The sequence below is a fragment of the Podarcis vaucheri genome, assembly GCF_965113315.1.
Source record: "Podarcis vaucheri genome assembly, chromosome: 2".
NCBI classification, from domain to species: domain Eukaryota; kingdom Metazoa; phylum Chordata; class Lepidosauria; order Squamata; family Lacertidae; genus Podarcis; species Podarcis vaucheri.
In genome coordinates, this window is record NC_138760.1 from 57,421,753 (window position 1) to 57,493,841 (window position 72,089).

The window sequence follows — 72,089 nt, forward strand, 5'->3', positions numbered from 1 at the left end:
ATGGTTTCTATGGGGAGGGGGAACCCTTGTGGTGCTGCACCGGTCCTGAGCGGTTTAAAGCTTTATAGGTCATAACCAGCACTTTATATTGGGGAAGCAGTCCTAAAGATTCAGAACCTCTGTCACTATCATTATCTACTGGGTTTCTTTCTTTCTTTCTTTCTTTCTTTCTTTCTTTCTTTCTTTCTTTCTTTCCACTGGGGACCAGTGCAATAGCCTGGGTACTTTGTGGATTTGAATATTCCAGGCGATCTCCTTGATCTCAGATGCACAGATCTTTCTTATCTCTGGAAGGCCATCGACTGGTGCTCAGAGATCCTGGTCTGCTGCCCCTTGGCAATATTGCTGGTCTCTTGAAAGGTGTCCTTTGCTACCCAGCCACGACTAAGTCATACTCCTTCCCTAAATTCTAAACAAAATAAAATCAGGATATCCAGGCTGTTGTTGTCATTTTTCGGTCTCTGATACCTTTCCTGTGCTTTCAATTCAGTTTTTAAATTCTAGGTTTAAATTCAGGAGCGATCTAGGTCCAGTTTTCAGACTTTGTTCCATGTGGGAAAGTGGCAGAGTACCCGTAGAAAAGTCCGGGAGAACAAGCCGGGACCTTGTTTCCTTCGAAGTGAGGCCTATTGAGGTCAAACAGGCCTGCCTAGGCTTGCAGCCTGCGACTTTTAATCCTAAAGTGCAAAAGCCACCGGCTATTTTCAGGTTTGCTAACTTGACAAACAAACACAGGATTGATCCCTAGAATTAGTGGCCACAGAGATCTGTAATGCTTTTGGAGTTACAGGAAACACACCCTACGGGAAAAGGGAAACCCCTCTTCCAAGGAAAACATGTCCCATTGGCCATCCTGGTGCGAAGGATGTATTTTCATTTAAACAGATCCCAACAGCCCGATCTCTCAAGGCTTTGGGCTTAAAACCCGTGGAACTGTGAGAGGCTGGGAAGCAAGCAAGTTCCATTGGAAAGGCTTCCCACGAGTCCGCCCTGCAGTCCTAGCTAGACACACGAGCTTGGTGGAAATGTACATTGCACTCAGTGGGGCCTGCGTGGATCTGACCGTTCAGGCGACTCTACAGACAGGTGACACTTCTCTCCGTCCGATTGTATTGGCTCTCCTCTCACTAATCTCTCTCCCCATGGGACATATACAAGCCACCGAAATACTTCAAGAAATGGGTTAGGGTAGAGAGTATTAAACAACTCAGAATCAAACGTTTAGGTTCAATGAGACTGGGAGATGGGAACAAGCTAAATAGGAGTAGCAAGAAAGAAAGAAAGAAAGAAAGAAAGAAAGAAAGAAAGAAAGAAAGAAAGAAAGAGCTGCTTAGAGCTGAAAAAGGGATTCACGTGTCCGTCTGAAGCCGTCTGCAGCCAGTGTGCCCAGTTCTGTAAACCAGGTCACCGTGCCCTAACCCCAAGCCTGCCTCTATTCTTCCCGGGTAAAAACGTTGCATTTATTCGGTGTAATTATCTGTAGCCCTTCGGCCGATCGGTCCTTGCGCTTCATTGTTCCCTGTTTACATACATTGTTTCCTGATTTTCATCAATTCTCATTTACCTGTCATTAAGGGGAGGAGAATCCGGGGGTACCGAGCACAAGAGCAAAGGTAGGCGTTTTAACAAGTTGACCAGACAATGAGTTGTTTTCCGTCTCTCTCGCTCTCCGCCCCCCTTCACTTTCTGCACATTTTGCAACTTGACAGACTAAATGTGGACCTGAATACAGAAGGAAGAAGACGACAGTATACAGCATCTTCCCAAATAATTAAAGTTCTGCCGTTTACATGGAGGAATCCGAATCATGGCGCCTTTGTGGGTCCCATTACCCACCTATCCTAAAATAGGCTTCAAGTCAATGGCATTTGAAAGATTGGGTGTGCGTGCAGGAGAGAGCTGCAGAACTGGATGCAGGTACTTATTTGAGGGGCACTAAAAATAAATAAAAAGTAAACAACTCACAAACGTGCAAACGCCAAAATAGGAGGAAAAGAGAATTCAAAAGTCGCTGACCTAGGCTTGCAAATGCGAAAATAAATTCCACTCGAACTAAATATATAGGGCAGGCGTGCAGAGGTTCCGAATTCCAGGTTGCATATGAGGGGAGGTTTCTCTTTACTGCACGTTTACTTCGAATTAAGTACCACTGTGTTCAGTGAGATGCGCGCCAAAATAAGAGCACGTACGATTACGATATTTCACGCGTTTCTTCTTGACCCTGGAAGTCGATGTGCCTTCGCGTGTACGGCCCTTCAATAATTCGAAAGGGGCAGCACAGAACCTTGCAAATCAATGGCTACAACATTACCATGCATAGCTGTCACCTTTCCCCTTTTCTTGCGAGGAATCCTATTCGGAATAAGGGACTTTCCCTTTAAAAAGGGGAAACGCTGACAGCTTTGGTCTCACTATGGTCTCACTGGAAAGCGGGCTGCACCCTAACGTTCCTTTCGCCTTTAGAAGCGACTCTGCGGTGGGAATAGAGTGGAGGTGGCAGGGATAGATTAGGTTTTCAAAGCAGAGCGACTGTCTCTCGTACCCCCCCAGCAGATGCACTTAAAAGCTTCCGGCAGTCCTCGACGGGAGAGCCCCTTTCATGAAGGCGGAAGCAGTAATCCTTGGTACCTGGCTGAAGGTACCTAACTATCATTTTTAAGATGAAATATTAACGATCACGCCGGGAAAATAATGAGAGCTAAAAGCAGATTTTAGAGAAGATGATGTACAGCGTCCGCCTGTCCCAATGGAAGTGATGGACTGATGGACACAAAGTGGGTAGGCAAGGAAAGTTCCTCCGTCCCCGTCCCCCCATCCTTCAGTTCACCCTGCACTTCCAAGCGTGGAAAGAGCAACAACATTTCAGAACAATTAGAATAAACTTTTCCTAGCATCAGCGATGCAGAAACAAACGACAGTAAAGTCAGGGGGGTTTGATGTTAAGCCTATCAAGAGTTAATAGTTGTGTATTTTTCACGGTTTCTCCTCCCCGGAGGTGAAGAACACGGGAAGACTTCAGCCTTACATTCGTTTTACGCACACGCCCCCCCCAACAAACCACGCGGAACTCGAAAAGAAACGTTATTGCAAGCAAATGGGATTTATTGTCGTTGTAAATATTGCAGAAGATGAGGGAAGAGAATTAGAGAATACATTTTCCTCCATCAGATTCCTCCTCAACGCTACCTGGGACTCTCGATCGCTCGAGCAGCCGAGCTGTAATCCTGCCTGTCTGACACTTCTGTTCCCACACACACACCCCTCCACGTTTTAATAACCAACAATAGTTACCAACGGATAATTAAGCTGCTATCATTACGACATTAAATTAATTACGATGCAAAAAAAAATGATTTGCTTTTCTCGGGCTGGCAATTGAAATGTCACTTTAAAATTAACACACCTCGTTGGCTTAAATGGGATGAAGTCGAAAAGTGGGACGAGGACATACGCGGGCATCCTGGAGGCTGTTTGATGCGCTGGCCGATGAAGGAGTGCGGAGTCAGGCTCCCGGCTTATTAAAGATGCATCTGTTTGTCATCAAGGGTTAGGCGCCTGCAATTTACATTACTAACTTAATCATTGGCGGCGGGGGGAGGACCTATCGGTCCCTCTCCAATGCATTTAATTTGTTCTCTTATAATAGACTACTTACAGCTGCAGGGAGAGGTTAGTAAGCAGTAAAGGAGTCCTCCCTTACTGCTAATACGATCCATCCAAAGGACTGTCTAGAGATGTTGTGCAGAGGAGTTTATTGGAGCGGATTAAATCCCAAATGGTCTGCCTTTTGATGCTCCTGCCCCACCCCTTCCCCTCCGGTTCACTCAACTGGTCTGGACTATCCGTTTACCGCGTTCAAAGCACTGGTCGTAGAGATCTGCAAGGCCCTGTCTGGAAAATAATGCTGGGTCTCCAACTCCCCAAAATAAAAAGTCGTCTGTCCCCTTCGGAATTTGGAAGCGCACCTTCCCTGCGCCCGTGTTTATTCTCCAGCATGATTTGCAATGTTCTGGAGGGGCGCTTGGAAAGGAGGCCGCTTCCCTTACCGATAAAGGCGCGCACAGAACCTTGACCACTACGTCCATTTCACCCACCCAGCCGCCCCTCTGTAACCTGGAAGTGAAACGTGCCATCGCTTCGCTGCCACCCTTCCTGGGGTCCCTACAAGACACCCCCTGCCCCCCGATGCCCCTTCTTGGGAGGAAGATCTTATTGATGGTGGTGATGGGCCCCCTTATGGGCTGTGGGCGATCGCTGCCTGAACGCGCCACGCTGGCGCCCCTGGAACAGGCAAGATGGCCCGCGGGGGGCATTCATTGGTATTTTATTTCGGGAGAATCTGAGTATTATAATAATAAGTCGATGACCTTGGCAGGGCCTCGGTGCGCTCTTGAGCGTTGGGTTGCCAGGGCTCACCGGCCAGGACTCTTGCTGGCCGGCAGATTTCGCTTTCGGGAAGGCAGGAGTTTTCCAGAGAGCGAGCGAGCGAGCAGGATGGGGGTGGGATCTGCCCTCTCCGAGCTTCCTCTTCGTATCATCGGCCCTAATTACTCCGCTGACTTTCCTGTTTTGGCAAAGTTACAGCGCTGGAAAGCTCCCTAATCACACAGCTCCGCTCGCTGCCCGTGTCATTAACTTCTAATTTATTTAAAAGGAAGGCAGAGTGCGGGGGAGGGGAGGGGAAAAAAAACCTCCTCCGTTCCGACCCGTCCGGAGCCAATGGCGTGAATCAGCGCGTGACGTCACGGTCGGGAGGCGCCTCCCATTGGCCGAGCCGCGCTTACTCAACTTCCCAGAGGAGGAAACGGCCAGAAGTCTCCCAAAAAAGGGGAGGAAAAAAAAGTTGCTCGGCTGATTCGGGGCTGCGGCGAGCCGAGCTAGTGCGTCCGGGAGCGAGCGCGAGAGATCGAGGGGTCGGGAGACCGAGGAGCAGCAGCAGCAGCAGCGACAGCAGCAGCAGCCGAAGGGAACGCCGGGCGGCAGCAGCAGCAGCTCTCGAGGCGGAGATCGTCGCGAAGCTGCGCCGCGATGTCTTCTCCGTCGAAGGCGAAGGAGGTGTTCTCGTCCGACGAGGAGGGCCCCGCCGCTGCCGGGCCCGAGGAGCGGCGCCCCGTCAAGGTGTCCAGCTTGCCTTTCAGCGTCGAGGCGCTGATGTCCGACAAGAAGCCCCCTCGCGAGACGGGCGGCGGCCTCGACGGGGCGGGCTTGGGCACTTCCAGGAACCTGCTCTTGCCGGGTCACGGCGCCAGGGAAGCGGCCAGCCCCGGGGGGCTTACAAAAACCTTCGAGACGTCGTCGGTTAAATCCGAGAACTCCGAGGACGGCTCGTCGTGGATCCCGGAGGCCGGCAGATACTCCCCTCCCCCAAGTGAGTCTCGGGGTCGGGAGGGTTGCGAGGGAAAACATCCCTCGGGGGGTGTGGGATGGAGGGGGTGTGGGTAGAGGGGAGGAAATAGTTAGCAGGACTCTTTCTCCAGCCGTCGAGGGACCAGCCGCTTCGCCGCAGTCTGAGCTCCCGCCATAGCCGAACTTTTGGGGCAGCAGGAGGGGAGCGAGGCGCTGCGCCGGATCCCTCAACCTAGTCTCTCGAGAAAGGCGCTTTTGCAGGGCGAAGCAGAAAGCACGATTCCAGGAAACAAGGAGGGAGCCCTTTCAACCCCATAGCCAGCTTTTGCGGCCAAGCCTTCATTTGGTTTGCATGTACAGTAAGGAACAGAAGAATGACCAAAGAATTCCGCGCGCTCCCGCCGCGATCTTCCTTAGGCTGGACCCGCCCGGAACTGTCCAAAAAAACCTCCGGCGGCCGAGACGCCTCGAGAGCCGGCTGTTCCAGCGCCAGCGACCCTCTCCTCGCCGCATTAGTCATGCCTCCTTCCAGCTGCCGTTGGCAAGAGGGAGATGGTCTTGCGCTACCGCGTCTAGGCTGTTTCCCCCCATCCCCCAGGATGATGGATCGCAGTCGAATCTCTCCTTTCTGCCGCGACGCCTTTTCAGTGACTCTCGCCTAGTTCAGTCATTTTAATTTTTGCAGTAGTTCACACACACACCCCACGCTGTCTTCTCGGTAGGCAAAAACCTGGCAAGGCGGGGAATCGACGGTGGTTTCTTATAATCTCCCTCGGTTGCCTTTCCTGGTGCACCTGCAGCAGCCGGAGCAGGCAGCCTCCGGCTCCTCCGCGCACCTCGGGCTTTCTCTCTTTACCCTTAACTGCGCGCCTCTCTCAATGGAGCCCATGTAGGGCCTCCAAACGTAGCCCAGGGACAGAATAAATGGGGAAGATAGAAGCGGGAAAGATCAACCTTCTTGTTTCTTCCTCACTAGTCGAGAACTGCCAGCTCCAGTGAACCTGGACGGCAGTTTCCAGGCTGTGAGGAAATGCGCTCCGTGACAGCATCGCCCATCGCTTTGGCTTCCAAAGGTCTCTTCGCTTAAGAAGGTTTCTGCAAACCACATTGTTTTCGGAGCACTGGTTTCCTGGGACAGATTTCTGGACAGTTTCCCAATGTTCTGAAACCTGTTTTTTTATTATTAATATTTTATTTATAATTTTCACCCTTAAAACAGTTGATAGTAACCCATATACCAATTACACATTTAGTTTTGACTTTTCACCATCCTTTCTATGGTTCACTTATTTTCTTTTCCATTACATATTCTAATTAATCCCTATATTTTCATTTTCTCAATTTTATATCTCAATAATGGTTACTGCTGAATTTACTCTGCTAGTGTTACCTTTTTAATATGCTTACAGTGATTTTCCAAACACAGTCAACAAAACATTTCCAATCTCCCTTAAATATTTTTTCATCTTGATCTCTTATTCTGTTTGTCAGTCTTGCCGCAAACATTCTGAAATCTGTTTGGAGTCTGAAAAGTGTGGCTTCCTCCCTCGCGCCCAACCATGGCTTTTCTTAATGCCTTTGATCCATCTTTATTTCATTTTCTACGATTTTCTCTTTATGCTCATAACAGAGTTCTTGATAGTGTTGTGCAAGTGCATGCACACATCTGTCCTTATCGCAGCCCACCTCTGCTTCATCTCATTCTTTGGATATTGGGGTGGTGGTGTTGATAATGGAAGGTACTGTGTTTCTTTTAATGTTAAAGGGGCAACTGTGGCGATAGTAATGCCTATATTTCCCCCCAGAAGCTGTTCCTCTCTCGGAAAACATTTTGTATGCAGCAGAAAAATAGTAAATTGATATTCTGCTTAATTGGAAATAAATTCCACTAATAGAAATATGAACAAAGAACCTGATGGAACCTTAAATGTCTGTTGTGGCATTTGCTTTCATAGGCCAGAGTTCATTTCATCCACCACAAAGTGGGATCTGTCACACGAAAAACTTGTACCAGAACAAATGTGTTGATAGCTTCCACCACACACTTTCTTTTAATGCAGTTTACTTCCAGCTAAGCTGAATCAGAGTACAAGTTGCTATATTCCCCCCCCCCCATGGTGGGAAATGGGTGGCAAGGAAGAGTTGTTCTCATCATCTCTGTTTCTATACCGATTTTTCTCCGCTTGCATTTGGTAAAAGACCCCCAAAGGCAATCAAGGCCTAGCTTTTTCTTTTCTGCGTTCCCTTGCCTTGTTGCCTTATCCTGCACATCTTTGCTCAGAGGTCATTCTCATCGAGTTAAGTGAGACTTAACTCCCAAGTAAACTGGCATAGGATTACACACTGACCACGGCCACCCCAAGGCCAGAAAATTGTGGTTTATTCTAAATCTGAATAGCATCATTATTGTTAGTGCAAGCCTAACCGTGTCCACTCTGAATTCAGCAGGACTTGCTATTATGGAGTTTATCCCCAGTTAAGTAGTATTAGGATTGCAGGCACAGACTTCTTACCAGTTTCCCTAAGCAATCAGAAACTGTTTGTAATTCTAAATAGAAATAACTGACAAAGGGTTTTGTGAGTGTGGGTTTGTTTTAACAAAACAAAGCATATTTAAGTATCCACTGGAATTTCAGTGTATTTGTTTATAGCTTTCCACAGAATTATTTCATGTCTGTGGTGCTTTTGCCTGCCTTTGGGTTTCAGGACATGAAGCCAACTTGGGTTAAGAGAGCACTCATCAAAAGAATCTAACTCCCATCTTAAGACAATTTCACTTAAAAGTTATAGTTCATCTGATTTCAGTGGAACTTTTAATGGAATGCGTTTCCAACTGAAGAAAAGTTGAGGGAGTGAAAAAAATCCCAGAGAGCTTTCTGTATAGTGGAACTGCCATTCTTCAGCGTCTATTAAAAAAATTACTAAATTGCTCTAGACAGTGTCTCAGGTCTGGTTGACTCCAAAACTCGTTTATTTTCCACATAAAAAATAGGAGTTATCTAGTGAGAGTTTATATTTCCTGGATAATAAAATAAAATGAAAGTCACTTCAAGAAAATTGTAAAAGGAGAGGATATAGGAATGGAGGGTTTTTAAAAAATGCACAAATAAGATATTATAGTACAAAATATGATATATTCCAGTATAAATGTATAGAGGTATGCTGATAGTAAAGTTAACATTGTAGATTCTCAATATCTTTGAAACTGTTGCATCACATGACAAGGAAAAGTGGGGAAATTCATCAGAAATAACGGGGAAATGGGTTAAGTTTTTCTAGGTATGCATAGTTAGGAGATCATTTTTTTTATTACATTGATTTTAGTATAGGCATCTCCCCCTTGACGCAGCAGCTGTAATACTGTATTTTGAAAGTTCCTGTTAAAAGCAAAAGTTAAGAGCACCCATTATCTGGAAAAGTATTTTTCCAAATATTCTCATACTGAAAAGTTGCGCTTTCCCTATTACCACTTAAAACAAATGGCATTTAATCTGCCCTTCTTCACATCTAGATCCAAGGATACAAGCCTAACAGAACCTCCTTTATTAAAGCTGCAATCCTATACACACTAATTTGGGGATACGCTTCCATGAAACTCCGTGCTCCTGTATTACTGAATAATTCTCCTGGGAGACTTGTTCTCATGGCACCTTAAAGAGATTATGCGGTTTGCAAAAAAGCAATTCCTGAACTTCAGGAGAGCGTATTGTTTTCCTGAGCAATATCTAGTTGTGCCTATAGAAATAAGCCTTCTAATTATGATCTTTGTTCAGCCACAAATATGTGTGACAGTTATTAGCAAATCAACATGTGCTTTAATTAGTGCGGGCTTGGGAAAGACTGAATGCTTCTCTTAATATGTTCCAATAACAACCCACTTGTTGCATTATGTAAATGATGAATGTCATCCCTAAATGCCATGCTACAAATCACTTATCTTTGGGCAGTGGCGTAGCATGGGTTGTCAGCACCCGGGGCAAGGCAAGTAATTTGCGCCCCCTAACCCGTGGATTTTAGTAGGGGCAGAGAGCAGCGAGTGCGAGCGCCCCCCCCCCGATGTTGCGGCCGGCCCCCCTGCACCCCCCACGCTACGCCACTGTCTTTGGGCATATGGGTAAAACTTAATTTACAGCACAAGCCTAACATAAGCATGGGATAAAGCTGTGAGTGAAGTTACTCTCACTACCCATTCTCTGCATGCATGCACACACTTAGAAATCAACCCCATTGATTTAAATGGGGCTTCCTGACACATAGATGCATATCCAACTTTACTGTATTTTTCACCCCCTAAAAAAACCCACCTCCTTTAAAAAGACCAAAAAAGAAAAAATCAGAAGCAAAACATTATCCCTTCCAAATCCTTACTGTGACAATAGTACCATTTATTCTGAAATGTGCCAGCTATTTAAACAATCTTAGGTTTAATTCTATTCTAGACAGCGTTCGCCTCTTAAACCAATATTTCCCTCAAAACTATTCTGAAATTCTGAGGCTGCAATCCTAAACAAGCTTATTCAAGAGTAAGTCCCATTGGAAAGTGCTTAGTGAACAGACATAGAATTATACTGTAAATTTTCAAGTGGTCTCTTTAAGATTGTGATGTTTATCACAAGTGCTTGCAAGTCCCAATAACAGTATAGGTTAATTTCATCTTAGGATCCTGATGCTGGCAATTCCTATTTATGCCTTTCCCTTGCTTTTCTCATAGCCTTGCTGAGCCCTGAAAGTCCTGCTACTGAAATGTAAATTATGCTTTTAAAAGAGTCGGGACTATTACTATGTAAATTACAGGCTTTGGGTTGTAATGGAACAAGATATGAAACAAATTCCACTGCCTGTATTAGCTACAGATGTTTGAACACACACACATATATGCATATGTCATAAAAAGTACATGTTGAATCAGTGTGTTGACTTCCTTTTATATTTTTTGTTGCTGGCTTAGAATACAGAGATCTAAAATGGTGATGGTGGGGAGAGCAGTCAAGACTTTGCTCCCAGATCACAAGTCTACCATTGATTTCAATGAAAGGCTTGGCAATTAGCGCAGTCACAGTGTGTGGGGGAACCCTGTCGGACTCCCGTGTCCTCAGGCAAAGCTTCAGCTAAACTTTCTGATAAAATACGTAATTCATGCTGGATAAATCATAACAACTAGTGGCTGGGGATGCATTTCTTTCTATCCTTTATGAAACTTTAAAAATCAAAAAACGCACAGCCAACTACTAACTCTTTCCTTTAGTAACACGTTCTACTTCCCACTTCAGTAAGGGCCCCTAGAAGTTCTTGCTTCTCCAGATCTTACTAAGATGAGCACATTGGAGCATGTTATGCACCTGATTTTCTGACCAGAGGCTTTCAGATGCCCTAGACTTTTTGTAGGACTCTCCGCTAGGATACCGTACATAAAGGGCATTATTGCACAAAAGAAGGATGACCAGCTGTTTTGGCAACAGTCTTGTTTCAGTAAGATGGTATCTTTGCAGTAGATTTTTCGTTAAAGCTCTCCATAAGGTTCTTCAAAGGCCTGGACAGTGATAGGGGGATGCAGGTGGGCTGTAACATTACTGTAATCACATCCTATAGCATTCGGGAACACTGGAGCCAACACTGTTGCCATGTTGACTGTTGTTAAGGATATGAGACTTGTCAGTGTACCTTCACAGCCCTCCATCTGCTCACCTGAAATCTCTGTATCCCTTACAGCAGACATGAGCTTATCGGATCTCCTTTGTTTTTCACTAGATCTGCCAGCCGGAACCAAGTGCTAAGGACATACAGTTAGAATTAAAGAACAATCTGGGCTCAGGGATTTGTTTTCAGTACAAGAACAGAGCTTACAGTCCTTTCATGCAAAGTCTACTCCTCTTTAGTTTTCTTATTTCAGCAGGTGGGGAAAGTGGCTGTTGCTATTACTAAATAATTGGTTTTTGGGAACCCTTAACCACCTACTGGAAATTGCCCAGAGATCTCTCAGTAAATCCTGATCTACATTTTGCCCACCCTTGCCTTACAGAAACAAATACCCATTGGATTCCTACTGGTGCAAGGAGTAGAGCGTAGCAGCTGAGCATGCAATAATGCTTTTAAAATATGTGTAAAATTTGTTTGGTGGATTCTAAGATCCTCACTGAGTGTGGGGTATTCTATTCTGTTTTCTATCTGTACACCCAAGATGTTTTAAGCATACAATTTAAAACGTAATATGTGAATGTAACAAATACATATATTGTACATGCAGACTCCTCAGGCACCTGCAATCAGGTGTGGCTTCCTGTCAAGTGTATTCCTGATAGCAGACCCAAATCTGCTGCTAGGTGATGTGCAAAATAGCTAGGATAGTTTCCAAACAGGCTACTATATTTTGGGGGCAGGGGGGATCCCTGTGTACTGTCTTCATTACATTAGCTGAGCTTCTGAAGGTTTCAAACAAGGAAGAAAAAAAGAACCCCCATAAAAAACCTTAAAAAACCTGAACTAGGATATATTGCGTAGATGAAGTAAAGCAGGGGTGGCCAACAGGTAGATTGTGATCTACTGGTAGATCTTGGGGTGCCTGCAGCAGATCGTGGGACCCCTTCCCCCCAAAAAAATCTCGGATTTCTCCCAAAAAGCTCAACAACTTTGGTCAATCCAATGAGTAGATCACTGTCAGGTTTTTTTTTTTTATAGTGGGAGTAGATCAGTCTCTTGAAAGTTGGACATGTCTGATTTAAAGCATACAAAGAAATGTAATAGATGGATCATTGCTTTGATCCCGCATCAGATTTTTAAAATAGGGGGCGCAGTAGTTTCACAGAACAACATGTGTCTGCTACAGCCAGATTGCAAACATCCACATAATAAGCAGAAATATAGGCTATCCCTTTTAAAGTTTAATGTATCATTCCCATCTTCCATTTTTAAAAAGGGGTCCTTCTTGGTGTGTCAGAATTTCCTGTGTTCTGCTTTCTTTCATATTTGCCGTCCCATAAACATAATCTCATGCGTTCTTCTTAAGCCAACTGTCTTATCTTAGTGTTTTGATGTCTGGGGGGTGGGAGGTACAATTGGGCCTGGTTGCCTTTGTGCAGCCAGTAATGGACTATTCTGCTTGTTACCATCGTCATCATATTTTTTTTAAATTATTAGCATGTGGCACTCACCCCATGTACGTAAGAGTCAGAGCCATTGATTTAAACAGGACTTGCCTCTGAGTAGACATGGCTAGGATTGTACTGCTGTTATAATTTATACCCCATTCATACGCTGAAGGGATGCGGGTGGCGTTGTGGGTTAAACCACAGAGCCTAGGACTTGCCGATCAGAAGGTCGGCGGTTTCAATCCCCGCAACAGGGTGAGCCCCTGTTCTTCTGTCCCTGCTCCTGCCAACCTAGCAGTTCGAAAGCACATCAAAGTGCAAGTAGATAAATAGGTACCGCTCCAGCGGGAAGGTAAACGGCATTTCCGTGCGCTGCTCTGGTTCACCAGAAGCGGCTTGGTCATGCTGGCCACATGACCCGGAAGCTGTACGCCGGCTCCCTTGGCCAAGAAAGCGAGATGAGTGCCACAACCCCAGAGTCAGCCACGACTGGACCTAATGGTCAGGGGTCCCTTTACCTTTTACCATACCCTAAAAAGGAGAGAAGAAACTGCTTTTTTAACATTTGGCAGTGATCATCCACTCCCCCCCCCGCTCCCAGCTTTGGTAACTGATCTTTGTTTTCCTTTCCAGGACACCTGAGTCCCACAGCCTGTACGCTGAGGAAGCACAAGACCAACCGGAAGCCCCGGACACCTTTCACCACCTCCCAGCTGTTGGCTTTGGAGCGCAAATTCCGCCAGAAGCAATACCTCTCCATTGCTGAAAGGGCTGAATTTTCAAGCTCGCTGAACCTCACAGAGACCCAGGTCAAAATCTGGTTCCAAAACCGGAGGGCCAAGGCAAAGAGACTGCAGGAAGCAGAGCTGGAGAAGTTGAAAATGGCAGCCAAGCCCATGTTGCCATCTGGCTTTAGCCTTCCTTTCCCCATCAACTCCCCTCTCCAGGCAGCCTCACTCTATGGAGCATCTTATCCCTTTCACAGACCTGTGCTTCCCATCCCACCTGTAGGACTCTATGCTACTCCCGTCGGATATAGCATGTACCATTTATCGTAAGAAGATCAGAAAGCAAAGCAGCGGCGCAATCAGAGACTTTCTGGTGGATCTTGCCCAGTTCAAGAGTGCAGTACAAAAGCCAATTACTGGTCATTTTTTCTGCATGTTTGTATGTGCCTTATCAAGTTTATAGGAGTTTGAAACAAAAAGCAGAGCCTGTATTCTGCAGGCTGGGGAACCAGCCAGGTGTGATCTCAACACATAGAATCTGATCCTGAAAGAGAAGGGTTGGGTTTTTTAAAAACATACATGCTTAAAGTAATATAGTTTGTTTATATACTGCACATGGGGGCGGGGCAGGAAAGGAATCAATTCTTAAATCATGCATTTTCGCAGCATTTCTGTTTCCCCGCGATGTTTGCAGTGGGGTGTCAAACCATGTTTTGTTTTTCAAAATAGGAGCAATTCATTCTTTAAGGCGAGAAAGCTGCAGCTTGATCCTATGCATGTTTACTCAGAAGTAAGTCCCACCCTGTTCAGCGGCGCTTACTCTGCGTTTAAATGTGGCTGTAGGTACGTTCCCATGTGTTGTTTGACTTGGTAGGGGAAATTTAGATATAAATGTGGATTTTATTTCTAAGACCAACTTTGGAAATAAAAGCAGACTTTCAAGTAGAGGCAAGGAGTTAGTTTCTGCATTTCCGGCTGGGTTCTCTGTTGCAGTCTAGGCCTTAAATGGACGTGTAGGCAGTTGGAGTACTCTGAATGCAGAATGCTGGGCCATCCAGCAAGGCAGTCTGCAAAAATTTGACCTAGAGTAGTTCCGTTGGAATAAATGGGATTGATCCAGATAAAGGGACCTACTATGCAAAGGATTAATGCCAATGATAATTTTATTCATCCTTAGTTTGCAGTTTATTCTTGCTTATAAGACATCAAATAAGGGGTTTGTATGTATGCAGTGGCCAAGAAGGCAGGCCGAGAGCTTGAGAAGAGTTCTGTCCTGATCCCGTTCTCCCCTGGTTTGCTTCAGAATTGCCACTTACAGTCAAGTACTTGACTTTTGGAACGATATCAGGAGGGGACACAAAATAGAGGTATGAAGAAAAGAGGTGTTGCTTTTCAGAAGTGTGTGTGTGTGTGTGCATGTGTGTGTGTGTGTACATGTCTGCATTCATGTGCAGAGAGACTATCAAAACCGTGTTGCAAAGTTGTTTTGTTTTTATTGCAATATTCTGTGTTTTAACCATTATTAGCTTATAGAAATGAATTTGTGCTTAAATGTTTCTTGAAACACCCATAGATCCAGACAAACAAACAAACCTATGGGAACTACATAGTGCCACTGACTCTAAATGCAGGACTCACCTTCCCAAGCTTTTAATATTTTTTTCAGGCTGGAAGAGTCCTGTTTAGTGTGCTTGGTACTATAATAACCCATTTTTATTATTCTAATTATTTTATTATTACTATTGCTAAACTTCATGGTAAAGTGTCTATAGAGGATTCAGACTGTTGAAGACAGGACTTCTCAAAGATGTATTTTTGGCATGTTTATAAAAGAAAAAGGGCCACAAAATTTGTTTTGGAGTTTTGTTTTGTTTTTGACCCGCTACAAGCTGTGTTGTGAACCTTATCCATTAGCTCAGTTCTACCCTTTCACCCCCAGCATATTAAAATCCCTTTGAAAGGGATGCCTTGTACAATTTTATATATTTTATTGAAGATTTATTATTTCTTATCTCTTTTATTTAGAATTAAATTAAAAAACCTTGTTTAATTGTGTGTGGGTTTGTCCGTGCTTGGAGTTATTTATTTTAAAACACTTGAAGCCAAAGAAACTGTTAGCATTTGTGTCTCGTTTTTCAGTTCTTCAGAAATTTAAGGCTGAACAAAGGCCAAATCCGCAAACAAACTTGTGTTGCTATAATTCAAATAAAACAGGCAAATCTTATGGACCCTCTCTTCATTTAGGCTGCAATCCTATACTCACTGGGAGTAAGAACCCATTGAACTTACTTCTAAGTAGACATGTGTGGGGTTGTAATACAGACTATCAATACTGGGGTTTTGACTTTTTCACTCATATCTGGCTTTGGTAAAGTTACTCATTGTTTACACCATTAGTAAGTAACTTAGTAAGTAGCAATTCTCCGGATAGAGTAAGATAATTTTTTGATTCCCTTCAAAGTGGTGACAGAGCTGGCCTGTTGCTGCTCATTGCTGCACTCACTTTGATAGGACTTGGTCTTAAGTAAGTGCATACATGATTGCTGCTCGGGTCAAAGTGAAGGACCAGGTCGTTTTAGAAAATGTCGAGGACTATATTATTAAGGAAGACGATCACATTTAAAATGCACAGGTACAACTGTGCTGAGCAAAGGCAAAAGCTAGCCCAGGCCGTCCATCAGAACTTGCACTGGATATTTGACCTCTGCCAGCTTGAAATTGACTTGGTAGCTGAGGAATTGTGGAAAGGAGGTAATGTCAAGCTACTACTTGCCCAAGATAGAGACAACTCGATCCAGAAAGCCCAGATGTGTTGATGCTTTTATACACCCAAGTTGTTTGTGACTGTTGCCGGAAATCCTTCTCCTTGATTAGAGAGTGTGTTTTTGCATTCCCAACCGGTGACTAGCTGAGCTGAGGAAATTTATTACTCTTTCTTCACAGGATGAGAGACAAATTGAATTAACTGGTCTGCCTTATTTTAGCTTTCTGAGGTAAAGATGCATTTTATAGGTCCTCTTGTTCCAAATACTGCATCCCTCATGACTGCCGTGAAGTGGTGAATTTTTTTACAAAGGAGCATTTCTTTGTTCTATAACAGTCTGAACTTTTGAGAATGAAGGAAAGCTCTGCTTTTAAAAGGGAGAAACATAAACAAAGGCGTCTTGGATTATAGAACAACAATCCCCATGGAAAGGCTGGGATTGTTTTATTTTATTTTAAGAAGAAGCTTTAAAAAGCGACCAGGTCAGCATCTATCAGAATTAATGTCTGGAGAATCTTGACGCTACAGAGGGATTACCGGTAACTAGGCATCCTTTCTGACTCTTGATTTTCCATAATAATACGTGGCAGGTATGCAGCATTTTTAGACAGGCCTCTGTAGGTTTATGCAGAAGTAAGTTCTACTAAGTGCACTGAGACTTAACATCACAATCCTAACCATGTCTGTTCAGAGTAAGTCTTATTTAATACCCTGTGGCTTACTCCTAGGTAAATGTGGCCTCAGATGCACTGGAATGTAGTCCTAGACTGTTCAAAGCACTTCACACACATTCACTGAGGCTACTAGGCCACTTATTTGGAAGCAGGCCTAGTGGAATTCCATTCCATTTGCTTCTGAGTAGACATGGTTAGGGTTGTGCTGTTATTTATATTTATGTTTTTGCAATAGCCCTGTAAGGTCGGTTAGAATGCCCATACAGCAGGTGGAGAACTCAGGCTGAGAGGAAGTGATTTGCTTAAGGCCACAAACAGAGCAATCCTATACTGAGAGGTAAACCACTTAGATGCTCACCAGGTTATACATAAGATTACAGCTCGACTGAGTTCATGGCAGAGGCAAGATATGAACCTGGTTCCATCTCCCACGGTGCTTCCTGATGGGGGCTTAATTCGCAAATGGGTCATTGGCCACTACGACAGTAAGAAACTGGATTTTCCACTGGAAAGGGTGAATGTGAATTAAATGGAGGGGGGAAGGCTGGCATTTTAATGCCAACGATATTGTCTAGATGCCACAGAAACTTAGGTGCAAGAGGAGCACCAATCCTCTAGTAAACAATCATTTGGAAGCATCCTTGGGGTCCAGAGTTGCAACCCACTTAGTCCAGAGCAGTCGGGCTCATGGGGATGCAATGATGGAGGAAACTTCACCTGTAGCATTTTTTGCCTGCCCTGCAGCTGTTCGATGCAGGAGTCTTGATGTGAAGAGACAGGGGAATGATCAGGGGGAAGGCCTAACCAAACAAAACACGCTGTTTTCTCAGGGCAAAGTATGGAATCTGAAAGAAACCGGATTAAGGTACCCGAATCGATGTCTCTTATCTCTTCGCCGCCACCCCCTACTTTACCAGCCTCCTCCGCAGCCCTTTCTAATTATCGTTTATAGCTGTGCTATAAAAAAAAACATAGAGGAGGGGGTTTTCTGTTTAAAAGAACGATTTGCCTTAATTTAGCCGAGAAGAGCGAGAGGGAAGGGAGCCTCCAGTGATCCTAGATGCCCTTAAAAATAACTGAGCCAGGGGAGGGTTATAAAGCAAAAAGAAAGCAGGAGTCCTTGGGCATAAATCAACGGTGTCAGGGATTACTAGGAAATCTCCGCGCTGGAAATTCTTTGAGCAAGGGAGCTTTAAGGGTGTTAGGAACGATCGTGCAAGGGGCTCCAGGATTTATTGCAGAAGGCCAGGGTGTTGCGGGGGGGGTGTTTACTCCTAAGCCCCCCCCCTATCAAGTCCCCTTTTTTGCAGAGACAATTCCCGGCTGCTTCTTCCAAGTGGAATTGCACCCGGCGCCCAGTTGATTAACCTAGCCCAATCGAAAGGCCGGGTAAATTGAGTATTAGGTTTTATGGGAGGGAGGGGTCTTTAAACACACGAGCGCGCGCGCACGAGATTTCATCGCGGCTCTAATGGGAGTGCCCCGGAGGCGCGCGCGTGTTTAAAGTGAGTAAAATGAATCAATTACATGCCGCGATCTCGGGGAGCAGCGCTGCATTATTACCCCCAAATTCCACCCCTTCACAAATAAAATAAAATAAAATAACCTCCTCCGCAAGAACCCGAGAAAGCGGCTCTTTAATAGGGGTTATTTGAATGCAAAGCTGAATTGTTCCCAAATACTTTCTGACACAAAACAGATGCCACTGGAGAGCGAGAGAGAGAGAGGAATGAGGCTGAAACGAGTTTTGCTCGTTGGCATCAGATTTAGGCAGGGGATCTTTTTGAAAAAAAAATCCGGTAGAAAGCAGACAATAATTGGAGCAATAAATATTCGGTATTTAATTTTTTTTTTTTTTTGGGGGGGGGGAGAGAGCCACGGCGTGAAAAATGGTTCTGAGCTTTCCAAATTCCAACCTGATGAGCGGAGTCTGGCCGCGCCGCCGATGGAAGAAATGCAACCCACCCCCCGACTTCCCGCCCCCGGGATCCCGAATTCCCCCGCGACGGAGCTGTTGACATAAACAGTTAGGAATGGGCTTTTGGGCACGGCTGAGCCAGTGGCCATCAGACGCGGCGGAGTCTGCATTTCATGTTGTCACATTTCCTTGTCAAACCCCGGGGTTTCCTGCCTTTTATGGAGGGCGAAGGCGAGCGACTACTGGGGCTCTATTAAATCAAGGCGTCGCCTCAATCCGGAGTTTGCTCAGAGAGAGAGCTGGGGGGGAGGGGAGAGACGGGGGGCGCTGTTCTTGGCAGGCTGGATTCGCGTTGACGCACGCGGCGGACACCCCCGGACCGAAAAGGGACAGCTCTCCGATCCTGAGCTTGTTGCTGGCTCCAAAGCAAGGCCCTCTGAGCTCGGCAGGCCACCTTTCCACCGCCTCGTGCGCACAGGATCGCAGCCCAAGCGCTTAGTCCGTTGCGCTAACCTCGGTAGAACCTCCTATGCATCTTAATATTCAAGGAGTTTCAGCAGGAGCGCGCTGAAAGTTAAGTGCGCGTGGGATTGTAGGTTTGAGGTCGGAGGTGCCATCTCGGGGGGCTCTAAAAAGGGTGGGAGGTAGAGAAGGAATATCAGTGGCTACAACTCCTGATGGCTGTGTACTGTCGGAGGCAGTATACTGGGGATCGCAAGTGGAAAAGAGGCTGTTGAGCTCAGGTCTTGCTTGCGGGCTTCCCACAGGCATCTGGCTGACTCCTGTGAGAACAGGATGCTGACTTAGGTGGGTCACTGGCCTGATCCAGCACGGCTCTTATTATGTCCTTACAGGGTGTATTGCTAAGAAGAAAGCAAGCCGCAAGCACAGACGTGTTGAAATCTGCCAGAATGCAGGCCTCATGTCTCGGGGGTGCCCCCTTATCCCCCTCATCTCACATCCAAATGAAGTAACTTTCGATAACAGCAGCAGGTCTTTACCGAATTTCATTCCAGGTCCTCCTAAGCATCTGGAGAATGGAGGAGATAAGACTCGGTGGGTTGCGTAACCCTCACACTGCAACATGTCTTGTCGTTGACTTCATAGCGACAGCGGCGAAGATCTGACCTTTCGATTGCAATCCTATACCTCTTCCGACCTGGGAGCAAATCCTATTGAAGTCAAGGCGGCCTACGCCTAGGGAGACACATAGAAGATAGCAATGTCCCGGCCATGGAGGGGAGGATGACCAAGAGATTGAGAAGAAGAAGAAAAATGAAAGGACCTCCCCGTTCCCACCGTGTCTTCTGTTTTAAGCCTCATTTTCAATAACTGGCTTATTTGGACCTCAAAACAATATACAGTACACTTAATCTGAGAGTTAGCCCCATTGAACTCAGCGGGGCTTACTTCTAAGGAGAGCATGCATTCATAGTTATTAATAGTTCTGGGCCGGATCCTCTTTATATATGCATATATAACCCAGCCCATCTCCTTTAGGACAATTTCTGGTGTGCCCTGAGATTTCCATTTACCTAGCCACATAAAATCAAACTCTGTTCAAGGATCTATCACACGTCGCTGAGGTTCGATCTGCTGGCTGCGTACTGGGGCAGCTTCAGTTATTCAGTTCAGTTCGCCACCTGACTCGCGTGGGTGGGAGAATTTGTGCCCACAGTCCGAAAGTAAGCGGTGGGTCGCATCCTAATACAGCGATCCTAAAGGCAACGGCGCTTATTCTCATTTAAGCACTTCCTTGAAGTCCTTGTTCATTGACTTTAGCAGGGATAACCTAGGGTTTGAAGGCTGCAGATGCGCAGCCCGATCCTGTCCTATGCATGTGGGAATTAAGGCTAAAAACTTAAACATACTTCCTAGGGAGTAAGCCTCAGTGAGATTTACTTCTGGGTAAATATGCTTAGGCTAGTGCAACCCGTTTCACTGAAGGCTTACTCCCAGCTGTGTGTGCTTAGGATCGCAACCCATCCCTGGCATTTTCCCTGGTGCTTCCTCCGGTCAATCCCATCCGAATTCTGGAATTCGGGATTACGGTAATTTGGAGCAAGCCAGAAGGACCTTTTCCAGCTGGCCAGGTGTTCCTGCGGGAATCGGATAATATTCTTCATCCCAGCCTTTGAAGAAACGCCACCCTCCTCACCCGTGGACTGCAAAGCAGGCCTCGCGTAGCTCCGTTTGCTCCGGCAACCTCGGCTCTTGCCGAGTTCCAGGGCCTCCGCAAAAGGAGGACCTCGCTATTTGTCCACCTCCGGCGGAGGTTCCTGCTTGCCAACAACTACGAGGACCACAGAGAGGAACTGGAACCGAAGCTTGCTAATATTAAGGATCGTACTGAGAGCAAAACACCACCAGCAGCATCATGGCCGTGTTGCTGATATATGAGAGCCTAGGGAAGAAAATAGAAGTCAATGTCGTTACTGGCTAGAGCTGTGATATTTGTAAAACGCCGTGTACACACAGGGTAAGGTGTGTCTGTAAACAGGGGTGTGTGTAGTGCGAATGTAGCAACAGAAAAGCAAAGAGTGGGTGAAATAGATTCAATGCACACTGTGCTCCTGTATAAAAAATGGTTAGTACACAATACATACGAGTTTAGGTACATCCAAGAATGGGCTCCTATGTGCCCTTCGAAGTAAATCCCAGTGGAATCGTGTGCATATGAATGTAATCACTGCAATAGTTTCTCTCTCTCTCCCCCCCCTCTCTCTCTCTCACACACACACACAACGTGCGCGTATGTATCTATCTCTCCGTCCCCTTCTCCAACAGGAGGAATTTTCCAACTGGTGAAAGCATCACAGAAACATTTAAAAAGTGCAGATCTCCCAAGGTCACAAAAGCAAGCAACACCATCAAACCACATAATGGTTGACTCTGGCATCACCTGAGCACCACTGTCGCACAAAAAACTTTAGACTGCTGTCCGACCTGAACGCAGGTACTGGGGAGTCAGCTCCTTTGAACTCGGAGGGAGCTGGCTTCCTTCCAGATGGGGGCATGGGCGTAGCCAGGTCTTTTGTTAGGGGGGCAGAATTTTGTTAGGGGGGGCAGAACCTCAGAAATGTATTGTTTTTATTGATTTTTTTTTGATTGGGGGGGGCATCTGCCCCCCTTGGCTACGCCCATGGATGGAGGCTTAGCATTGCAAACGGATCATCCATATCTCCCAAACAGGTAGCTGGCCACACGTGCCTTTTTGAAAACTTGATTGGATTTTTCGTCGAAAAAACAACCATCACCCCTGGGCACACGTGATCGCACCATCCACACGGGTCTGGAAGCAGCATGGGACTCTCGGTTCGCGCTGTTACTGCGCAGCCTCCGAGCTAGCTCTCAGCCAAGCGAAGAAGCCCTTCGAAATCCCGTTGATTTCGTTCAATGAGCCTAGCTAGGCAATTTTACTGGGAAGTACAAGTCTAATGTGCAAAAACATGCGCACGAGTTTGGTAATTTCTCAATGGGGAAAGGATTTGAGGAAGAATAGAAGTATAGTCATTTGACAATTTAAAGGATAGTCCATAATCCGGAGGGATTTATCTTCCCCAAACATACACGTCCCACTTCAGAGAGCAGGTAGTGCAAAAGATCGGGGCTGCTTTAAAAAGAGATGTCTTGTTTGCTGCAGCTTTATAGACGAGCTTTACACGAGCGCAGCTTGTAAATGTGTGACAGAAAAGGAAGATGAAACTGACAAGCGAACTGGAAGGGCGGAGACGCCGTGCCCAAAACTACGCGGATGCAATTGCCCATTGAGCTCAGCGGGCATTTCTTCCAGCTAAATCTGTTTACGCACGGGCTGCGCTTCCACTGCGATCCTCAATCCATTTTCTCGGAAGTAAATCTACCGCGTTTTATTCCCAGGACGCCTGCGACAACAGCCCCAAGAGGGGAAGCGCGTGGGTGTGGAGGAAAGCCATCGAAGACGCTTCCCAAACCCCTTCAGCTCCGTCTGCCTTTCATTCCGAAATGCAAACATCCCTGCCAGCCGGATCCAACGCACTGTGGTTGTGGGAAACAATGTGCTCTCAATGGGGCTGGCCCTCAGACGAAGGGGCTTATACAGGATCGCAGCCTGATTAGTATTTGTTTTGGCTCCGACGGGCGGCCACCGTCGGGGAAAGGTGCGCTTCTGTTTCTCCTGCTTGAACGCCAAGTTCCCAGGTCCCCCCCCCCACCTCAAAGATAAGGAGGAGGGAGGAATTGCGCGCCTGGCGGGCGGGCGGGGGGGAGCCTGACGTCTTTGGTGCTTTTCCCGGCCAGCCCCATCTTTCCATCAAATCACTTTCGCTCTTTAACAGCGCAAGGAAATCCCCTGCCTGCTGCTTTAAATGGAAATCTTGGTCTATAAAGCTGTAACAGTTTTCTAGAAGTCTGATTTTCCGATTCCACGATGGTTGCTATCTTTTCAGCCCTCTTGGAGAACCAGAGTCTTGAACGTGAGGACGTGTATACATACACGCAAGCACCGAAACAGGTTTTTATATAAAGCTATTCAGGGAAATTAAACCCTCTGACAGCGGAAAGCAAATTTTCTTGGCAGTAATGACGCTGCCTCCCCCCCCCTTTTATATATATATAAAAAATGGTTGTGTGTTTCGAATAAGCAAGAAACTCGTAAAGGGGAGGGAACCGCGTTCCCCGAGAAAATATGCGCTGCCCTTTTCATTCTTTATTAAACTGATTGTGCCAGCATTTCAGCTCGAAGTTTGATTTAAATAAGAATATTTTCCCAGACGTCTAATGGATTGCTTTAGAAAAGAGCGCGCGCGAGAGAGAGAGATGGAGAGTTATTTGCTTTTTAATGACTTTGAATAGCCAATTCTGGGCTATCAAGGTGCTGTGTTAAATAACAAACTTGAGTACCCTGGAAACAGCAACAGGAGCAAAGGGGGTGGGGGGTGGAGGGAGGGATGGAAACCCCAGATCAGAATGAAAAATAAGCAGCCAAGATAATCTCCCATCGGCGAGCCAAAAATGCAATAAAGCTAATTTAAGACTGTCAAAACTTCAAAGCTGAGAAAAGGAGCTGCTAAAATAATGTCTCTTGATAAGGAAATAATAAACACACTCGCGCGCGCGCCCATACACACACACAAAATGTCTACTCAATAAACTCCCCTGGATCTCGGGGTCTGGGCTATATTTTATTTGGTGATGAAAGCACTTTGATGTCAGTGTATTCCAAACAATTATTATTATAATTTGAAACAACCTGGTGTTTTCCATTACTAACGGCTTACGCTTTGAAGTTACACCTCATAATTTCTTAAATTAAATAAATCATTTTAAGTTTGCACTGGGAGCCTTTTAATAGCAGAGAAAGGAATATCATTATCTTATTGAGAGGCAATTGCCGCGGCTCCAGTTTGGCTGTAGCTGGGGGCAAAGTGGTTCTCTCGAACAGACAGACTTTATTAGCCTCCCATAACTCTTGAAAGAACATTTTTATATTTTCTTTGATTCGGCCCCCTTCCTCCCCCAACCCCAAACCCGACTCTTGTTTTCAAGCTGTCCCAACCTTTAATTACTGCCTAATATGAAAAGCATTATTTTTTAATGCTGTGTAATTTACCAGAGGCAAGAGGCCAAGCTAACAATTGTTTATAGGGCTTGTTGTTGTTTCACACACAGGGGCAAATAATGCGGCTCCGAACCCGGCTTTTCATGGGTGGTTGCACTAATTAAGACAGTGGCGGAGACTCCCGGGAGGGGCGGGCAGCTTCACATGGAAGCCGACGGGAGCGGAAGGCTTTGGAGAAGGCCGGCTCCTGCCGACGCCCTCCGCGCCGGCTGCTCTCCTGGTGTTTTGATCCTTCTTGAAAGGCAGCTCGCTGCTTCTCCCCAGGCCTAGAAGAGCTCAGATCCGAGCGGAACGGAAACCAGAGACGCGCCAGGCTGCGGATCTTGAGGCTCGCTTACTCTAGAGGAGAGCCCTCCTCCAAATCGATCCACTCATCTCTCTCTGGGACTTGCAACCTCTAGGCTTGATTATTGCAGACAGGGGACATTCCCATAGCAGTTCATCTTTTTATCTTTAAAGGGAGCCAAATTCACACGTTCTGCTGCAGAGAAAGCATCCCGTGTCATACACGCACGTGTGAATGCGCTTGGGGCCCGTCTGCGCGTTTAAGGCCCCCTCACACTTAAGGAAGAAAGCTGTAGCTCAATGGTGGCGCATCTGCCTTGTGCGCAGAAGGAGGTCTCAAGTTCAGTGCCCTGTCCTAGAATTGTAGAGTTGGAAGTCCAACCACCTACCATGCAGGAACCTTTTGCCCAACGTGGGGCTCGAACTCACAACCCGAGGTTAAGAGTAAGAAAAGATGGTGCCTGACTCGGTCAGTGTAGAAAATGCTGGGCTAGATGCGCCAACAGGGGAGTCCAGGGATGGCTAACCTGCAGCCCTCCAGAGGGCATTAGACTCCAACTCGCCTCAGCCCCAGACACCATGGGCATGGTGGGAGACTTGGGGAAATGCAATAGTCCAGCAACACCAAGGGAGGCAGAAGCTAGTTTGATCTTCCAGTGTCCTTCTTGTGACTTTTCATAAAGAGGGTCCTCCACAGCATACGAATCGATTTGGCTGACTTGATACACACACACACACACACACACACACACACACACACACACACACACACACACACATCTCACTATAGCCAGCCAACCACACCCCTAGGCCACCCCAGCCTCTCTCACCACCAAGGAAATACAACAAGCCAACAGTAAGAGAACCCATACAAGTGATGCCGACACGGCCCACACTAAGTAAAATAATAGAAGCACTGCCACCCGATCCCACCCCCCTCACCATTCCCCTTCCCCCTCTTTCCCTCCTAACCTAACACTGTATGTAACACTAATGTTTCACAACAAATGCGAATGATCTGTAGAAATCGCAACTTGAAAAAAGAAACAATGCACGTATTTTTTTAAACTAAGAAATCTTTATGATAGATAGATAGATGATAGATAGATAGATAGATAGATAGATAGATAGATATAGATAGATAGATAGATAGGGCCCTGATATGGTTGTAGTGAGCAGGGTGGGATGGGGTCAGAGGTGCCGCCTCCTGCTGTTTAAGACCAAGGTACTTTTAGTTTAGCATCCTGTTCCCAGTGGAGGACAGCCACTGGCAGGTACTGCGATTGCGTTCTCCTGCTGGTTGTCAGGTGCGATTTTTATTTAAGGCACTTATCTACCGCTCAATCATTAGCATTGGGAAACGGTGGAAGCTGGAAATGGCCCAGCCATAGAACCTCCACTCACAGGAGGCAGAAGACCTGCGATGAAAGCTGTGAAGGACAACGAATGGCCGAGATCTGAATTAATCTCCGGTTGAGAAATATGGCCCTTCCCACAACATGCGCATTTGCCTTCCCAAAACGTTCAGGGGCGAATTCTTTCTTCTCTCTTCATCCTTATCTCCCAGGCAGCTGCTGCATTCCAGCAGCAGCTCTGGTTTGACTTCTCTAGCAGTTTATGAAACTTTTTTGGGGTTCGAAGTTAAATTTCTTTCTGGAGGCCGGATGTTGGGTAGCCTTTCTTTCGAGGGGCTATCCTTAACTCTTAGACTGGCTGAAGTGGCAGAATGAGGAGCCCTCGACTCACCACCCTCTCCCAAGTCCACTCAAATAAGCGCCGGGCGTAGCATTTTCCGAAAGCATCTGAAATCAACCGCCATTGAGTATGTATTTAAAAAAACCTCTTTCTCTGGGCTGCAAGGGAAACTGGTTATTGGGTACTTTTAAAAAGCAAGGAAATGAGTGAGAGGCTGGCTCTGAAGTTTAACCAAGTGCTCTAAACTAAAGCCTCGTGTGCATAGCGAGTTAATTTAAGAATTCCAAAATGAGAGCTGCCGCAGACTCGCATCCTTTTTAGACGTGCAAGGGTGCTTGAGAGGTCATCTGCTGCAACCCGCAGCTACAGCATCTCTGAGATCCAGCCATCCTGCCTCTGTCTCCATGCCTGCATAGCCGTCTTTTTCCTCAGAAGCCTCCCATGGGAGAGAACCCCTCGCCCTTTGCCGAGGTAGCACATCCCATTGCTAAACTGCTTTTGGCACTCAGGACTCGCTGCTTAGCGTTTCCCCTCGAAATGGCAGGTCTCCCGTTTAAAACCAGTAGCGACCATCCTTTAAATCTCTCTCTCCTCTTCCAGATATTCTGTTAAATAACTGGAGGACAAATGTCAGCCCCGCACCTCACTCATATGATCCTGCCCGGTTTTGCTTAAATCAAAGCACAGGGCGCACAGAACCTATATTCGGGAGGTCTGCTTTAATTTAATTTAATTTATTTTAAAAAAGATATGGGCGCCAGTATGCATGGGCAGGGCCCCAGATATGAAACATTTGTGACCCACAGAGCCTTCACAGAGAGACTGGCGGAAGCCTAAAGGAAATCGAAGTGAACCCTATAAAAGTGACAAGCAAAACATGTAGACAGAGACTAACGCAGCACAGTACAGTTCTACTCAGAAGCAAGGCCCACTGAGTTCAGTGCAGTTTCCTCTCGGGTAAGTGGGTACGGATTTGCACCCTAAATCATTTTACAAAGAACGTTAGATTAGACAAAATCGTCACTCGGCCATGAAGTTGACAGGATGGTCATTGGTCAGGAACCCACTCTTAGCCTAGCCTGCCTCAGAGGATTGTTGTGAAGATAAAAGGAGAGGGGAACGTGGGAGAGATAATCGCGTATGTCGCTTTGAGCACTTTGGACTAAGTTAAAATTGAATCAAATAAGTGAACCACAACAGTCCTTCTCCAGCTGCCTCTTCCCACCCAAAGGAAGGACACGCACACCGCGTGCGTAAATGTGGATGGTGCGCCCTGGCCGGTTCTAGGCCCATGAGAGAGTTGATTTCCTTAAACCAGCGGGGAAAGGAGCTAACGAGGGAACAAACACTCCTAACAAACAGTCGACAGCTTTATGGGCGCCGCTCCGTTCCCAGGGGGATGTGTGTGAAGAACCTTCCCGAGTCTGGGCTGCCCATCCTCGATGCGCGCCTCGCTCAGTTTCTCTTTGAAATTACAGACAAGCCTTTGGATTTTTCTATTTTATTCATAAGAGCCAGGAGTCACCTAGGGGTTTGTTTTATGGGCGGCTCTCTCTGTCTCTCCCTCCCTCGTCCCCTTTCGTTCAGCTCCTTTAAAAGTCTAATCTGCCCCCACTCTCCCTCGCTATTTTTCACGCCGGACTCCTCGGCATTTCTCGGCTAAGCCCTTTTCCTTTTTGATGTAGCGAGTCAATTGAGGAATGCCGGTCTCGGTTATCAATCACCCAGCTGGGGCTTAAAGGGCTCCGGCTAATCAGATTTAATTGCTCATGTAGCGCCACTCCTGCCCTGGGCCACGACCGACTTGCTCAATTAAACCCCAAATACCTCCAATCAATAAATAAGGGACGACAACACGTTTAACGGATTTATCCAGCCAAGGAACTGAACTGGAAACGGATTACAAGCAAGAAGGGGCCTCTCATAATTAAACATACCCCTTCTTCCCGAGGGAGGAGGGAGAAGAGAGAGAGAGAGAGAGAGAAAGAAAACCCTGCCTATGGGAGAAGTTAATATGCACCTGCTTTCTCAAAAGGCATTTATTATTATTGTTGTTGTTGGGATTGTGGCAACCCCTCTGCCATTAAAAAAAGAAGAAGAAAAAGGAAGTAGCAGAGGCCAGGTTCAAATGGGGGACAACAGGAGGGAGGGAGGACTACCTTTTGGAAACATAGGAAGTTGTCTTATATTGTGTCAGAGTCCTTGGCCCAGCCAAATCAGCATTGTCTACACTGACTGGCAGGAGATGATGACACAGATTGAGCCTGTGACCTTCTGGATACAAGCACATGCTTTATATACCTTATTTGCTACAATTTCACACGTCTCTCTGTGTCTCGTGTTTATGTACACACACCCAGAGCATCCCCTCCAGTCAGATGAGAGCCAGCGTGGTGTAGGAGAAGGACAACTCTGATTCTAAGCTTCCACTGCCTTGCAGTACATCTTCGGGAGAAGAAATCGGATAAATAATAACAAGAAGAAGAAAAAGTGAAAGAGTAAACCCTACACGGGGACGCGGGTGGCGCTGTGGGTTAAACCACAGAGCCTAGGACTTGCCGATCAGGAGGTCGGCGGTTTGAATCCCTGCGACGGGGTGAGCTCCTGTTGCTTGGTCCCTGCTCCTGCCAACCTAGCAGTTCGAAAGCACATCGAAGTGCAAGTAGATAAATAGGTACCGCTCCAGCGGGAAGGTAAACGGCATTTCCGTGCGCTGCTCTGGTTCACCAGAAGCGGCTTAGTCATGCTGGCCACATGACCCGGAAGCTGGACGCCGGCTCCCTTGGCCAATAAAGTGAGATGAGTGCCGCAACCCCAGAGTCGGTCATGACTGGACCTAATGGTCAGGGGTCCCTTTACCTTTAAACCCTACACAAATCCAGAGTGGAGTCCCTAAGATGGTTGGGTGGCACCTTATACACCTCCTTCCAGCAACTCCTGCAGCCAAGCTGGTGCCAAACATGTTGCTTTGCTTTCCTTTGGACCACATCAGCAAGGCTGAGAGGGCGGCAGCCTAAGACCTCCATACACACTGCCCTGGGGAAGTCACTTCAGTGCTGCTAGGGCTGTGGTTTGACTTCACTCAAGGAGGTGCACTCCATTGTCTCTTGAGATAGATGGATGCCAGCAACAGCAGTGTGGTGTGGTGGTTAGAGTGTCAGACTAGGACCTGGGAGACTGAGGTTTGAATCCCTGCTCAGACATGAAGCCCACTGGATGACCTTGAGCCAGTCACCGTGTCTCAGCCTAACATTCCTCACTAGGTTGTTGTCGAATTAAATGAGGGAGAGAACTTGAGCTCCTTGGATAAAAAGGTGGAATATAAATGCAACCAAATTGCTGGCATCCGTCTGTCTCAGGATACAGTGGAAGAGAGTAAGTAAAGCCAAACCATTAGAGAGTTATAGCACCTGCTGTGGCTCTAGAGGCCAATACAGCAGAGACATATTTTATTGCAGGTGAGGCAGATGAAGGCATCCAGTTTTGCTGCTACAGGTGCACCACAGTGTTTCTTCTTCCTTGCACTACTCCCAGTGGTCATTCCTCTTCTGGTCACTGCTGTGGACGCACGACCAGCCTGTCTCCAAGCACTGCAATTGTTTGCAACAGTTTCCCATATGGCCGGGTTAATGTTGCCAGCCTTCATGTCACATTTGCAGACATCTTTGTAACACTGAGTTGGTCTGCCAACAGGCCTGGTGCCTGAAGTCAGTTCTCTGTCGCCCACGCCTTTGGGGATCCTTCCATCTTCCATTCTGTGTACTTGATGAAGCCAGCATCACCGAGGCAGATGTGTGAACATGCTGGCTTTGGGAGAGTACATCTTTATTTGGGAGTCTGTCCTGTCATGTGATGTCCCAAATCTTCCTGACACAGTGCAAATGGAAGGCATTGGGGTGTCACTCCTGGTGGGTATAAAGGTGCCCATGACCCACTTCCAAAAAGCAGTGCTCTCAACCTGCAAGCCTGCTAGGCCTTCATCTTGGTATCACTGTGAACTTTTTCAACTGTCCTTGTGTCTTGCAAATATGCAAGCAATCAGCAACATACAAGCGAGTGGGTGGGGATGTGGTGAAGCCAGGGAGGAAGTCTGCTTTCATTGTTCTCCTTCCCTTCTGTTCAGAAGACTTTTTGGGCAACTAAATATGCCCCCTGCCACCCTTCTATTGCCATCTTTTGCCCCCAAACACCCTCCAAACCTTATCTCTGGTCAGGATGGGTCACTGCAGATTTTGATTCATAATGCACCTTCTGGAAGGGCTTGAGACATCTTTTTTTAAAAAATGGGTCCCCTTGCCAGAGATGTATTTAGGGGAGCACGACTGGTTTGCCCGCATGGACCCTGCAGCAGTGATGAACAATGGAAGGCAAGAGGTGGAGGGGCGGTGGCACTGACTTTTGGCATTGCACAAGGCACCACTGAAATGGTAAAACCCAAAGTCCAGTATTGCCCTTGCAATTACTGTAGCAATCCAGCTTACTTCAGTTATAGTAGTATTTCCTAAGAATAAATGCCACAAGGCATTGTCTAAATTCCAAGAAGGTGTGCATGCAATCATTCCTCAGTACATCTTGAGATCCACATGTCTATCTGATTGATTGATTGATTGATTGATTGATACACTGGCATTAACCAGGAACTCCTTGGCTAGTACACATTGATTGGAATTATTTTCTGGGAGGGGGTGCACACAGGGACTTCAAAAGCAGGAAAGTTCTAAACATTAGAGTACTCCTCCCTGTATTCCTGCCCAGCCCTCAAAAGGTACCGCAATTAGAGTATGTTTCTCAATCCCCTTTCAAACAACACCTTCCCACATAAGCTGCATGTGATCCAATTTAAGTTTATTAACAATTACTACTAATTATAAGTATTCATGCATGAACAATCAGTCCCTTCCTTTCCGTGTATGTCAATATGCTGGACTGGTAGACCATATAAACACTTTATGTGTTGGTATCATGAACACCCTTAGGTTATTGTGCAATTCCCCAGAGAGAACAGATTGCAAACTGCTTGCCCCATATCAATTCTGGGTTAGGCTTCTGCAGATAATTGGGACATCATCAAGGCTCTTGTAGAGCACTTAACCTTAAGGATTGCTGTATTTCTATGGATGTTGCTTTCCTATATCTAGATCTCATGGAAAGTGTGACCCTATACATGTTTCCCCAGAAGTAGCCTGGGGAGCAGTGCTGGTGCCTGACTATTTTGCACCCTAGACAAAGCTAACTACTTGCAACTCCACCTTCCACCATTGCTAACTTCAGTTTTCAAGAGAAGATGTACTATAGAAAAAGTGACAAGCACAAATCTTTAAACTGCTCAATTTGTTTTAAATTGCAGGAATAAGTAATGCAACAATCTTTGGTTATCTTTCTCAAATACAAAAAAGAAAAGAAAAAGGTTTCAGCACACAAACCATTCTGAATAATCTTGTGAATGGTGATGCAAACATGTAAGTCTCTTTAAAAGTTTCAATTCCAGACACATCAGAATCTCATGTTTTTTCCTTGGCAAATTTTGCCACCTATTCCTACAGATCAAGATGCTTGGGCATGTTCAATTGATATAGTTGCCAAGCCAACCTATTTTGCAACATTGCAGTATTTTGTACATCCGAGCTTCAGGAAACTGAGTTCAAAATATAACATAAAAGTAAAATATTACCAGAAATTTATAAGAGACACTAATTTGTATAAAACACTGCCCCTCAAAGGTTAGTACTGCACGCCTCTGAGGCCCATGCCCTGGGCGGCTGCCTAGGTGGCCGAAAGATAGCACTGGCCACGCTTGGCGGGGGGGGGGGGGACTTCTGAAGGCAGGAGCCCTTGGTGTTGTGGAGTGCCTCCTATCAGCTTTGCTTGGCAGCCCATTTGTGACTCTATCTTGACAGGGCTAACCTAGCTTCAGTTGATTATGCTAGGTTAGATCACTGCAATGCATTATACATGGGCTGCTTTTGAAGACTATTTGGCAACCACAGCTATTGCAGAGTTCAGTGGTGGGATCATTGACCAGGACCACAAAGTTGGAACACATTTTACTGATTCTGACCCAGCTAAACTGATTACCAGTTATTTTCTGGACTTAATTGAAAGTGCTGTATACGATCAGCTTGTGGTAACACGGAGGCGGGCTTTTTCACTGGTGGCACCAGTGTTGTGGAATGCCCTCCCTGCTGAAATAAGAGATTCTCTATCAGCAATGACAATTTGCCAGCTCCTGAAGACACATTGCTTAGGCAAGCATTCCCCTGAACTTGAACTTCTGATCATATTGTTTTAACTACTTTTACCATTTTCACTTGCCCTGCTTTTTAACTGGTTTGTTTTATTGTATATTTTAATAAAGGATGTTTTGATGCTCTGATAATTAAGGATTGATGTTATACTTGCAAATTGCTTAGAAGCCATTTTGACATAGGAGCAATATTTAAATTTACAAGCCTACAACAACAACAGATGTTTCAAGGCAGCAATACATCAAGGACTGCCTCTCCCCATATGAACCACCTCAGACCCTGCAGTCTTCATCAGAGACCATTTGCTGTGTGCCCCACCTGAGGGTTCATGCATGCTGAAATGGTTAGAGACCAGAGCTTCTAATAGTATTTCCAAAAGCTTTTTGTTGTTGCTAGGGTAAGTAACCGGAAGTCTGGAATCCTTGCCCAGGGTTGGCCCAAAACATTTTGGCACCCGAGGTTAACCACAAAATGATGCCTTCCCACCAGGGAAGAAGGTGAGTGAAGATCTATACAGTGGTACCTCGGGTTACAGACGCTTCAGGTTACAGACGCTTCAGGTTACAGACTTCGCTAACCCAGAAATAGTACCTTGGGTTCAGAACTTTGCTTCAGGATGAGAACAGAAATCACGCGGCGGCAGCGGGAGGCCCCATTAGCTAAAGTGGTACCTCAGGTTAAGAACAGTTTCAGGTTAAGAACCTCCAGAATGAATTAAGTTCTTACCCAAAGGTACCACTGTATTGGGGACGGTGGGGTGGGGTGGGGATCAAATCAGTGGGAATCAAAAGCCATTAAGAAAGGGAAAGGGGCCCACTCTGAATCATGCTAGACAGGCGCAGACCACAGGGACCTCCAGAGGGCAGCCCCTGCCATTTCCTCCCTAGGGAGAGGCCTCTTGAAGATGGCATTGAAGAGTGGCCTCTTGTGAAAAGGAGACATTGTTTATGGTCTTCCCACCTCTAGGGGCAGGAGGACACCAGCAGTGCCTCCTATTCATCAAGAGGACACTTTAGAGGCAGCATGCAGGGTGGGGAGCTGCTGATGAGGTGCCCCAACCATCACGGGCGATGCATTCTTTGGAGGCCAGATCTGCTGCTCCTGTGGATCCTGCCACCCAAGGCAGTCGCCTCACCTTGCCTCACGGGTGGGCCAGCCATGTCCTTGCCCTGTGAACTAACCAACAATTTATCTTCTGCTAAGCTCTGGAGAAAAGAGTAGGGAAGAATCCACTGTGGAAGTGCAGGGAGCGTTCCAGAAAGGTTACTTAGTCCAGCACACATCTGTCAGAAATGAGATGGTTCCGTCAGAATCTACTATTGTGCAAGGTGTTACCCCCACCCTCTCCAGGTAGCTCACATTTTGAGTTACTTATACAGTGGTACCTCAGGTTAAGTACTTTATTCGTTCCGGAGGTCCGTACTTAACCTGAAACTGTTCTTAACCTGAAGCACCACTTTAGCTAATGGGGCCTCCGCTGCCACCGGAGCATGATTTCTGTTCTCATCCTGAAGCAAAGTTCTTAACCTGAAGTACTATTTCTGGGTTAGCAGAGTCTGTAACCTGAAGCGTATGTAACCTGAAGCGTATGTAACCTGAAGTGTATGTAACCCGAGGTACCACTGTATTGCCCAGAATGTGCCTAAAGGGGTGCTAGATCCAGGCTCATCAGTCTTCACTGTCCACAACAAATATATCACTTTTTCTCTTCATAAAAAAAAAACAACCTGAAAGAAACTCGTCTTTCCATCACATGTTCTTTGGTTTCTCTTCTGTTTAAGTCATCACAAGAAATGACTGATCAAATCACACCTAACTTGCTGAAAGCACCTGCGACATGCAGAGATCCTTTGGAAAACAGCTTTACTTTGACAGATGAGTAAGATTTCTCTCCTGACCCATTTGATTTTTTCCCAACGCAACCGCAACGCAGCCACGGCAAAGTTCTGCTTGCTGTCAATATCAGCAACAGCTGTGCTCTCCTGAGCATCACTGGCTTCTTCATTTTGCAAAAATGCTTCCTCAGCAACTCTGCTGTCAGAGTTTTGGAACCTCCTTGAGGGTTCAGTTTTCCATGTGTCGGACATGGAGGAGAAAAGTATGAAAATTAAAAATTATGGTGGGGCATGAGCTATAACATCAAGGATATTCATTGCTGGTAATTTTGCTAGGAAGCCATAATATACCATCATAGTATGTGATAGACCGGTGATTTACGGCTGGTTTAGAGTTGAACTAAACTCTGCCTGAAATAGATAATAGTGTCAGTGCTGGCTGCATAAATATAAAAAAATGCCACATTTAAAGCACACACCCCTCTGCCTGAATCATGGGAATGGTAGTTTATCCCCCATAAAACTACAATTCCCAGCACCCTAACAAACTAAAGTTCCCATATGTGTGTACTTCAAATGTGTTTTAAATATATTATGTATACACAATCCAAATGCAATTTTGTTGGTTCTCCTTGGAACAGGAAAACTCACCTATCTGGATTAGAAATCACATCCTTAAACTGTTACTATTGTTCTGTTTAGATCATTCCATCCTACAAAGCTTATTTTTTCAAAATAATGCTGCTACCATCACCACCAACATAAATAAATTAAACACCGATGTTCTGAATTTGCATTGGTTTAGTTTGCTAAAGATTAATTAACATTGTCAGCACTTAACTCCCCATCCCCACCCTGGCTGGTAAATTAAGTGAATTAGATCGCAGTTGTCTGCACAGTTACCTGGGAGTAAGCATAACTGAAAATAATTGGATTTATTTATGAGTAGTCCTGTATAGGATTGCACTGTAAATTCTGGACTGCCAGGAAACTCTCCTTCCACCATCAAAACTAACTTTCTTCCTCCAACTCCTTCCCCATTGCCCCAAAGTCCCCAGGTGCAGCTATTAAATAAAGTAAAATCTAAAGCGAATGAGTAATTCAGCATTGTAGATGAAATGTTTATAGCTTATTTACTACTATTTCATCACCTCTGATACTAGGCCTGTTGTTGGTTTGGGAGTCAATATTTTCCTTTGGGGTCAACTACATGTTTGAGTCATTGCTGATATAATTAATATTTGCACAGGTTCTGCTCTTTTCCTGCATCATATTACGGATCAAGGCTCTCTTCTGGCAGTTGCTAGGTGATGTTCTTTAACCACCTCCTGCTTGCTACCGCAAAGTCAAACCTTCTTCACCATGGACTATCAATGTATGGGTGGTGCTCCATTATTGGTGAGCAAAGACTGTGAGCTGGTCCATTACTCCAGGCAAAAGGATAGCTGAGGAGATCCATGGTAGATCTTTCCCATCCTTGGACCACAGGGAAGACAGAACTTTGATGTGGCACACACTGGAGGCAACCCATCTAAGAGTCTCCCTCACCTTGTTCTTCCCAATGCCTTTTAAATGGACTTATCAAGGCTAGTTACACATATCGGAGTAAGGACTCCATATGAGCCCAAGAGGGGTCTTGGATGCAAATACACACCTGTTAAAAAAGCACACATTTCAGTGCATGTAGCCTTGTTACCTGGTGTCTTCCCAGTACCTGCTGCCATTTTCCTAAAGAGGACCCCTGACAAGCTAGTTCAGGGGTTGCTACTGCAGATACCAGTGCGCCCACCATATCACCTATGACATCCGCAAACGGCCTCGGTAAATATCCCCCTCAAAATCCACAACGCATGAGAGACTGGTTGTTCTTCCTGCTAGCTCCTGTTTGCCGTGGCTCAGCCACTACCACATGACCCCTTGGCAGCCATAACTGTGTGATGACACAGTCAAGGCAGCCATTTTGTGACTGGCACCCACAGAACTTTCCTCAAGATTAAAAATGTGCTCACTGCCCCCCCAAAGGTCGAGCTAGTTCAACAGGTATTTGAACACCTTGGGCAAACTTATCATTCGCTTAATGTCAAACCCTTTGAGTCATCTTGCTGCATGCTAGAAAAAGACCATGTGGTAGAAGAAAAACATTTACCTAAATCTGTGTTATGAGGCAGAAGGCATGCCTTAGTGGCCAGAGTGTTGGGACGTGGGAGGCTGAAGATGTACATCAGGTCTCTTCCTACCCTGCCTCCCTATACCAGCCCCATGGCGGGAAGCATGCATTCAATGCACCTTTGGGTGACATGCACTTACATGCCTGCTCATCTTTGTGGCTTCTCCCTCCAAATATTGCATGCCTGGGTGTGGATTGGATGGCAAGCCACTGGGATGGAGAAGTCCCAGCAAAGTAACAAGAGCAGCAGAATGGCTCCCTCCTAAGGAAACAGAAGGGAAGCTAGGTGGGAAATCATTTTATTTCCTTTCAAATAATTTTTTATAGTATTGCTAGATTTGTTTGTTGTTGTTTTTTAAAAAAGCATTCAGAAAGAAGAGCCTTCCAAAAAGTAATATTTCTTTTTGTAGTTGTAGACATATCAAGGCAGGTGTGAGGAACCCTTTTCCATCTGAGGGCCCTATTCCGCTCTGGGCAACTTTCCAGAGGCCCACATGCCCAGGGTGGAGCAAAATGTGTGGAGCAATGAAAAGAAACATGATACCCTAGTTTCTACACACACTCATCCTCCCCTCTCTGCTTGGTCCAAGAAAGCAAGAGGCATCACCAGAGTTCAATAACACATTCAGGTCAGGCAGAATCAGTCAAAGAGGGTGTAAAGCAGGGCCAGTAGAGGATGGAGACAGTCCTGAGGGCCACACACAGAGGCTTGGAGGGCCACATTTGGCCACTGGGCCTGAGGTTACTAATTTCTGTATTAAGGGCAGGCTCTACTGGAAATAACTGAGATGTATGAAACTTCTTTGTATCAGTCATAATACTGTGTTTTGTTTGGTTAATGCTAGCATGGCGTAGTGGCTGGAGTGTCCGAATAGGACCAGAGAGATCTGGGTTCAAATTCCCGCTCAGCCATGAAGCTCAGTGAGAGGCCTTTGGCCAGCCACTGTCTTTCTTTCTAAGCCGGGTTGTTGGGGGGGTATACAATGGGGAGAACTATATATACTGGCCTGAGCTGCTTGGGAGAAAGACAGGATTAAAAGGAGCAAAATGAAAGGAGTTTTAAAAAAAATCCAGGAAGATTCCACAAGGTTTTGAGAAGCAGTCAACCTCACTAATTTATTTATTTTATCAGATGGAACTTCTGAACTTTCTGAAGACGGTTGTCATCAACATGTTGGACATGACCTCTTTTATGCTTGGAGGCTTCTGCCAAGCCCAGGAGAGAAACTGCTGCTACATTTTTCTTTCTTTCTTTCTTTCTCTCTCTCGAGGTGATGATGGTGGTTTAAAACGTCCATGAGTCATTGCAATAATAGCTGTTATTTTAAAAGAGTGCACAGGAAGGAGGAGGAATATCTGACGTTTTCATCTTTAGTACCTGCCTGACGTTGAAGGCTGTCACAGAGACAGCTTGAGGTTAAGAGCTTCACAGATAACATTAATTTTGAGCAGTGGCAGCCTTAACGCTTTCTCAGTTGTAGGAAAGTATTTTTTTCTTTAACTGCAATTAGAAGCCAGAACGATCTGGGTTTTTTAAATCTTCTAGATTGCACTGCCAACAATTCAGGGCAAATGTTTCTACTCATCTATACATTTGTTCTAGGGTAAAACGGCAACATTTTAGAACACCCTTGTAGCTATACCACAGCATACTCAGGAGCTGATTGTTATTTTGCAGAAGCACCTTTGAAATGGGGAGATGTGCAAGATTAACATGGTACATCTTTTGCCATAGCCCCCTCCCCCCTACATTTCACTGTGGCTTGTAGTGGAGAACTTCTCAGTAGCTTGCACCCTAAATATGTGAGTGTTTTGCCCATATATAATGGGGAGCATCAGATCATGACAATGGAGGATTACACCTGGTAGTTATGAAAAGCACAACCATTCTGAAGAAGAGGTACTCCATTGTGGGACCTCACTATGCAACACCTAGGGTTGACTGGTCTCCTGCCTTGGGAGGTCCACCTCCTGCTGATGTGAAGGTGATATCACACTGGCTAATGGCATCTGATAACTGAAAAGTGCTATAGCTTCACTACTTCCTGGCATTCTGTGCCCTTAACTTAGAAGTATTTTGCTATTGTCAATGACTCCTCTTACTTCAGCATAGTTATTATGGATGGTATACCACTGGTTATAATTGAGCTCAAGTGCTTCCACTTGGTAAACACTCCAGCATAGCAATTACTGGTAGTCTACCATCATTCATATCTACAGTGGTATTTGGTCATGTATCTGTGGCTCAAAAGAAAATTGCGCGCTCTGTGCTTCCTTAAACCACATTCCAGTTGTGGGAATGCTGAACTTTCTCTCACACTTTGGTCACGGAGAACATATTAATAACCCTTTCAAAATGTCACGATGCGTTACTGCTTCTGAGCACTTACCCAGCCTCTCCCTCATGCCTTTCTCAACATAATAACACTCTTGCAACATGGGGCTTAAACCTACATAGCACAATTTGCTCTCTGTTCTCTGGTGGACATCTACCAGGGATGGTGCTGTGGAGCCTTTTAGGAACGCAAGGAGCTGCATTATGTGAAATCAGACCATTAGTCAGTCTAGCTCAGTCTGGATTAACCCAGCCTCCACTGCCTGTCAGGCACGGTGTAGGATTTTAGACAGAGGTTCTTTCCCAGCTCTCTCTGGCTACCGGGGATGGAAACTGAGGTCTGTCTGTTGCATGTAAACTATGTGCTCTCTACCTATTGTGACACAATCACTCTCTTTTCACTGGAACCGATGTCTCCAACTTGGCACCCTTGGTACCTGCTATCAAGGCCTCAAGGCTGGAGTAGGCACAGAAGCATCACTTGAAATCTGGCTTCTTCACCCACTTAGAACCGTGAGCTGGGGTCAGGGCCCACCCAAGGTATTTTGCTGCCTCTGGCGAAGGACAAGATGGAGCTGCCATTCTATTGTCAAAAGTCAGCTGGGGGGTGGGTGGTTGAATCTCATGGCAACAGAGGCAATGGTACCTCCACAGGTTAGGGCACACAGCTCTGTCCATATCCCACCCTTCAGCACCTGCCACCTAAGATGGCTGCCTCACCAGTCCAGGGTAGTGGCAGTGGGAGTGGTATAAGTGGAAATCCTTCAGCACAGGAAAGTGTAGCCTATGAAGGTCTAGACCAGGGCTTCTCAACCTATGGGTCCCCAGATGATGTTGGACTACAACTCCCATCATCCATGAGCTCTGGCCTTGCTAGCTAGGGGTGATGGGAGTTGTAGTTCAATAACATCTGGGGACCCACAGGTTGAGAAAGGCTGGTCCAGACTCTTAAGAGCCCACACCAAACATTTGATGATTTTAAAAACACCCTGATTCAGTGCCTCTGATTAATAAGGATCTGTGTTAGTGAGAAAGATCTTTAACAGTTGCCAGTTACCATTTTAACCCATTCCAGTTCCTTTAAAAAAGAATAATTAATAAAAGAAAAGTTACTGCTCATTTGAAACTGCAAAGCCCAGTGTCTCATCTCTTCATTGCCAGTGTCTGGTTGCAAACTCCTCCACCACCATCAAGCCATACTTGTGAACAGTTACACCCACTGCAGTTACTTTGGCAAATTATTTACGCTAATTATTGCCAGGAACAATACCCACAGCCCAGTCTTCTTCATGCTGACTCAGAAATAAGTATCACTTTGTTCTATGGAGCTTACTTGAAGCAGGCATAGGATTGTAGCCCTAGTCCCCTGGCTTTATGACTGCAATTTGCAATGCAAAACACAATTAAAGGTACAGCCAAGGTTCAGTACAAAGGAAGGAGCAGCTCACTCTTAGAGAACTGACGGCACTAATAGCTGCCCGCTGAGAGAGCCAGCTGCTGAAGAGAGGAGGGCCATTGTCTATTGAAAGAGGAACTGGCTGGCCAGCCCAAATCAACTTTTCTCCCTCTCCATCTTAAGACTATTACAGCTGCAGACTTTGTGGCTTTAAAATTTTGCCAGCATTCCCTTGCTGCTCCCTGAAGGAGTTTGATGAATTCAAAAGCTTGCTCACTATCTTGTGACACCAATTTGTGGTCCTAAAGTGAAAAGATGGACAAACACAGCTGTCTGTGCTTTTGGGGAGCAACAAACATTTATATCCAGGAGAGGAGTACTAAAACTGGAGGAAGATGGGTTGTTTTTTCTTACCACCTTTAGTGCTTTTGGTGGGTTGTACCCAAACGCTGCCCAATTCGACTCTAGTTAGTGCATCAGCTAAAATTAATCTTCAGTTCTGCTACTTTGTTACTTAGGTCTTCTGCCTCACAAGGAAAATGTCTATTTGGATCTGAAGTTGGATCCAAGCAACAGTTAGACCATTAAAAACAACAACAACTGGGGGTCTACCACGACTGTTTCTTTGTCTCCACGGCCTTTGTGCAACCTGAATCTTGTTAGCTCCCAATAGCTCCTTCAGGATTACAATTTAAATGGCTATGTAGGCTGAACATCATGCTTGCCTTTTCTCCACATTTTGCTTGATATCCCAGCCTGATGAAGGGTTCAGAAAGCTTCTTCACTATTTTGTGACATTTTGCACATGTTGTTAAATAACGGTATTGCTCTGCAATAGATTCCCACCCACCAACAGTGACTGACCAAAACTGATGTTTAAAAATGTGCTGTCAGGAGCAGTATAAAGCACAGCGCAGTTCCTTGCATCATGGTGCTCCACATACAAAGATCCTCTATGGCAACAGTCTCCTCCCCCTTTTTCATAGGAAGCTGATACCAAGTTACTCCATTGGTTCACCTAGCTCAGTATGCCCAATGGCATTCACTGGAGCAGCTCCCCAGGGTTTCACCAAAAGGTGTTTCCCAGGCTTACCAGGAAATGCCAGGAAGTGGACCTGGTACCTTTCACATGCAGGACATGTGGTCTATACACTGCTACACTCTGCTTTAGGTTTCTTAAACTTTGAGGCAGACTCTGAGATCTGGTTAGCCCTAGTAGCAACCCGCACAAATAAAAGATGTTAATTCATCTGCTTCTTTTACTCTTCCAGTCTGGGCAAGTACAGTTTGTTTTGTTTCCTTCAGGAACATACACATTATATAAATGGTACCATTTTTCAAACGTCTTTCCATCAGTGGGCTGCAGGGGGTGGGGGTTGTTTAATATGTTTCAGTATAAAGCCGAGACTCCTAAGAACCTTTTATTGAGCCACTTTGCCCCCTAGCAGTTAGGCATATTAGGGTCACAAGATAAGCAGCAGCGTTTCCCAGATATAATCCATTTACTTTGTACTTTGCGTGTAATGGGCAGTTTGGGGGACAAGCATTCTCCAGCATGTATTTAAAGGGATTCATTTGAAAGATAAGTAAATTGCAGCCCGCTCATTAAACCCAGCACTTCATGCCACACTGCAAACATATATTTAACTAAGAAAGAAGCACTACTGTGGGCTTTCTGTTTTCTTCTTCCCTCTGAGATCTTGAAATGTTGTGATTCATCATCATTTCCAAAAGTACCTGAAAATTACAGGCCAAGCAAGATTGCAAAATGCTACAAGGATCAGGGAACTCAGTGCATTTACAAGCAGAGAAAGCATTTTCTATTCAGCTCTCTATGCTTGCCTCTGGATTGATCTGAACAATGGTTTTATTTGATCACAATACCTTTGAGTGGCAAATGCAGTGCCTTCCACATTTCAGGGTGCACAGCCCCCTAGTGGAACTAGAGGGCACTACAAACAATTAAGTAAATGCACCATACTTAGGCTGCAATTTATCCAGGAGTACACCCCATTGAACTCAGTGGCACTTACTTCTGTGTAGAACTAGAGGACTGCAGTGTCACAGTCCACTCCTATACATGTCTGCTCAGTAAGCCACATTGAGTTCAAGGAAGTGCCAGCCAGGTGGGAGGCAGGGCAAAGGCAAGGTTGGGGCTACTTGAATACAACAGCTGGAGTGGCAGATTTGCTTTGCTGGTTCATTCACAAAGCTTTAACCTCATCACCATTACCCTATCCCACCCTAGTTCATTTGAGCAAGCTACAGTAGTGACCCCATATCTGATGGATAGCTCAGTTGGTAAAGCATGAGGGTTGTGGGTTTGAGCCCCATGTTGGGTGAAAGATTCTTCCATTGCAGGGGGTTGGACTAAATGACCATTGTGGTCCCTTCCAACTATACAATTCTATGGCTGTGCCCCACCACACCAGCCACTACTGGAATGCACCTCACTTAATAATGCACCCTACATCAAATAGACGCCTCAGAGACAGCTAAGCTTTGATTTAAAGAACTGCTTTTCAAAAATCTGAATTTCCATGTGGGAACAGAGAGATACAACCACAGAGGAGAATTTCACCACCGACATGGCCAAGTATTTGAATTGGTCTGTGGAAGAAATCTTGTAGGGGAATATTAAGCATAAATGGTTTGACCAACAGGAGTGATCTAAAATGGGGCTTAAAAAGTTCCCCTTCTCTCATGAAATACCCAATTCCTTGGCATTTAGGGGAGCTTGTAAACAAGGTTAGAATGTTCATTAATTCAGAATGAGGGCGGAGAGCATTGTCAAACTTGGCCTCAATACCCATCATGTACTTAAATTGAATGGGGCTACATAGATGTGCTAGGAAGCCTATTTGGAGAGAGACCTATGCTACTTGCCTTCACTTTTATTTGTTCTTGGATTATTATCACATTACCAAAAATATGACTGAATGGCATGACCTCATCACATTTTTACATGATTTCCAATTGCCTTGGATCACCTCAACAATAAATTTATGTTCTGTTTTGCATTTTAAAGAGAATGGTCCTGGCCCTGCAGACCAACTAGAGAAGCAGCTGTGAACAGGCAGTGAGCGTCACATGAAAAAGTTAAGGAAAGGTGGTTTCATGCATTTTTTCACACATACTCCCAAATTCCCCTTCTCATTCTCAGCATGTTTGTGGGCAAATATTTGGCAGAGCCCTGTAATTGCCCAATACATTCCTCATGTAAAGCAGACTAGGAATATTTTTATTCTCCTCACACACTGGGCCCCCTCTATACTATTGTTACCTAATGGGAGAACAGCGAACACGTTTTGGTGGATTTGAAAGAAACTCAGTATGAAGATTAAGAAAGATCCACTCTCCACACAGACACATTCACCGATTACATATATTACAACAGAGCAGTATTTGCAAATGGTCTTACTCTATACCAGGCACATTCAACTCCCAAGAGACTGCGATCTACTCACAGTATAAAAAAACAGGCTGTGATCTACCCATTGTCATTGCCAGGAGTTGTTGAGCTTTTGGGGGAGGGGTGGCCAATAAACTTCACACCACGATCTACCAGTGGATCACGATCTACCTGTTGGACATGCCTGCTCTATACTATAGCATACTTAGCATAATTGTTATTTCAACCATTGTTCTAACAATGAAGACAGCCACACTGGATCATTATAGCAGGTCACAGTCACATTTAGGAAGCTGATTCCTATGATGAAAGAACAGAAGATGAAGACACTAACTCTTATTGTTCAATGCTTATGATGAGAAAACCGCATCAGCTACACCTGCACTGGAGGCCTAATACTTTATTGACAGTATTTAAAGGCTCGTCATCCTCTGGACATATTTATTTTGCTTTGCTTAGTAATCCAAGATGACCTGACTAATTGCCCTAGCTCTTAAGAGGCTGACAACAGCTCGCTTCTTAGATCACAGTGAAAGGCAAAGGCTTCTACACATGGAATGTAAAGACACCTACAGTTCTAGAACACAAAGGAATTCATCTGTGAATCTGTGCTGACTCTGAGGCCTGGTGTTATAGGAGAGGAAACCAATGTATCAGGACCCACTGTTTCCACAACCTTCCTAATTTTACACACTTCTAATCAGTGGTGGACGAACCCTCTCTGTCACCCGGAGAGGTATGTCAAGGGGTGGGGCGAACCGCCTGGCAGCCTGATTGGACTGAGCATGTGCGGCAGCCCATACAAAAGCCCGTACAGATGCCATGCATGAGTGACAGCCGAATCGGACTGCGCATGCGCGGCAGCCTGTACGGATGCTGTGCGAACAGCACCCACACTGAGTGTGCGCGTGCCCTTCGCTGCTCCACAGCTGGGGGAAGGCAGTGGCCATCAACCCCCCCCCCAGGGTGGCAAACTGCCCCCTCCACCCCCTTCATACGCCACTGCTTCTAATATGTCCTTCCGTTGTGGATTGCTACTTCTACCTCCACTCCCTTCTAAACTAGGGCTGCAATTCTGAACATATCTTTTGGGCATCAGCTCCACTGAACACAGTATAGCTTAATCCTGAGTAAAGGTTGATCGGCTTGCATTGTAAAGAGACAATTTAGTTTATCTTCATAAGCTCCTGTTTCAATTTAGTTCAGAACTTGATTAAAAGCAAGTGTTTTACATCTACCGCTAAACTGAGATCACAATGATGATGATTTTACAAAATGCCACCATTGTATCTTGGAAGCCAAGGAAGCCTATACTACTTCATGCAACATCTAATCTATAACTCATGCTATACTTCAGAAATTATGGGATATTAACAAACCTGTTTCCTTATTGCAAAGCATCAAGTAAGAATATTACTCCTATTCCTACAGCAATCCTGTACATATCTACGCAGAAGTCCCCTTGAGTTAAATGAAACTTATTCCCAGATACAGGATTGTTATCTTTCGCCAAAATCAGAATTAATAAAGGAAGGGTTCAAAAGAAATTAACATTGCACTCAGAACTATTGGATGTTAAGCCATCTGGTCTCATGCAATGAGTTGCATCGGGCACTGAGGAGTTGGGGTGAGTGAGGGAGGAGAAGCTAGCCACAGATTTTCATCAGCGAGCTGTTAAATTAGTACTTTTGCTTCACAGGGCTTGTTTTATTCAATCTGCCTTTATTAAGAACACAGGTTTGATTCTGTGAGGAACAAATTCTTCTAAGTTCTTAAAAGGAAAATGGTTGTAAGCATGCTTTTATTAGGCTGCATTACTGGATAACCAATACAACATGTTACCATTATGAATCATCTGATTTAGAGTGACACGAAAAGAACTTGGAGGAGTGGGGCGGGGGGAGACTCCCAGCCAAAACACTGGCAGGCCACAGCTCACCAGGCCGGATTTGATTGGCGCTTGCTGAGTTTTCAGCTGTGCTCAGTAGCAACTGTGTCTACGGCTTATCATTATTTAGACTACACTTCCCAGACATGTAATAGCGTTGAGGAAATCAGGGCCAGGCTGAAGGCTTGTCTACATTACAAATGTAAACCAGTTTCAAACCTGTTTATCCCTCTTAACTCTAGCCTAACTGAGAGACTGGGGTCTGTAGTTCTACAAAGGAACAAAGGACTTCTAACAGAATTCTCACAATCCACCCAAATGTACAATTCACACAGATTTATATATATATATATAAAAAGAGAGATCGTGACAGTTAAACTGATTTCAAACTATAATGCTATGGTGTGGATAATATGCTCTCCAAGACACAAACAGAGTGCTGCAAAGACAATCCCTCTACAGTGAAACAATTACCGGTAACCAGGAAAACTAAAATCATCTAGGCTTGACTCTCATTAGGGAGCCTTGTGTATTAGACCTTGCCAAATAGATAGAGGCAACACTATTTTGCCATAATACAGTTTTTGCTATCCATTGCACACGGACCTGCTTTTTAAATTGTCCTTTTATAGTGTGACATGAAATTAATGGATTCACCATTCACTGACCAATTGCATATATGTCTCAGCGTTGCTCTAAAGAGCTCAAGGCAACACATACAGCTCTCCCCTTTTGTATCTTCACAACAGCCCTTTGAGGTAGATTAGTTTTAGAGGTAGTGATTATTAGTCCAAAGTTCATGGCTGAATGTGGATTGAACTTGGATCTCCTCAGTCCTAGTAAGGCACTCTAACCACTACATACACGTCTTCTCGCCAGTTTTACTGTTAGTCATACAAATGTATTTCTTGGGTGATTCCCGACAAGGTATTTACTCTGGGACAGCCATTCTTTATTCACTCATTTTCCCCCACTCTGGGCATTCCCATTATGTAATCAACATACTGTCATTATCCTGGGTTTTCCATTATATTGCTTCCATTTGTTTCTGAAGCTCAGGAAGGAGAATGACTAAGAACACCCTCTAATTAAAGGACTAATAAAAGAGCCTGCCCACTTTGGCCCTCGCCATACAGATGGCATATGAGATTGAAGTGAAGGTCAAGCATTTTATTAGATACAGTGTGGAACCACAGTAGCAATGTTGCTTGCAGCTCTTTGTGCAAAGAGATACGTCTCAGGAGGAAGGCTAAAGAGTTGCAGTTTAGATACACCCATTATATGTGATTTAGGAATATGCATGGATATCTACACCACCAAACTTGCCTTTTTAAGCAACAGCTTGAGCTAGCTGTTTATTGTTGGAATATACTGAGGAGAAACTGAAAGGACCTGGAAAAAAGGGATAAAGGCAGGGTTTAGCCCATAACAATGAGATATTCTATTTTTAAAAAATAGGTTTTAAATTTAACCAGCGGGAGAAGCTGAAACCTTCCCCTGAGTTTTAATGGAAGCACGCAATGCTGGAGATGCTGCCTACTGAGCACCTAAGGTAGCTGCACTTGTCGGTTTAGTTTTTAAATGCCCACCCATCCGATTTGTTTGAAATTAAAAAGAGTTCACTGAAAATGCAACAGCTGGGTCACTGAACATCTTCAGAGTCCATCATTTTGTTCACATTCTTCAGCATTAACTGATAAATGCCCCTAAAGACAATTACTAGGGGAGTAGGTAAAAAAGATAAAGGACCCCTGGACGGTTAAGTCCAGTCAAAGGTGACTATGCGGTTGTGGCGCTCATCTCACTTCAGGCTGAGGGAGCTGGCGTTTGTCCACAGACAGCTTTCCGGGTAATGTGGCCAGCATAACTAATCCGCTTCTGGTGCAAGGGAACACCGTGACAGAAACCAGAGCGCACGGAAACACTGTTTACCTTCCTGCCACAGTAGTACCTATTTATCTACTTGCACTGGCATGCTTCCAAACTGCTAGATTGGCAGGAGCTGGGACAGAGCAACGGGAGCTCACCCCATTGTAGGGATTCAAACTGCCAACCTTCTGATCGGCAAGCCCAAGAGGCTCAGTGGTTTAGACCACAGCGCCATCCGTGTCCCTATACTAGGGGAGTAAGCCTCACTGGACACACTTGGACGTCACTTACTTCTAAATAATCATATATGGGATTGCCCTGAGAGGCCATTTATGAAGTTGCTTTGTTAAGGGAAGAACAACTGTGATTCATTTACAGAAAATGGCAGCCTTGTCTGATGGATAGCCAACAATTACCCCAGACCCTCTTTCCTTCCCTCCGTCTTCGTTCCTACCTCCACCAGAGTCCCAACTCCCACCAACTCATTGTCACAAACACAATAACAGTAATTATCCTATAATTGAGCACTACAGTCACACTCTAGCCAAAGACGTCAGTGCGGGAAGGAAACTGGTAATGTTCACAGTGATTATTTATTTCCCCATTGTCTCATACATGGGTGGTATCTGTTGGGAAACCGGCCTTTCATCAACCCACTTCATCTCTCCCTCTAGCTCTCTGTAGTTGCTCCCACTCTTGTTAACAATCAGAATCCACCTAGGCAAGGCTTGTCTGCCAGTGGGGCTCCTGGCTAGACATCAGAAGAGAAAGGGGCAAAAGATTTGTTAATGTGTGGAAAAAACCCCTGCCAGGATCTCAAAAGTATTTTAATAGATTTCTTGTAATTGTGCTTCACTAAGGCTTTGTAGAGAGAAATTCAAAGCATCGTTTTCTAGCCTAAGGCTTCCATACAATATCATGATATGAAGATGTTCTTAAAAAAGACATTTTGCTATTACAGAGGTTAGGGTGGTGGTGGAGGAAGCAAATGTTCGTTAATAACATATAGCCTACTTTCAAGGTGTCATTTCAGTACAAAAGGAGCAGTGATGCATTTAGGTGATTTTAGACTCTGGGCCGGATCCATCTTAGGGACTCCATCAGCAGAAGTGCAGTGCAATGGCTCCCACTTACGTAACAGGGCATTCCCCCTTCTCCTCCCCCCATGGACCCTGCCCGTCCCCAATGGGCTGTGTGGGAGTCAGGAGAACCCCCAGAACAGTGCATGGGGTGATGGGGGATAGTTCCATTTGACAAACTGGGGGGCAAGTGAAATAACTGGAGCGTTGGCAGAGCAATCTTAAGTGGTGGTGGTGGGGATGGAATGATAGACCTACCAACCCATCCATGCCCTGTCTGCTTGCTCCAGCCAGGAACATCATCAGTGGTGCTTTTGGGAGGAGCAGAAAAGGCTCCTAGTCATGGGAGCAGCAGAGGCTCACAGAGATAGGCAGACAGGCCCCTCTGCCATATCCTAACCAGGGGGTTAGGATTGCTTTCTCAGAGAGCACTATATAAGCATCATTATTAAGGCAGCTTTATATGTGAGATTGCGTTTGCCTGAAGTTCCCTCCCTCACACAAAGGGACGTTGTGACATCGCAGCTGATGAGGCTCACAGTCTCCAACTCCCAGCCAATGCACAAATGTGTTTCTATCGTTGGCCATGTAGCTGTATTTTCCACTGTCCTGCTGCAGAAAGAAAGTCCAGGCAATCTATCTATCTATCATCTATCTATCATCTATCTATCATCTATCTATCTATCTATCTATCTATCTATCTATCTATCATCTATCTATCTATCATCTATCTATCTATCTATCTATCTATCTATCTATCTAATCTATCTATCTAATCTATCTATCATCTGAAAGCTCCTTATGCCAGCCGCTGAACTTAATAGCAAAAATAATACTTATAAGAATACATTGCTATAACAATGAGCTACAGTATGAAACATCTCCTGGATTCACTTTTCCTTGCATTATTGATAAGCATCAGTCAGAAGGAGGGTCTATAGGTTAAATCTATATTGCTTTGAATTTCCCTTCTATGGCCAAGATCAGACGCCATCAACACATCTTGAACTGATTTAAGGCCCTGGGGTGTTACTTAGTGCCATTCAAAACACAGCAAGCCATTTTCCATGCGCCGAGGCCACTAGGGCTCGTTAGAATGGCATTTTTAATAAAAGTGGAGTGTAGCTACAACAGTTTGCAGCCCTGCTCTCCAGATCAACCGCTATGTACGTCATTCCCCTCTGCCCCCATTCACATACCCTCCAGACTTTTGACTAGAAGGACAAATTCATATTAGGTGTAATTCTACTGAAACCAATACCATTCCAACCAACATACATTAGAGTTAAAGTCATTTGAAGTTACCATAAAAATGTGTGTATGTGTGCGTGTTTATTTTTATTTTTAGAAGGTTCCATGGCACGAAAGAAATCCAATTAATAAAGAGATGAAAAAGAACATATCTGGTTGAGGATCTCTTTAGAACCATATTTTTATCCTGGAAACAATGAGAAGGAGTAAACTATAGCATTATCTATCTACTGCTAGGAATGGATTAAAATTAGAATGACAACACTCACAATAGTGGACTAATGCGGAATGAAATGACCAATGGAAGATTATTCTGCAGGAAAATTATTCTGGCTGTGACTCTGGCCTATGAGAACATTTCATTTCATTTTAACCGACATGCAAAGTTTCAGGGGTGAAGAAAAAATCTGTCAAATTTTTGTGAGCGTGCTATCAAACCCACATAAAGCTTTGTTGTGGTACAGTAAGAATATCTGAGTTCCATGATAAATCAAATGAAGAGTCAGGCAAGACAGGATATTGTCTCCAATGGTGGTTCATCAGACGATCCAGCAAAGTTCATAAAAGTGTCAAATGATGGTATCCATTTCCTTCTCCCCTTTCTTTGTTCCCAGTCTCACTAGAGAGATATACCATCTCTGCCACTGACAGCTTCAGTTTTGACTAATATATATATATATATATATATATATATTTGCTTTCGTAGATTTTCACGGGTACAGGAATGCAGGTTTTGGTGTCTTCGGGTGTCTTCCCGTGTAAGAGTCGGGGTGTCTGTGCGACGTTTCGACGAGGTCTCACTCGTCATCTTCAGGCTGGTGCTTTCGGCTTCTTGTTACTGGAACAGAGCAGAATCTGGTGTTTGAGTTCCTATAAATATCCATCTTCAGGCTGGTGCTTTCGGCTTCTTGTTACTGGAACAAGAAGCCGAAAGCACCAGCCTGAAGATGACGAGTGAGACCTCGTCGAAACGTCGCCCAGACACCCCGACTCTTACACGGGAAGACACCCGAAGACACCAAATATATATATTAAAGCTTTTTATATGTATTTTAGCAACCAGTAAGATTTCTTTGTGTATTTAGAAAACACTCATAAAATCATTTAGTCTTTTACTATTATTAAATCTGCTAGTGGTCAAGTGACCACCACCATCACTGCTTATTGCAGTTAATAAACAATAATTAATTATAATCCCATTCAGGAGTCATTCTTTTTGTATGCCTTGTCGATGAACCCCAATTTTGAAAGTATAAATATTATTTTGTCATTCTCTGAACATACCATTTTATAACTCTGTTTTCTTTTAACCATTTTTTCCTCAGCTAAAAGTTCCTTAACATTTAGAAATTATTCATAAAGAATATGGTCTATTTCTCTTGACCATTGTAGATGTCTTTTCTTTTTGGTTCCTCCTCTAGACATTCTTGGAAGAGGGCAACCAGAACATCACACACACACACACACACAGAGAGAGAGAGAGAGAGAGAGAGAGAGAGAGAGAGAATTAGATATGCACCCGTACACCCACCCTGGATCGCAATCATTGCCAGGAGTGCTTTTGTCTGTTACATCCAATATTTGATGACTGCCACATGAGGTGGCTTTGAAAAAGTGTCTAGAAGCTCCTGCTACTTCAGAGCACTGTGGTATAGGTTTAAAATCCAAAATGCTAGTTATTACCTCTATAGCTTGAAATGGCTTAGGACCAGAATACACAAAGGACCACCCACACCCGGCTGCTCATTAAAATATATTTCATGTTCCACTCATTTTTGAGGTGTACTGGGGTGAAGCATGCAGGAGAGACCCTTCTCTGGTTTTGTCTAGTTTTTGGAATACCCAACCTAGGGAGGTCTGCCTTGCCTGTTCTATGATTTTTATCTTTGCCATTTCCCCCCTGGCAGCCATTTGGCCAGCCAAGCTAATGTTCCTTCTAGTGTTTAAGAGAATGGCTAGTTAACATGTTTATTTGCTGTGCCCCTGCTTTTGTTTTTTGTTTTGTTAATACATATTGTTTATTTTCTTACATTTTATCATTTTAATATTTGTTGTAAGCTTCCTAGAGCAGAGGTTCCCAAACCAGCTAGTCTACGGTGTGTCTGTGGATTGCGGCTTAAGATGGGAGATGGCAAATCCATCATATTAAATATTCACACTGGAGTTCCTTTTTTACTGTATTTTTTTTTTATTCCTTTTATTTCTTATACTGCATTTTACTGTATTGTGATTTAAATTCTTTGGAATTCAAAACTTAATGCAATATATAAATAATACTAGCAGCAATAACCATAGCAAAGCACCTTGCACAGCATATTACAATTGTTATAACTGGCAAGAGAATCCTTAAGTGGTTGGTGCAAGGAAACCTTTTTGGGAACCACGAGCCTAAAGCATTTAAAAATAGTAAACAAACTGTGAAAAAGGCTCAGTGAATTGTAAGTGGAGATACTATAGGTACTTTTCCTTATTTATTTGTTTGCTTTGTAATAATATATATATATATATATATATATATATATATATATATATATATATGCTTTCGTAGATTTTCACGGGTACAGGAATGCAGGTTTTGGTGTCTTCGGGTGTCTTCCCGTGTAAGAGTCGGGGTGTCTGTGCGACGTTTCGACGAGGTCTCACTCGTCATCTTCAGGCTGGTGCTTTCGGCTTCTTGTTACTGGAACAGAGCAGAATCTGGTGTTTGAGTTCCTATAAATACTGTTGAGGGGTGTGGTGTATAGCCTCCAACGTTCTGGGCAGAGAGGAAGTTCCTAGATTAGTGTGCCTTTTCTTCTTTTGTTCCTTAATTACTTGAGGGATATCTTGAGTGATTTCATGAGTGATATTCTGAATACCACTGGGTGGGTCATTAAGTGTAGATTAGTTGCTAAAGCTTTCGTGTCTTGACCTCTTGAGCTTGTGAAGAGTTTTTCTGAGAAGATGGCTGTGCTGCATTTAGTTGTGCTCTGGCTTGGCTTCGTGTATAGGGGCGAGCTGTGGTTTTGTGCCTTGTGCCAGCCAGATCTGTGTAGGGATTGCAGGGGGGTGCAGCATCCGGAGGTGCCACTATAGTTTGGCTACTGGATGGAGTCTGTAATATGTCTGTGGAGAGGGTCTGGGTTTGGGTCTGGTGTGGTTGATTGGTGACGGCGTTCTGTGTGCCTCTGGTTCTGGTGTCGGTTTTTGTGGGGAGGGCTAATTTCCAGATGTCTGGCAGGCGGGACGTGTCGTCACGCTTGTTCATGTTGTGAGGGTGTTTCTCTATCTCGATGGCTTCCATGATTATTCTCTTGTGGTGATGTTCCATGTTAAAGAGCAATTTGGAATCTGCAAAATTAATTTCGTGTCCTGTTTCTTTCATGTGTTGGAAAAGAGAGGAAGTTTTTTCTTCTTTTTTGACGGCATTCTTGTGTTCTGCGATACATGCATTTATTCGTCTGTTTGTTTGTCCAATGTACGTGGCTGGGCAGACTTTGCAGGGTATTTCATAGACCCCTTGGTTTTCCAGCTGGATTTTGTCTTTTGGGTTTCTGAGGATATTGGCTATTTTTTGGTTGGTGCAGAAGGCTGTTTTGATATTGTGTTTATGGAGGATTTTGCTAATTTTGTCTGTAGTGCCCTTGATATAAGGAAGGAGGGCCATGCCATTGTTTTCTTCTGTGTCTTGGTTTTTGGGGGGTGTTTCTCATTCTCCCAGCAGACAAAGGCAACGCCACTGTTGTGATGAACACATCGGACTACCAAGCAAAACTATCAAATCTACTCCAAGACCCTACCTACCAACCTATAAAAACAGATCCCACCACCTATCTGGAAAAAACCACCAAATCCAAAATAAAAGCCTCTCCTATCAGTGAAGAAATCCAGCTAAGAATCATCCTCAGAGAAAAATCATCCAGATGCCCCAAACTCTACGGTCTCCCCAAGATACACAAAGAAGGAACACCACTCAGACCAATAGTCAGCTCCATAGGCTCACCTCTACAAAATCTCGCTAAATTTCTCGCTAAGCAACTTCAGCCCTATGCAGAATCCATCGCTTCACACGTTACTAACTCCTTCCAGTTCATAGAAACAATAAAGAAGCAATACCTACATCCCGATGACCTACTTGTGAGCTTCGATGTTGTATCTCTCTTCACTCAAGTGCCCATTAATGAAGCCTTGACAGCCATTCAAAACAAATACAACCCCCCCAAATACATCCTGGACCTGACCAACCACTGCCTAACCAACACGTACTTCATCCACAATGGACAAAGATACAAACAGATAGAAGGAGCACCCATGGGATCACCCCTCTCACCGGTCATCGCAAATTTGTACATGGAACACTTTGAAACCAATGCTTTAGACAAGTCAGAACACAAACCCAAACTTTGGCTCAGATATGTTGACGACACCTTTGTAATTTGGCCACACGGGAAAGAAAAACTAGATAGCTTCCTCACACATCTCAACAGCCTACACCCCAAAATACAATTCACTATGGAAATAGAAGACAACAACCAACTCCCCTTTCTTGACGTCCTAATCTACAAAAAACCTGATGGCTCCCTAGGACACACTATCTACCGGAAAAAAACACACACCAACCGCTACTTACATGCACAATCACACCACCACCCTGCACAAATAAACTCCGTAGCCAAGACTCTCATCTCCAGAACCAAACGCCTGGCTGACAAAGACCACTTGACAACTGAGTTACAGAATCTCTCAAATGTGTTAATCGCCAATGGATACCAGAAAAACAGGGTTACGAAGCTAATCCAAAAAGAAACACCCCCCAAAAACCAAGACACAGAAGAAAACAATGGCATGGCCCTCCTTCCTTATATCAAGGGCACTACAGACAAAATTACCAAAATCCTCCATAAACACAATATCAAAACAGCCTTCTGCACCAACCAAAAAATAGCCAATATCCTCAGAAACCCAAAAGACAAAATCCAGCTGGAAAACCAAGGGGTCTATGAAATACCCTGCAAAGTCTGCCCAGCCACGTACATTGGACAAACAAACAGACGAATAAATGCACGTATCGCAGAACACAAGAATGCCGTCAAAAAAGAAGAAAAAACTTCCTCTCTTTTCCAACACATGAAAGAAACAGGACACGAAATTAATTTTGCAGATTCCAAATTGCTCTTTAACATGGAACATCACCACAAGAGAATAATCATGGAAGCCATCGAGATAGAGAAACACCCTCACAACATGAACAAGCGTGACGACACGTCCCGCCTGCCAGACATCTGGAAATTAGCCCTCCCCACAAAAACCGACACCAGAACCAGAGGCACACAGAACGCCGTCACCAATCAACCACACCAGACCCAAACCCAGACCCTCTCCACAGACATATTACAGACTCCATCCAGTAGCCAAACTATAGTGGCACCTCCGGATGCTGCACCCCCCTGCAATCCCTACACAGATCTGGCTGGCACAAGGCACAAAACCACAGCTCGCCCCTATACACGAAGCCAAGCCAGAGCACAACTAAATGCAGCACAGCCATCTTCTCAGAAAAACTCTTCACAAGCTCAAGAGGTCAAGACACGAAAGCTTTAGCAACTAATCTACACTTAATGACCCACCCAGTGGTATTCAGAATATCACTCATGAAATCACTCAAGATATCCCTCAAGTAATTAAGGAACAAAAGAAGAAAAGGCACACTAATCTAGGAACTTCCTCTCTGCCCAGAACGTTGGAGGCTATACACCACACCCCTCAACAGTATTTATAGGAACTCAAACACCAGATTCTGCTCTGTTCCAGTAACAAGAAGCCGAAAGCACCAGCCTGAAGATGACGAGTGAGACCTCGTCGAAACGTCGCACAGACACCCCGACTCTTACACGGGAAGACACCCGAAGACACCAAAACCTGCATATATATATATATGAAAGTTGGAATATCTATTTCTAGCATTCTTTGTCTAATTTCAAATGCCATCTGCAGGTGAACAGTTCAGACCTGTGGCAAGTAGGACCAACAGCCTGCTGAACAGCTCAGAAGGGGCAGAGAGAGAGAGAGAGAGAGAGAGAGAGAGAGAGAGAGAGAGAGGTTGTTGCACCCAGCCATATTTTGTTCTGGCCCCACCCCACCCCTTGTTGGCTCATGGGGTTTGACAGATTAACCTAGAGAAATGTAGCCCTCAGCAGAAAAAAATAATAAATGCTCCCCCAGCTCCTTTTTTGGGGGGAGATGATCACTGATATTGGCTTTGACAAATGACTGAAGAGTAAAAAAATGGGGAAGGGCACATTCCCTACCTTAGATCTTGCTCAGTCCCTTGTAAAGCATGTTGAGATGCTATATGAACGCCACAGTACTGTTCTGTTGTGGTATATTTCCCAAAGGTCCTTGTTTCCCCCTCAGAAGGCAGCCATGAGGTAAAAGCCTTTTATATGTGATGTATATGTAAGAGATGCCTACACTTTCTTTCATCTTCTTGAAGTCATTTATCGCTGCTGGCTCTTTTTGGCAGGGTTCCCATCCATCTCTCTATGACACCTTGTGCATGTTGGGTTTTACTGTAGTATAAATATGCACTCGTTTATATTATGTGCACCCTCGGTTCTCATTTCCCTTCCATCAGCAGCCTTCCTGGTTCCCTCCCAAAAGTCAGGTTAACTTCCTCGGTGAGGTGAGGTGTGGCGCGCCAGGAATAGGCCAGGGATAGGCTAACAGCCGGTGCTTTTAGCTCCCAGATTACACTGTCGCCATATGATGTCGTTTAAATATCAGGCCAACGAGGTGAATAAAACCTACAAAAGTTTATGGTGTGTAAATTACAGCTGCACCTTTCCCCTCTGCCTCTGCCTGTGGGCTCCAGGGAGTTATAAGTGAAAACAGGCCTCTGGGGGACTATTTGAATATTCACTGGATAAAGTACTATGGCTTTCTCACGGGACTATTCCACCTCAGTTTCATGTGGACAGCCACTACTCTGGAGGAGCCACCATGTCAAAATTTGCCAGAGCACCCAACCTTAGTGACACACACCTGGTGTTTCTAGTGGCAATTATTTTGGTGCTTCTCTGGTGGGGGGTGGGGGGGTGGGGGAAATATGGCTCACCTAAAGTCAGTAGCCCTCCTTTTCGGCTATTAATCAAAATAAATTAATGCTTCTTGAAAATATAAATATCATTTTTAAGAATGCATTTTCAAATGTAGAAAGAAACAACATAACTGTGTTTTATCATTGCGTATCAGAAAATTATAGAGGTGGAGGGAGCCTTGAAGGACTGCCTAGTTGACCCCCTGGAAATCAACTGCTAGAGCATCTTCAGCAGTTGGTCACACTCAGTGCTTGAAGACCTCCACAAAGGAGAACACCCAAACATCCCCAGCAGATAATCGGTTCCATTGTTGAGTCCTACCAACAATAAGTTTCTCCTAACACTCAAACCAAAATTTCCTCTCCTGTAATTTAAGTCGTCTGGGGCAACGGAGAATCAGTTTTTGCTTTCTTCTGTGTGACAGCCTTTGAGGTGTCAGTGCTTGCTTCAGAAAGCAAATGTGAAAAATAAAACCATTTGTTGTATAAATAGCATTAGGAACAAAGAAGAGATGCTGGGTGGTTTGAAGCAAAATGTAGGCATTACCTTGTCACAGAGGGCAGAACTGGAAAACTACTGATTTGCTGGAAAAGTAGTGTCAGATAGCAATCTAGTTATTTATTTCCTTGCTACCTTCAAATGTAGCTACCTTCAAATTTACTAACCTTAAAATAGCATTTTCTTAAAGGTCAGCACATAGTTTAGCTACCAAGAAAGCTGCCTGGGTAAATGATAGCGCAGGAGAGTCTCGGGTAGCAACCCTATTGTGCTCCCAGCCATTGTGTGGAGTGTGAGATCAGAAGACAACATGTTCCTGAGAATAGTAGGCAGCTGAACCAAGACATTTTGTCAGGTTCTTAAGACATACTGCATTTTTAAACTCAATGCTCAAAACAAAATAATGGAATAACCATAATAGGTTGGCACCAATATCACCGGATTTGCCAATAGTGAATGCAGCCCTCAGAGGATAATGATCCAGCCTAAGTAAGCATGCACATGATTGTGTGCTTTGTGTAGTATTTCAGCTGCCGTTCTTAAATATTATCTGCTTTAGAAGAAATCTGGGACATACTAGCAATTATAAACAAAGGCTTGGATTTATATATTAAGAATATTTAGTTTCCCCTCATAAAACGATATGATGGGGTATTTTATCATAAGGTTTAACTTGTACAGTGGTGCCTCGCAAGACGAAAATAATTCGTTCCGCGAGTCTTTTCGTCTTGCGATGTTTTTCGTCTTGCGAAGCACGGTCCGTCGCAACTACGCCTCTTCACGCGGCTTTAAGAAAAAAGCGCAAGACGTTTGGTCTTGCGAAGCAAGCCCATAGGGAAATTCGTCTAGCGAAGCAACGCAAAACCGAAAAACCCTTTTGTCTAGCGAGTTTTTCGTCTTGCGAGGCATTCGTCTTGCGGGGCACCATTGTACTTGCGCACATCATTTTGTTATATTATACAAACTGCCTGATCACCAACCAGTTTTACTGCACAATCAATTTTAATAATAATGGGAGGGTAGAAGACCAAGCCACCTTCACCCCACCCCACCCCACCCCCAGTCCTGCCAAAATGTGCTGTTGATGGTAAATTTTATGGTCACAGGCCCCATGCACCACTCTCCTGTGGACTGGCAGCTATGGGGTCAGATGCTATCCTTTAAGAAGCTGAATTTAAGCCAGGGGTTCCCAGTTGCTAACCTGGCTGTACTGTGCATAGTTCTGATAATCACATATTTAAAAGGAAACTCAAGAATTGGAAAAGGTGCAGGAAGGGGCAACTAAAATGATCATGGCTCTGGAGCAACTCCCTTATGAAGAAAGGTTACAAAGTTCGGGGCATTTCAGTTGGAAACACTAAAACCTGCTTACACCAGGTCAGCCCAATTGGTCAGTGTAGGTCATTCTTGTCTACACCAACTGGCAGTGGCTCACCGGGGTTTAAGATAGGAGACATTCCCAGCCCCACTGTAAAATGTCAGGGATTGAACCAGGGACTTCTTCATTCAAAGCAGATGAGTGGGTTGGGGTGGGGGGAGAGAAATATCAGTACTGTACATTTATGCACTGCATAATCCGATAAATCTGAATGGTGGGCAAGTCAGGACTGATGGAAGAATTTGCTGTAAACTACAGAATTTGCTCCCGCAAGAGCAATGTTAGTGATGGCCACCAAACTGGGTGGTTATAAAAGGGGATTACACCGATCCTAGAAGAAGAAGAAGAAGAAGAAGAAGAAGAAGAAGAAGAGGAGGAGGAGGAGGAGGAGGAGGAGGAGTTTGGATTTGATATCCAGCTTTATCACTACCCTAAGGAGTCTCAAAGCGGCTAATAACCTCCTTTTCCCTCCCCCCCCCACAACAAACACTCTGTGAGGTGAGTGAGGCTGAGACTTCAGAGAAGTGTGACTAGCCCAAGGTCACCCAGCAGCTGCATGTGGAGGAGCAGGGAAGCGAACCCGGTTCACCAGATTACAGGTTCACCGCTCTTAACCACTACACCACACTGGTGGTGGATAAGGATAAGGCTATCAATGATTGCTAGCCATGATAGCTATGTACTGTATCAGAAGTGGGATGCCTATGTATAGTCATTGTTGGGGATCACAACTGGGGAAAGTGCTGTCATGCTCATGTCCTGTTTGTGGGCATCCCACGGTCATCCAACTAGTCCCTGTGTCAACACGATGGCAGACTAGATGGGCCTTTTGCGTGATTCAGCAGGGCTGTTATTCTGTTCACTATGGTAGACTATATAAAGTGTTTGACTCTAAGTGAAAGACTGCATTCCTACTCACACTTACTTTGGAGTAAACCCTCTTACATTCAGCTGCACAGACTTCCAATGCAACATGCGTAAGATTGTGCCACATCTTCCATAAGCATTAAGAACATTCTTCAAAGTATCCATTGCCTGTTATTTTTAGAAATCAGAGCACCTGGGTTCCTAGAGAACAGTTTCAATCTGGCTTTTCACAAAATCCATGCTAACAACATTCACGCGCTCTCTCGTGGCCACAATACAGAATTGCACCATTCTTTCCAGAGATGAAAACTCCTTCATGTAGTATATATTCTCCAAAGATTTTTAAATTCAAAAAGGTAAAAAAATTTGCAGAAATATAGAGAATGCTACTTCATACACCAAAGCCTCAAATTTCACTCAAACAGGATATCCCAGAATGCTGGACAGTCATTAAAAAAAATTCAAAACCCTTCAGAAAATATCTGATTTGCATTAATGGGAGCTCTTTCTTTCTCATCAGAGACTGCAAATTTATCCATGCCTATTAAAAACAGGGACAATGTAAATGTTCTGAAAGTTCAGGCTTTTATTACTAATTGTTGCACATATTCCACTTAAGTGTATTTGATGTACATTATATCACAGGCTACAGTCCTATGACTTACACTTGTACAATGTGGAACTTACTTCTGAGTCTACTTCTGAGTAGACGACAAGACTATGCTGTTAATATTTGAGAAAAAGTGTTTCTGAGCTGTCAGGGAAAATATTGGAGAGGTGACACTTAGAAACAAGATGCTCAGTTAAGAAAGTTCCTGCTTTCTCTGTGTTTCTGAAATCTGGTGCAGATGCATATATAGCTAGGTGACTTTTTATGTCAAATATTGCCAGCTAAACTAGGATCCCCACTGCAGGAGATTTGAACTTGGGTCACTTTTGCCATAGTCTTATTTTTTAACTATGGGTGTGCACTAACTGCAATATTCAGTTTTGACCCTGATTTGATGCTTCACGAAGCAGTCTATCTAGGTCTAAGGTGCCTCATAAGCTGCCCAGTTTGTTTTGGTGTCTATCCAAGTCTACTTCATTTCTTTCTTTCTCCCTTACCCAGCTCACTACTGGGGAATTTAAATTATTTTATTTTTTTCTGTTTGGCAGAAGTGGATGAAATTTGTAGACATACATACTCCCCCCGCCCCTTGGATAAAGCCTGTCAAATTACAAATAAATAGATCCAAAGGCTGTGGAGTGCTTTTGAAATTTGATTTTTATAAAAAGAAAATACCTATAGCTTTTTTATTTAGCAGCAGAATTCACTGATATATACAGATAAAGTTGTCACTTCTGGGGAGCATGGACCTTGCCAGATTTTAGAAGGGCATCTGCAGTGGTTTTCTTCTGAGGGCAGCTTTTGAGTGGATTAAGAAGGAACCACTCAACTTATTCTAGCATGCAAAGCTAGTACCACTGCATGCACTTTAATACCCATTCTTTGGGAAAATGTTCAAATACATTCATCACCACAGATAAAAAAACACGTATTTGATCCAAATAAAAAGTCCCCACCCCACAATTTGCACTTTCTCACCCCAGCCTAGTAGGTTATACAGTTATCATTAATGTGATCCTATTCAGAAAATGAAAAGACACAAACATATAAAGAAGCAGACACACAAAAAAGGAAACTCAGCTTATTGTTGTTACAGCCACTAAATCACTGCTTGGGGCGGGAACCCAGGTAAATTATGTTATATGCTTCTCCCCACTTTACTTGTAAAAGCTGTATCTACACCACAGGGCATATCTGCACTACTAATGTACATCTGTTTTGTCATGGCTGGCTCCAGGTTTGCCATCTGATGGAACTCCTCAGCAGATGTACCAGTGGTAGTGGCACTGTAATCCTACCATTTTAAACTTCCCCTAATACCACAGAATAACACTGTAGAAAATTTAAAGTGGTGGGTGGCTGCAAAGGAAGAGGTGGGATTCAGCACTGGTAGCTCCTTGCCAGTTGCCCTAAGATGTCAGGTACTGCTGCTGTTTGGCTGGCTAAGGTGGCCAGGTGTCCTACTTTACAGAGGACAGTCATCTATTTGGAGGACTTATCTACTTGAAGGTCCAAAAAAGTGTGTGTGTGTGTGGTTTGGCTTTTAGGTCTATCTAGTTCAGAAATGTCACACTTCTGTATGCTTATTGCCATACAGTAATCACATCTTGGTTCATATTAGATGGAAATATTAAATGGCAAATGCAATTTTCATAAGCAGTGAGTTATTAATTTAATAAGTGCTGAAAATTAAAGATGCCATTTTATAATGTTACCCAAGCTGAAGCCGTAGTTGGTAATAATCCTGAATGTTTTTGTCTTCTGCAAGTTTTTTTTTAGACTATTACAAATGATGTGGAAATAAATTCTGGTTCTCTCTCTATCCCCCTGGAGCAGAGCTATGTTTTGGATGTTTTAAACACTGTGTTCACATATAAGTTAATGCTGAATAATATTTGGCTGATATGTAAGCAACAGCTACTCTAGTTTATTTGAACTGCAGCTGAGTATTTCTTAGGCTGGGAGATAAAATTCAAAGTTAATGGCAACTTTATGTTAACATCATTCATATTGGCAAGGGACACAATAAAGCAAAAGAAAATGATTATGTGTTTTAACAACATAAGAAACTCCTGATGGATCAGGCCAAAGACCCATCTAGACCAGCAAATTGACCATCTGGTCACAGTGACTGACCAAATTCCATTAAAGCGCACAATCAGAACCTGAATACAACTCTCTCCCTACTTGCAATTTCTAACAAATGTCATTCAAAGGTGTACTGAGTCCAACAGTGGAGGTAGAATATAGTCATTGTGACTAGTAGCCACTGATGGCTTTCTCCTCCATGAATTTGTCAAATCTTCTTTTAAAACCATCCAAGTTGGGAGCAAATCCCACAGTTTAACTATATGCTATGTGAGGAATTACTGCCTTTTTCAGTACTGGCCCCGACTTGGTAGAATGCTCTGTCACAAGAGACTAGGGCCCTGCGGGACTTGATATCTTTCCGCAGAGCCTGCAAGAGAGAGCTGTTCCGCCTGGCCTTTGGTTTGGACTCAGTCTGACCCTTATGTTTCCCTCCCCTTATGGTTTTTATCTATGGGCTATTATTAAAATGAGGCTGCATTTTAAATTGTATTTTTAACCTGTATTTTAAATTGTTTCCCCCCTCCCCTATTATGTTTTTATTGTAATTTTACTGGTGTTAGCCACCCTGAGCCTGGCTCTGGCCGGGGAGGGTAGGGTATAAATAAAATAATTTATTATTATTATTATTATTATTATTATTATTATTATTATTATTATTCTCCTCTGTCCTGAATCTGAATCTTTCCTTTGTCAATCATGAATGTTTTGCCTCTTTGTGACAGAAATAATCACAGTGGACTCTATAGTCAGCCTTGTACATGCTACTCTATGTATTTTTTAAAAATTGCCTGACGTCAGTGCATTCTCATTCTTTAATTTCTTCGAGGAAGCTGTTATTAACATGAAACTACCACCACACCTGGATGTGTACTACATACTCACAATATGTCACAATGACAATGTTCACAGCTTTCTTTTCCTACCTAAATGGAACTATGCCATGCTTTCAGGCTCTTCTCCTCCTGTACAGAATTCTGGCTCCACCACTGCCCTCATCGAAACAGAATGCTGTTCCATGAATTTTGAAGGGAGAAAGAACGGTCATAAGCATCAAACAGTGTTTTTCATAATGGCAAATAAATAGTTTTAATTTAAAGCTAATTGGAACCAAGTCTGGGGAAACTGTTCATCAAGTTTCTCACTTAATTATCATTCTTGGGTAAGGTTTCTATGTCTTTGCTTACCATTTTGGAATCATCTCTGTTTCTTAATAGAAAGATGAGACTAAAATGTTGGAAGTAAATAATATTGGATCACTGACTTATAGTCACAGTGTAAATAATTCATTTTCTCCAGTTTACTTATGATTCAGTCTATTTCATTAATACTGTATTGCCAGTACAATTCTTTTTTCTTCTTCGTTCCAGCTTTGGTATTGAATATTGTTGTATACATAGACTTCTCTTTTTTTAATTGAAACAAATAAATAATATATATATATATATATATATATATATATTTGCTTTCGTAGATTTTCACGGGTACAGGAATGCAGGTTTTGGTGTCTTCGGGTGTCTTCCCGTGTAAGAGTCGGGGTGTCTGTGCGACGTTTCGACGAGGTCTCACTCGTCATCTTCAGGCTGGTGCTTTCGGCTTCTTGTTACTGGAACAGAGCAGAATCTGGTGTTTGAGTTCCTATAAATACAGTATTTATAGGAACTCAAACACCAGATTCTGCTCTGTTCCAGTAACAAGAAGCCGAAAGCACCAGCCTGAAGATGACGAGTGAGACCTCGTCGAAACGTCGCAGAGACACCCCGACTCTTACACGGGAAGACACCCGAAGACACCAAAACCTGCGCGCATATATATATATATATATATATATATATATATATATATATATATGCTTTCGTAGATTTTCACGGGTACAGGAATGCAGGTTTTGGTGTCTTCGGGTGTCTTCCCGTGTAAGAGTCGGGGTGTCTGGGCGACGTTTCGACGAGGTCTCACTCGTCATCTTCAGGCTGGTGCTTTCGGCTTCTTGTTACTGGAACAGAGCAGGATCTGGTGTTTGAGTTGCTATAAATACTGTTGAGGGGGTGTGGTGTATAGCCTCCAACGTTCTGGGCAGAGAGGAAGTTCCTAGATTAGTGTGCCTTTTCTTCTTTTGTTCCTTAATTACTTGAGGGATATCTTGAGTGATTTCATGAGTGATATTCTGAATACCACTTAGGTGGGTCATTAAGTGTAGATTAGTTGCTAAAGCTTTCGTGTCTTGACCTCTTGAGCTTGTGAAGAGTTTTTCTGAGAAGATGGCTGTGCTGCATTTAGTTGTGCTCTGGCTTGGCTTCGTGTATAGGGGCGAGCTGTGATTTTGTGCCTTGTGCCAGCCAGATCTGTGTAGGGATTGCAGGGGGGTGCAGCATCCGGAGGTGCCACTATAGTTTGGCTACTGGATGGAGTCTGTAATATGTCTGTGGAGAGGGTCTGGGTTTGGGTCTGGTGTGGTTGATAGGTGACGGCGTTCTGTGTGCCTCTGGTTCTGGTGTCGGTTTTTGTGGGGAGGGCTAATTTCCAGATGTCTGGCAGGCGGGACGTGTCGTCACGCTTGTTCATGTTGTGAGGGTGTTTCTCTATCTCGATGGCTTCCATGATTATTCTCTTGTGGTGATGTTCCATGTTAAAGAGCAATTTGGAATCTGCAAAATTAATTTCGTGTCCTGTTTCTTTCATGTGTTGGAAAAGAGAGGAAGTTTTTTCTTCTTTTTTGACGGCATTCTTGTGTTCTGCGATACGTGCATTTATTCGTCTGTTTGTTTGTCCAATGTACGTGGCTGGGCAGACTTTGCAGGGTATTTCATAGACCCCTTGGTTTTCCAGCTGGATTTTGTCTTTTGGGTTTCTGAGGATATTGGCTATTTTTTGGTTGGTGCAGAAGGCTGTTTTGATATTGTGTTTATGGAGGATTTTGCTAATTTTGTCTGTAGTGCCCTTGATATAAGGAAGGAGGGCCATGCCATTGTTTTCTTCTGTGTCTTGGTTTTTGGGGGGTGTTTCTTTTTGGATTAATGGAACAAAAACAAGGAACAAAACAATTCAGAGCATTTAGAAGAGATGGAATGATAGTGTTTTTTAGCTCATACCTTAGCAACAGTATAACAAAGTACTGTTTGTTGTTTTACCCCACATTCAGAACCACTTTAAAGGCTTCACGTTTATTGAATGTTTTATAGTGCTTTGAGCAAGATGTAAATGTCTTGATCAAAACACTATAAATCACTTATTATACAGTGGTACCTCAGGTTAAAAACTTAATTCATTCTGGAGGTCCGTTCTTAACCTGAAACTGTCCTTAACCTGAGGTACCACTTTAGCTAATGGGGCCTCCCGCTGCTGCCGGGCCACCGGAGCACGATTTCTGTTCTCATCCTGAAGCAAAGTTCTTAACCCGAGGTACTATTTCTGGGTTAGTGGAGTCTGTAACCTGAAGAATCTGTAACCTGAAGCGTCCGTAACCTGAGGTACCACTGTAGATGCTTCTGTGCTTCTAGGTTTCCACAGAAATACAAGTAGTGAATTTGTGACCTAACACTGAATCTCAGCTGAGCTGAGCTTCCGTGATGATAGTCATTGATGATAGTCATTAATCACTTTTCCATTCTCCCAAAGCCAGTGAAGACCTTGTAAGAGTGGTGCTCCTTCTGACAAACTCAGCAGTCTTCCCTCCATTCTACTGAAAAATGCTAAAACAGCTTTGATGCATGCAATGGTTTATGCTCATCCAGCAAGAATCTCCAATTACCACGAGATGGGTTATGAGAATGAATGTGAAATCCAGCTTGTGGGAATACTTAACCTGCTTCCTCTGTGTTAACAGAGCATCGTTCTGCCCAGACACTGAGGTCCAGTGCCGAGGGCCTTCTGGTGGTTCCCTCACTGTGAGAAGCGAAGTTACAGGGAACCAGTCAGAGGGCCTTCTCGGTAGTGGCACCCGCCTTGTGGAATGCCCTCCCAACAGATGTCAAAGAAATAAACAACTCTCGGACTTTTAGAAGACATCTGAAGGCAGCCCTGTTTAGGGAAGCTTTTAATATTTGATGAATTACTGTATTTTAATATTTTGCTGGAAGCCGCCAAGAGTGGCTGGGGAAACCCAGTCAGATGGGCGGAGTATAAATAATAAAGTAGTAGTAGTAGTAGTAGTAGTAGTAGCAGCAGCAGCAGCAGCAGTAGTTATTTGCTATCATGCAGAAAAATGTGCAGAACGTCAATGGGATTTTTTCAATTTGTCAATAAACTGTGTTTGGCTTCATCCTGAGCAGTGTGTAACAATCCTGGTCAAAAGCTGCAGCTTGATCCTGCGAAACAGCCTGGCAACTAATCCAGCAATAAAAGTGGTGTGCATTACTATATGCCATCTCATCCTCTGATTAGCATTATCTGTGCTAGTTATAGTAATGGATATGTATTTGTGATATCCATGTTATTTACTGTTTTTATGCATTTTCATGTTATTGTTATATAATTGTCTAACATATGCATTTTGTGTCTGCCCTTGTGACAAAGTTTCAATTTTAAAAGGCGGGTCCTACATTTATTTTTTAAAATAATTTAAACAGCTATGCAAATTACTTCTAACTTCAAAGGCCATTCCAAACACTGGCGTCAACTGCAGAGAGTGTTTTTTGTTATGATTGGCCATGATAGTAATGCAGCCTTGTAAATCTCTCTTGTAATCCCTTCTGCTGACACTTTGAATGCTCTGAATTTCAAGTAGCTCTTAATAAGGATAAGACTGCATGACTTCACACAATGTAGGGCTTGGATAGGTCAGTGGATGGAAATTGGCAATACAGTGGTACCTCTGGCTATATACGCTTCAGGTTACAGACGCTTCAGGTTACAGACTCCGCTATCCCAGAAATAGTACCTCGGGTTAAGAACTTTGCTTCAGGATGAGAACAGAAATTGTGCTCCGGCGGCACGGTGGCAGCAGGAGGCCCCATTAGCTAAAGTGGTGCTTCAAGTTAAGAACGGTTTCAGGTTAAGAACGGACCTCCGGAACAAATTAAGTACTTAACCCGAAGTACCACTGTACAGTAGAGCTTTCCTGGATCTCTCTGATCCACTAAACTTGTGATTCTGAACATGCTGCATGCTTTTCTGGAATTATTCCATCAATTTCGGACATTCAGGCTGTGAGCACAGTTACATAAGTGACCAAAAGGGTGTGCACAAGCTGGAGGAAGCAGTGGGTTGAGGGGAACCCCAAGGACTGCACAAGTACAAAAAAAACCCCACCACTCTAGAAACCAACCCTAACTGCAGGAAACCCTGAAACAGTGCAGTAAGGATGGAATATACTCAATGGTCATAGCATGCCAACTGACTGCTATGGGGGGATGATGACAAGAAAAAACTCTAGGAGGGAAAGGAAATGGATTGGGGTAGCTAGAATCCTCCACAGTGCACCTAGTCCACCTCAATTCTGAATGCCATTCTGGACACAGGTGTGCCTAATGATATCTTGATGCTGATCATAATGTATCCATTTGCCAGCTGAGCCACTTGTTAGCTTAGACATGTTAGGCCCTGTTCACACATCATTGGAGCCCTCACGATTACTATGGGAGCATGTGGGACACTGTTATCATCATGCCTTGTCTATGCATTCGAGAACCCGTGCCACAGATGCTGAATATGTGACCACTACATTTTCCCTGGTGGTGGCAATTCTTTGCCCAGGCTGTATACTGGGAAAATTGTGGTTGCTAGCCCCATGTTCAGCACCCTCATGGCCTTTTAAACTGTGTTGCGGGGATATTGTTTGTTACTACGGTATGCATTTTTGCATTTTTATATTGTAAACCGTCTTGTGATCCTTGGATGAAGAGCAGAATAGAAATGTAATAAGTAGTCATAATAGTTATAATAATAATAATAACAATAATGCTAGTAAGCTGAATTTCTAAGTTGAATTTTTTAGAATGAATATGTGTGATTATGTTAGGTTTTAATAATTCTAACACATGATTGAAACCAATCTTTTTCCAAGCTGGTGTCATCCAGATGTTTTGAACTTCAGCTCCCATTATTCCCAACCAGCATGACCAATGCATAGGGAAGATGGGAGTTGTAGTCCAAACCATAAAGAGGGGGACACTGGGCTGCGGAAGGCTGACTAAGCTATTTATATGACTCTCCTAGCATACTGAGTCCAGAACAATATTAAGAACTATGGTTTTGTTTTTGTTTTTTAAAAGAAATATTTTATTCCACTTGTAGTCAATCACTCTAACCGTGAAACCATGCTGGCTCTCAAAGTTCATCGATGGTGATGATGATCCAGGTTTGCTCTATTCAACCAAGAAAGAAACTTCTAGTACAGTTTAGTACTCCATAACTGTGCCTGGGAGACAGAAACATGGTGGAACTCATTATAATTTATAACTTGAAAAACATATGTCTTCCATGTTAGTACCTTGGCAACCCCCAGAATCTGAACCAATAAAATTCTGGGCAAGATGTTTGTGTGCGTGTGTGCATGCACATGTCAACACACACCCTTTTGAGGTTAATCCGAATTTGTTTTCTGCATATGGATAGCATGCTCATCTTGCATCTTGAACATACCCAGAGTTAAGTGTATCATCATGGGTGATTAAATACACATAAATTCTCAATTAAATATGCGGCCAACAGTGGCTCTTCCGCAAGCAGATCATTCTGAATGCTTAAGACCAGATTTGTAAGAGATTTCTGCTTCCACTTAGTTTTATAGTCAACAACCAGCTGCTCAAAATAGCTCAGCATATTGGGTGCTGAGCTTGTGGTGTAATAACCTGGCACAGAGCGCACTGACTAAAGCAATCCCGCTGCAAATGAGAGAGAAAATGTGATCAAGTGTGTCTACATCACGCAGGAGGGGGGTGGCTAGGTTACTCACAGGGAACGATGTGGATGTGGTAGAGCTGAAGCTTTATAATTACTGAGTTCTTTTCAAGTTGGAGGAACGTGGAGCTGCTCTACTTGCTGAGTGCAGTGCCCACCCCTTTTCCTGCTTATTATTATCCCTTGAGTCTACTGGACGTTTGGCTTAGCCATTTAGTGCACCCACAATAACTCAGATTCAAAGTTTAACGAGCATATGGAAAACAGGTAAAAGTAAATGGAAAGGGACATTTATCTATCTATTTATTTAACAAGAAATCAATCCAAGCATTCCAAAAATCACAACAAGAAGGAAAATTTGTAAGTGAACAATATGTCCTCATGACACACTTGGAAAAGAATATATTCATAAAAGCCAAACATATAGGATTAATTGCAACAGAAGACTTATGAAGTTAACAGCAGCCTTTTTTAAAAGTTGGGGAGGGTCAATGTCATAATATCAAAATAAAGAAAATCTGGAGTATTGAGATAAAATTCAGAATAGCATGCATCTCAAAAAAGAAAAGTAAACAGAAGGTGGTCTGGGGCCTTCTGATGAGGAATTATTGAAAGAAAGGAAAGGAAACCAGTTATAAATGCAAAGGTTTTGTGGCATCAAAACGAATGCAACTTAGCAGAGGAGCAGCCACCCAAAAGGACGACAAGTTCTCACCGTCTCAGCTGGGATCACTGCTCATTGCAGCATGCTCCTGAAGATTCATTGTAAGGTGGCAGGGCATCATGCACTGGTTGTGGCTCCCTTGCAGATTGAAAGCCACTCCATGTTGACTGCATTGCAGTAATCTACTTTTGCAGTTACAAAGTTATATATGAAATATAGGACTCAAAATTGGAACGGCGACTGGAAATGTCTTCAGTGAAGTGGCCCTTCTTGTTTTCAGAAGTCGAACGGCTTCCGCTGAGTCCCCCCCCCCCCGCATTTTCTTCATTGGCTTTGCCAACTGCCCTTTGTGCCTCGGTTTTTGGACATTTCGGGAGTCGAACGGTCTTCCGGAACGGATTACGTTCGAAAACCGAGGTACCACTGTAGTATCAAGATAGTCTACTTGGAGCCTGTTCACTGAAGTAGATGCATCATCAAGTGATGAGTGTTATTATAAATCAAGTACCGTGGACACAAAGAAATTCCATTATCTTCACATGCATCACCTGCAAGGAGGCATTTATTCTAGAGGAATAATTAGCCCTCTAGATATTTTGGGCTATAACACTCACCAGCCCCAGCCAGCATGGTTAATGATCAGGGATGGTGCGGACTGTAATCCAAAACATCCGGAGGGCACCAGGTTGGGGAAGGCTGGATCAAATGTTGCCCTTGTGTGAGTGAACTTGACCTTAGAGGCTGTAAATCCCCTTTCCATCAAGTTGCATTATGTTGGCTATTGTTTAATTCATGTAGTACCCAAATTGTAGTACCCACAATTCAAGAAGGACACTGACAAACTGGAACGTGTCCAGAGGAGGGCAACCAAAATGGTCAAAGGCCTGGAAACGATTCCCTTTGAGAAACGGCTAAGGGAGCTGGGCATGTTTAGCCTGGAGAAGAGGAGGTTAAGGGGTGATATGATAGCCATGTTCAAATATATAAAAGGATGTCACATAGAGGAGGGAGAAAGGTTGTTTTCTGCTGCTCTGGAGAAGCGGACATGGAGCAATGGATCCAAACTACAAGAAAGAAGATTCCACCTAAACATTAGGAAGAACTTCCTGACAGTAAGAGCTGTTCGACAGTGGAATTTGCTGCCAAGGAGTGTGGTGGAGTCTCCTACTTTGGAGGTCTTTAAGCAGAGGCTTGACAACCATATGTCAGGAGTGCTCTGATGGTGTTTCCTGCTTGGCAGGGGGTTGGACTCGATGGCCCTTGTGGTCTCTTCCAACTCTATGATTCTATGATTCTATGAAATGTAAAACAAGGATTGGAGAGGGGCAAGTGTCCATCAGCCCTCTAAGGCTTCCGTTCTCAAGCCATTTAGCCTCAAAGAGTGCCATATCTTTCAAATAATTTATTGGGAGGTTTCAAAAATTTAGGAACCCCTGTTTCACCAAGTGAAAATGATGGGATAGAAAGTATGGCTAAAATGTGTTGGTGCACTTCTGCCATCTGTTGGCAGAATGAAATCAGGTTTCATAAAGTTACAGATCTACTGTTGCAGCAGATCTAATAAATAGGAATTGTTCCATTGCTTTTCATTTTGATCATGATGAGGAAACCAACTCATTATATAGTGATGGGGATTCTGTCTGCCTCTTTCTTCCTCCGTATTCGTTCCCTGAAGGTAAGAAAATTAATGTCAGGTCAGTTGTATGTTCTGTTGTGCCTCAATAACCACCAAATGCCAACTATAGTATTTTCCTTCTTGGGAGTGGGCTTAATGGGAAATATTAATGGTAGGTTTATATAAAATTTGTAGCTGGATTGTGACTCGTGATCACTGTGTACCACTAATGCAGGGGTGGGAATTTTTTGACCCTCTACTCATTGCCGGACTTCAGTCCCCATCAGCCATATACATCGTGGCCCATGAAGAAGAAGAAGAAGAAGAGTTTGGATTTGATATCCCGCCTTTCACTCCCTTTAAGGAGTCTCAAAGCGGCTAACATTCTCCTTTCCCTTCCTCCCCCACAACAAACACTCTGTGAGGTGAGTGGGGCTGAGAGACTTCGGAGAAGTGTGACTGGCCCAAGGTCACCCAGCAGCTGCATGTGGAGGAGCGGAGACACGAACCCGGTTCCCCAGATTACGAGTCCACCGCTCTTAACCACTACACCACGCTGGCTCTCTACACCACGCTGGTCAGGGACGAACAACATCCAGCAACATGTGGAGGGCAAAAGATTTGCCACCAATGCCTATGTTTATTTAGCTTCTAATTGTAACACCTGAAAAAGGCTCCTATTGATAATGAAGTTTGTGGCAGCTTAAAAGCATAAACCTTCTCCCAGAGAAAGAGGGAGACCAAAATTTAGTGAAGTATGTTGCAAAGACAATTGCTGATTGGATGGGAAAGGAGCAGGCCTACGTGGAAGATGCTATAGAGATGCTACTCAGCTTTCCCCTGAATCTGTGCTGTTGAATTACAGGAAGGGGGGGACCCATATAA

At 44.3% G+C, this 72,089-nt stretch overlaps 1 protein-coding gene and 1 long non-coding RNA gene across 2 annotated transcripts; one reads left to right on the top strand and one right to left on the bottom strand.

The window, feature by feature from the left end:
• Positions 1-4,875: 4,875 nt before the first annotated feature.
• On the top strand, positions 4,876-15,214 carry MSX2 (msh homeobox 2). The gene is made up of 2 exons (XM_082213522.1): positions 4,876-5,368; positions 13,065-15,214. Exons 1-2 carry the CDS (start codon positions 5,029-5,031, stop codon positions 13,487-13,489), a joined length of 765 nt encoding a protein of 254 aa, XP_082069648.1. The 5' UTR covers positions 4,876-5,028; the 3' UTR covers positions 13,490-15,214.
• Positions 15,215-47,815: 32,601 nt separating this feature from the next.
• LOC309526302 lies at positions 47,816-48,730 on the bottom strand. Its single transcript, XR_014216716.1, has 2 exons — positions 48,579-48,730; positions 47,816-47,992 (listed from the first exon to the last, which is right to left on the bottom strand). It is a non-coding gene; the product is annotated as an uncharacterized lncRNA (long non-coding RNA).
• Positions 48,731-72,089: the final 23,359 nt, after the last annotated feature.

Coding starts and splice junctions, on each gene's coding strand:
- MSX2 (XM_082213522.1), top strand. CDS start 5,029: ATGTCTTCTCCGTCGAAGGCGAAGGAGGTGTTCTCGTCCGACGAGGAG. Junction 5,369..13,064: donor CAGATACTCCCCTCCCCCAA/GTGAGTCTCGGG, acceptor TTTCCTTTCCAG/GACACCTGAGTCCCACAGCC.